Source organism: Centroberyx gerrardi, chromosome 4, assembly GCF_048128805.1.
Source record: "Centroberyx gerrardi isolate f3 chromosome 4, fCenGer3.hap1.cur.20231027, whole genome shotgun sequence".
Classification (NCBI taxonomy): domain Eukaryota; kingdom Metazoa; phylum Chordata; class Actinopteri; order Beryciformes; family Berycidae; genus Centroberyx; species Centroberyx gerrardi.
Window position 1 is genome coordinate 18,791,250 of NC_136000.1, and position 70,245 is coordinate 18,861,494.

Sequence of the window (70,245 nt, forward strand, 5' to 3'; positions counted from 1 at the left end):
GCGCCCAGTGCCGCTGGGCTGCCTGTAACATCTACTCCACACAGAACGCTGTGGCTGCTGCTCTAGCAGAGGGAGGTAAGACCGTCTGCAGCCATGACTCTCTCTTTCTCATGCTCTTTACTGTCCTTCCTTACTTTCTCATTATCCCTTACTCCGTCTCAGGGATCTCGGTGTTTGCATGGAAGGGAGAATCAGAGGACGACTTCTGGTGGTGTATTGACCGCTGTGTCCATCTTGAGGCCTGGCAGCCTAGCATGGTACTGTGACGCGCATCAAACCCATGGCCAGTTATCTGTAAGAGAGGCTGCTTAGTAATGGAGAAATGGCACAATACAATACGATACGATATGATATACTTTGATTCTGATGTTGCCAGTGTTGAACTATTAAACCACCACAGTTAGAGGGGATGTGGTGATGGAAAGTGTAATGTGTTCTTCCCGCTCCTGTCAGATTCTGGATGATGGAGGAGACATGACCCACTGGATCTATAAGAAGTACCCCAGCCTGTTCAAGAAGATTAAAGGCATTGTGGAGGAAAGTGTTACAGGGGTCCATCGGTCAGTTGATCAAGTTGCTTGAACTCTTCCCTACAAGCTCCCAAACTCATCCTCCAGCTCACACGCATTTGTCCACCAAACTGTTTTTCAGGCTGTACCAGCTGTCCAAGGCGGGCCGGCTGTGCGTTCCAGCTATGAACGTCAACGACTCAGTGACCAAGCAGAAGTTTGACAACCTGTACTGCTGCAGGGAGTCCATACTGGATGGGTATGAATCCCTTTGTGAAGGTAAACATGCAGACACGTTGGCACAGTGCAAGGCAGAGCAACGGTTTGACACTGTTGACCATTTCTTCTAGGTTGAAGCGAACCACAGATGTAATGTTTGGTGGAAAACAGGTGGTGGTGTGTGGCTACGGCGAGGTCAGTAAATGATTAATGATGCCATTGTTAGGAGGAAAATATTTGTCTTCGCTTTATTGACAAAGTATGATCAAATCCAAACTTTATTGATTTTTTATATTGCTCTTTGTATGAAATTCTACCTCTCACGTCACTTCTGTTTGTAGGTCGGCAAGGGTTGCTGTGCCGCCCTAAAAGCATTGGGATCAATAGTATACATCACAGAAGTGGATCCCATTTGTGCTCTTCAGGCCTGGTATGAATGCTTTTTGGGGTTTTTATCGGCAAAGATGTCAAATGTGTTTCCTCCTCATATAACAACATGTAACAAAACATCGTGAAACATTACAATATTCAATTTTCTGACAAACTACGTATCTGATTTCTCTCCCCAGCATGGATGGCTTCAGACTGGTTAAACTGAGTGAAGTTGTCAGGCAGGTAGACGTGGTCATCACCTGCACAGGTAACATTTTGGACAATGCTATCCTGTAAAATGTAATACCAGCTCCTAGTGAGAATACTTAGGCAGAAGTTTCCTTTAGCTTTTAAGTAATTTTAACACAAAAATACACAATATACACAAAATATATCATTGGATTTACTTTTCTGTCAATGGACTCAGTGTTCTCAAAGCTGTACATCCTGCAGGCTCCAAAAGTTTAACAGTCAGTGGCTCCATGGTCTTTCTGGGGGAGATTGTCTTACCTTAATTGTTTCTCTGCAGGCAATAAACACGTGGTGGGGAGGGAATACCTGGACAGGATGAAGAATGGCTGCATTGTCTGCAACATGGGACACTCCAACACTGAGATAGATGTGGTATGAACACGGTGTGTGTGTGTTTGTGTATGTGTGTTTGTGTGGGTGTCATGTAAGTGTATATACGCGTATGCTTGTGTGTGTAAAGTGTAGACTCTTGTTCCTCAGGCGGGTCTGCAGAGTGCGGAGCTGAGCTGGGAGCGTGTGCGGCCTCAGGTGGACCATGTTATCTGGCCTGATGGCAAGAGAATAGTCCTGCTGGCTGAGGTGACGATAATATTATTATTATACACTAAAAGTAAGGGATAATGGACAGCAAATTAAGCCACAAGAGGTGCTTCACGTCCTGAAGGGCCTTATTTTGCTCCCTGTACATTATCCAACTTACTATACAGCTATTTACAAATTTTAATTAATTCTGCTAGCACACCAATCAGAATTGAGTATTCAACAAAGCCGTGTAATAAACGATATCGGTGTTGCCCATTCCAGTCCCCAAGTGCTACAAGTTTTTGTTCCAGCTCTACTCTCGCATTCACAATTAAGGGCTTAATGCTGATTGGCTGAGCAGTAGAATCAGATCTACCTGAACAGAGCTAGCATGAAACTGTGTTCCCCTTAACTGGATCAGGTGTGCAAGAGTAAAGATGGAACAAAAACTTGCAAGACAAGAAGGGACTTAAGGACTGGGTCAGCAAACACTGAACTGTATTATACTGTAGGAGGACATGTCACACTTTCCAGATACCTGCACACTTTCAGACATCTTTAGTTATTTCGGACGTGTAGCTGCTAATACATTATGAGAGAATGAAGCAGCGCGTTTCTTTTTAAGAGTTCGTGTGTCTTTCCTCTCAGGGTCGTCTGCTGAATCTGAGCTGCTCCACAGTGCCCACGTTTGTCCTCTCCATCACCGCCACAACCCAGGTATGAAACGACATCCGGCAGGGTGAGCTTCAATCACATTGAATATTCATTCAGCACTTCAGTCTAGCATGACTGAGAGCATCAATCATTTACACTTTTTCAAGGATTTATATATTATAGAGGAACTTTTAATAGGCCTATCACTCATGATGCTGCAAGAAGAGCCATAAGAAGGCTGGTGGCATCTGCCCTTAGTTGTGACTTCTACTGTTGTCTATCAGGCGCTGGCTCTGATCGAGCTGTTCAACTCCCCAGAGGGACGCTACAAACAGGACGTCTACCTGCTGCCAAAGAAGATGGGTAAGCACTCAGCTTATTGTCTGTTCTTTTACCTTGTCCACATGATTTATAAAAAACAAATTCAGGGACGAAAAACACTGTATATTCATATTTTCAGATGAATATGTGGCCAGTCTTCACCTGCCAACATTTGACGCTCACCTCACAGAGCTGACTGATGATCAGGCCAAGTACCTGGGCCTCAACAAGTTTGGGCCCTTCAAACCCAACTACTACAGGTGAACACAAGTACACTTTTACTCATACACACACACACACACACACACACACACACACACACACACACACATACACACACACACATGTTGTCTTGTATCTAACAGCAAGCATGTTCAAACAGGTATTAATCCCTGGGCCTAAAGGACACGGACAGATCCTCTTCAGACTTGATGTGTGCTGGATCTCTGCTGGGCCTCAGCCACTGTCCCGTAGAGAAGAGCAGTGGCGCCCTCTAGAGCCTGAAGCTGTTGGAGACTGAGTACTGTGGAGTGACTGTGGATGAAGTCTTTGCTTTTCAATCTTTTATCTTTTGTTCACTGATTTTCTCTCTCTCTGTCTGTGCTGTTGCATCTGTTTTGTCAGTTACACTGTAATTTCCTGGTTATGATTTTACACAGTAGCAGAGTCCTGTAACTGCAGAGAAGCCCTGATTATGTAATTAGGCACATGCATATTTTTATCCAGACTGCTTTCAGCTGTATCTATTATTAGATATCTCAATCATATTAAGACATTTCACTGTGATTACTGAATATCTGTGGAGGATCAAATGAGTCAAAATTAAAATGTAATAACTAACTGCTAAATGTGTTATTATGTAGGCTACTGTTCTGCTTGGAATGATAATGTGCAATAAAATGTAAAATGAAACAGTAAATAATAAAACATGTAGCAGTTGGGTCAATCTCCGATTGGAGTGGCATTTGGGATGGATAAAAAGAAAAAAACGTATTTCTATTAATCCTGAAGAATGGTGGATGAGAGCAGGTTTTTAAACTGGGCAGCACCCATCACTGATGTTTAGTTGAATTGGACCAACAACACCTCCGGAGGGATCAACAGGATGTTCTGGTGTCCCAGAAAGGGAATCCAGTGGTGAATTTGCTGTAAAAAAAAAAACGACCCCAGTATAGTATAGCTCTAAGATACTACACTTAGTATCTATAGAGCTATACCTCACAACCCTGTACCTACATCAAAACATATACCTAGTTCATAACATTAACCTGTGCTTTCTAAACTCCATATTGGTCTCAACAAAAATAGACTAAAGGGAAAGCTATAACCCTGCTGGTTTGAAACAGGCCGCAGTTCTACATGGGCTGCAGAGGCTCATAAGGGACCTTGAGGTGCAGGTTCATTTTGGTGGGGTGGAGTGGTGGGACAGACATAATGGGACAGACACAATGGGACAGATACAATGGGAGAATGGCCTGATTCCATTTTTATTTTGAGTCCTTGATCCTCCATATAGCCTATGTGAGCATTTATGAATTCAAAGTAATATCAGTAATATTTTAAATAAAAGTAACATCTATTCTCCATTTGTGTGAGAAATTCTTTGAATCTGTTTTGCACACAGATGTAAGTATATGTGTCCAAATTGGAGTTGCTGGCTGGTAACAATGTGATGATTGACAGCACCTATTTTCCCCACTAGGGGGCGTAAGGACATTATTTGTGGTTGCATGATACTTGTTGGGAGAGACTGAATTGCTAATATCTCTGTCTCTTACAATTAAAGACATCAGTACATTCTATCATATTATCAGTATATTCATGATCAGTATATTTCAAATGAATCCCCTTCTCAAATGCACGTGCACACACACACACATTCACACACACACACACACACACACACACACACGCACACACACACACACACAGAGAAGAAGTAAGTTTTTTGCTGAGTGCTGAGATCGGGGCTAAACCCAGGCAGCAGTGGCAGATGGACCGTGTTTGGGTCTCTGTGTCCCGTCCTGCTGTCCTGGAGCTAATCTGCCGGGTGACGAGGTCAACTCACCACGCTCGTTACTTAACTTCTCTCCTGGATGGGAGAGGTGAGCACACAGCTGACACACTTTTTGGAGAATTACAAATGGATTAGTAGGGGGATATGTGATAGTGCAGGTGGTGTGTGTGTGTGTGTGTGTGTGTGTGTGTGTGTGTGTGTGTGTGTGTGATGTATGCTGTACACAAGCATGCATATTCATAATACTATTTCATGAATGACATTCAATTTCAACATATTCTCAGCTTATTAATGGAATATGTATAAAGTGCTTTGTATCGGCTCAAACTGCTCACTTAACCCTCAGAGCCACAGTTGCAAAAAATGCTTTTTTTTTTTTTTAACTGTCCAATAGTAGGCCTACCTAGTACTGACTAAATGTACATAAAAACTACATATCGCAGCTCCCAAGACTCTAAACTGTATCATAGCAAAATTTTGGGTGGGAAAATATTTATACTGTGAGACAGCCAGCATTCAAAGATAAGACAACATGGCTGCTTCCTTCTGAACCCCCTGCTCTCTCCTTTGCACCAACTTTGGTAATTTTAAAAGTAAGTATTTGACCTGCAATATTGTTTCCTCAATTCTTAAGGTGTTAAGTGATAGAAAAATGACATTGCCTTGAAAGAAATCTACAATACACATGATTTAGAGGCATTATTTTTTATGTTGCCAAAAGACAACATTGGGCTGCAATGGTCATCTTTTTTCCATATTATTCACACAAGAGGAATCATGGGTATATTCTGCTTCTCTGTCATTATAAATGTGTTGGGAATATGACCTTTGATAAACAATTAATGGAATTAAAAGAAATCATACATATTTCAATAGGCTACACGCTATGTGGCTGCAGTCAATTTGGTGAATTTGGTGTAATTTCTGAATAAACAGTGTGAATAGTAGAAAAGACAGTCGACCCTTCTACAGCCCAACACTCCTCTCTGTCTCCCTCTGCTCTTCTCCATTAGACCGACAGCATCAGAGTGGGATGCTCACAACTCTCTACAAATCAGGTTATCTGGCTGTCAATTTTCACTCTCACCCACTCTCTTCACTTTCCATCTTCTGCCACATTAATCATAATGACAACACACACCAAAATTATTGTCTTCACGAGGTTGTTGTAGGCTATAGTGTTTGAAAGAAGCTGATGATATGTTTTTGTGTGCTTTTATTTTACTGTGGCAGAATACCACTTCAGATTCATGGCAGAGGGTTTGTTCATCAGACATCATCAAACTTCACAAACTCAGTTGCATGAATATTTATCAAATGATTTTAAATGTGTCATCAAATGGGTGGAAAACAATAAATTGGCATTAAATGTAAATAAAACGAAAAATATGATTATATGTACTACAAGAAAGAGGAAGAAATTGAAGCCATGGTATTTAACATATGGCAGTGTTCAAATTAAAGAGGTTACAGAAGTCAAATTATTGGGAGTTAAAATACAAAACAATCTCTCATGGACGGCTCATATTACAGATCTTTCTAAAAGAGTGATGAAAATGGCAGGAATGGTTGGACGAATTGCAAAGTTTTTATCTAAAGACATTCTAAAGGTAATATCTCATAGTCTAATCTACAGTCACATTAATTATTGCTGTGCAGTGTGGGGCAATGCAGCTCAGAGAGATATGAGGAGACTGCAGATCACACTTAACAAGGCAGCAAGAATGGTCTTAAGGTGTGGGTTTGAAAAAGGAGTGAGTGAACTACATATTACAATGGGATGGCCCACAGTAGTAGAGCATGTGAGACAACATTCTATAGTACTAATTTCAAAAATTCAAAAGTTTAAAAAGCCAGTTAGTATTAAGGACAAACTGCTATTAGTACGTGATAAACATCAAGTTAACATAAGAATAAGAGATAAAAATCATTATGTACTACCAAAAATAAAAACTGAAATGGGAAGATGGACTTTTATTTTCAGAACTGTTAAATTATGGAATTCATTACAATAACTCACTCAAGAACAGTACGGCGGTTGGATTGTTGATTGCAAGATTTCAAGATTTAAATGTAGTTATCATCACACTATTGTATTGCACTGTCAGTAGGTTTGTAGAGTGAACACATGTAGATGAATATGTGTATATATGTAGGTCCATACGGGATAAGTGTCAATGTATGTAGGTTATATGTGTCATGCATGTATGTATATGATATATGTGTGTCAACAATTATGTATTGTATAATATGAATTATTGTATGCTTAAATGTTTTTAATGTGGACTCTTGGAAGATTAGCCAATAGGCTAAAAGAGATCCAAATAAAATCAAAAATCAGACATTTACATTTTACATTTAATTCACCACTCTTTATCTCAGTTCATGTCACCAATCTAATTTTCCTCCTTCCCCTGTCATTCTCTTTTCCAAGAATCTCTTTAAAAGTTAAACATATAGACATATAAGTTCTTCTTTACAGTCCCACAAACAAAGCTGTTATAGTTTTATGATTTGAATTGTTTACAGTTTTCAAATTTGATTTCCATTTCAGTTAAGTTAAAGTGTATTCTGAAAAACTTTGCTGGTTTTTATTTGCATCATAAATATTACATTTTTATTTCAGTCATTTACAGTCATGACTGTATTGAAAAGTTGGTCTGGGCCAGTCATTGCTGAAGGATTCTGTCTTAAATTCACTCACAGTACAGAAATGGTCAAAAGAACAAAGAAATTAAGGTTTATATTTTATTTGTGTTGGAGGCAACACTAACTGTTTCAGTTTCAGCTATTTTCAACAATGTTTTATTGGCTATTTACTGGCTATTTCAGTTTATGAAAATCTTCTCATACCTAGCTTTAGTCTTAAAATTATTTTTAGGTACTGTGCTAATAAACTTCCCAAGAAAATCCAGTCGGTCATAGACGACCATTATCTGTTTTCCTCAATTGTCGCATCCTGTCTGTCTCTGGACACGAAGACCTAAAAATACCCTCTGTCCCTGGATTACTGTAATCCAGAAAAGAGTTAGTGTATCTCTGTGTGTGTGTGTGTCAGTGTGTGTGTGTGTGTGTGTGTGTGTGTGTGTGTGTGTACTAAGGCAGGGCCTGGCTGAAGATGTACAATCTCTCTCCTTATTGAAACCCTTGTGCATTGTGATATTTTGGGACAGACTGGAGGTGGGTCACTAATGCTGTGGGACAGCAACACTAGTATTAGTTTTGCCATTAGTGTGAACAGGCCATTCAGTTTCCAAGTGACTCTTCTTCCTCATCCCTTCTCTGTTTGAAAATACAAATACTTCTATAACCCATTCCTTTACTAAGTCACCTCAAATCTCCTACCCCCCTCCATTCATTTACATTTATTAGCTGATGCTTGTATCCAGAGTGACAATGAATGAGCTGCTGGGGGTTAAGTGTCCTGCTCAAGTACACTTCCACAGGACACATGGCATTGGCACAAACACTGTCTGTGTCTCACCACTGGGTCACCCTGTCACCCTCTCATCACCTCTCACCTGCTCTGTGTGCTGTGGTCTAATCCCGTATGGCATTAAGTGCTCAATGAATTGACATTCAAAATGCAGTTCAATTTATTGTAAAATGTCTTTAATGTAAGTGACACACAATACAGTGACATACAGAGAATTGTGAGACAATAGCAATTAAACATTCAACCGCTCCTCGCTGTTGGCATATAAGAGATTAATGATGAGATCCATTAACTCACACACCCATCCCGTTCTAATCTAATGACGCGCCTTCTTCTATATTACCAGTATCCCATAGTCCGTGAGAGGAGGGGTGGGGTGGAAGGGGGGTTGAAGGAGGGTGGAGGGGGTGGGTGGAGGGGCAGAGCTGGTGATAATCCATTGGTTGCTGATGCATCTGAGAATGACAGATGGCTTGTGTAGCCTATACCCTTTTGGACCTGCGTGCACAGTAAGGCCAGTTTTAGCCACCAGGAAGTACTGTAGTGTATGAGGATTCAGTAAAGGAAGGTCTCTCTCTCTCTCTCTCTCTCTCTCTCTCTCTCTCCCCTCTCTCCCTCTGTGTGTGTGTGCGTGTGTGTGTGTGTCCTTGCCTCCTCCCCGTTAGGGATTCTCCCTAAAGAGCTTTGATGCCTTCCCCGCATCACTACATGGTCTAATCACCCGTACCAGCTGTCAGTGCGTCGGCACACCGCCTCCCTCCCTCCCTTCCCCTCTGCCTCCACTTCCACCACTTAACCCCACATCCTCTCCAGTCGGCCATAATGGACTCTCGCAGCATTCATACTGAAATATGATGAACATTATTAGCATGCAGTGACTGATCTCTCTGATTGTTTCTAGGCTTTCCCACCCCCCTCCCTCCGGCCAAACACACACACATACTTTGTAACTGCTGTGTATGTCATGTACTTAAATGAATGTTACCTAAACCTGATTTAGGGCAATATTTTCAAAAATGGAAAGAAAATGTGTGCCTTCCCCCTATCCTCCCTTCTCCTCCCTCTCTTTCCTCTGCACCTTCCCCCCTCTGCCACCATTCCTCCACTTATTTCGCTCTCATACTTATGCAGCACTACTGCACTGCCGGCGGTGTAACTCTGCACCATCTCACCAGCAGGCCTTTCGTGACTGAGCAGGATCCGGTTGCATCATAAGCTGGGCTAGCTGCTGCTAACACTAAAACCAAGGATTTACAACAGGCCTTCTGCTGCAGCGGGAGCAGCCACCAGCTATTACTGCACACTGGCGGACGGCATTGCCGCCCCACAGCGTGACACTGTTCCTCCTGGATGTCACTCATCGCAGCCTAACTCAGTGAGCCAGCTCAGAGCGGCATCACACTGGCCAAAGCCATCTCGTCCCGGCCCAACACATGAACACAATTGATTTATTGACTGGGGGCAGATTGAATACACTGATAGTGAAGTCAATGCTTAATGGCCCGTGTATGGATTTATGTGTTATCCCCCGGTAGTCCAGTGTCTCCTTTGCCCATACCTTCTGCCTTTGAAGTCTAGCATTACATTCAGGGTTTGATGTCATGATCGGCTAACTGTGGCTAAGATGGTCCAGAGGGACAGAAGACATGCTGCCGCTGAGAGCGCTGTCTGAGGACCTGAAGAGAGAGGAGGGGATGTGAGTAAGAAGAAGAGAGGGAAGGGATGAGGAGGATTTTTTTTATGACCGATCTAAACTGATGTTACCCAACCAGCAGACTTCACCGAGCTTGTGGTTAATTTCTATACAGACTGGGATGTGGCTGTTGCAGGATTTTGGTCACGCGAGAGTCATAAAAACTTTCAAGTTCTTTCTTTTAGAAACGGTAGCTTTCATGGTGTTCTGAGACTGCAAGAACGCATAGGGGGATAGTTAGATTTAACCCCGCTCTGCTCCGCCTGCAGTCACTCACACACCCACATCCACACCCGCACCCCACAGTCCCCCAAACCTGACACCTGTGACCTTTTATCACATGAACTGGTTGATAAAATTAGACTTTGATTGTGCAAACTTCCTGCTTAGCACATGTTTCTAAACTGCATTAGCATCAGTGTCTCTTCCCGAAGTTTCCTGGGACGAGTCTTGTGTTGGCAGAGGGCGGGTAAAAGCTCTCAGTCAGTTGTTGGCAAGTCTAGAACCACCGGATCCATCGAGCCCACCAGTGTGAGTTCTACCATTGCCAAACACTGTGGGAGAGTCGCATGGGTAGCTACCGTCAGAGCTGTCACTTACAGAGCCGAGTCTGGGGCCAAGGTTCAGGTTACATGGGACAGCGTCTCAGAGATAGAGTACATGGCAACCAGGGATATCTGAGAGGGCCGACGCAATCGATCAGATCCATAGTTCATCCTCCCCTCCTCTCTCTCTCTCTCTCTCTCTCTCTCTCTCTCTCACACACACACACACACACATACACAAAAGCAGAGGAGACATAAGAATATTTATGAACCTTGAAATAGCTGACGTCACTGGACTGGCCCTCAGGTTTGGATCCCACTTTAACTTGAAAAACACACAGCCGAGTGTCTGTCTCGTCCTATATTGGCACTACACATGATTGCTCAAACGAACAGAAACAAAGCAAAAATGTGCTAGTGCCAAAATGGGCAAAGAAGATTGGGCCAGGCTGCCAGATTGGATATGTCAGAAACATCAGGTGGGTGTGGGTGGATTTGACTGCTGGCCTGACTGCCAAGGTAAAAACGGTAAAGCAGAATAGGGACAAATAGGGACAAAGTCATAGGCAGCGTGGTTCTTTCTCTACTCTGTTTATGGCCCTATGGTAATTCACTGATAGTGTGCCGTCACAGTGAATTCTACCAGTGCCATACACAGAACAGGAGGAGATATAAGTCCCGATGCATTGCTTTGGCCCGGGTCGGCTCACAGATCATTAACAGTTATATAGATTTGTCTTGTGATCTGGAACACTGTTTCCCATAGGCGATTGTGTGACACCTGACGTCATGTTTACCGTTTCAGCTGCTAAGCTCAGGTTCTACTTTTATGTCTGCCTCTAAAACCTTTGATAACCTCTTTTACGTTTTGTGTTTTGGGTGTCTTCTCTTTTCAGAGTCAGAGGGTCTATACTGATTGTTTTTTAGCAGTCCTGTATGGAGCGGAAGTGACCAGTGTCAGAATCAATGGTCTCTTTCCCTCCTCTCTGTTTATTGTACCACACAGGATGGGGAGTTAATCCAGCCATGCCATCTGCTCCTGGGACAGGCCCGGCACTTTTCTCTCCAATCCACCAAGTTCCTTTCTGCAAGCCCTACCTGCCCCAATGAAAAATCACTACAATACTCCTATAGACACCTATAGGTGTCTATGGTGCTCAGTACTGAGTTTATAGTGACTTTATTGGACTTTATGGCATTTTTTTGGTCTCCTATGGTATCACTGTAATATTCCTATAGGGACTTAAAGTTTTGCTGTGATATTTGTATAGTATCCTTCTGAAAATCACCATAGGATTAGGATTACAATTATTTTTCGTAAGGGTACCATTTGGGGACATTTTTGGTCTCCATGAGAGCCATCCTTGGTGAGAGGAAGGGGTCCACTGCGCAGATTGATTCTGGCTGTGGGGAATGATGCGCTAAGTGATTTTTGAGATGCTCCAAATGGGTCCCAAAGCAGGGCTCATCTTCCCGTTTCCGGGAGAGATCAATAGAGTAAAAAGCTTGAGAGAGAGAGAGAGAGAGAGAGAGAGAGAGAGAGAGAGAGAGAGAGAGAGAGAGAGAGAGAGAGAGAGCATAAACCGAAATCATCTTCTGCCCGAACACTTTTTTTGGCAGAAGAAACTGGGCGTAGTTGCGTGTTTTTTTTATCCACTCCTATCTTGTGTCTTGTCTCAATCTATTGCCTTCAATAGGCTAGTCTGGTGAGTGATAATCGCATTGTCTGTGATGATGATTAGGAGTCCATACATTAATAACTCAGCTTATTTTTGGAGCCATCTGATAGTGGCCACTGCAAGAGGATGATAACTGGATTTAGGCCTTCAATAAAGTCTAGTCTATAGGCTACCATGAGCTCTAATCAGGGTGCAGTGGAGGGTAAACCCACCTAAACCAAGTTAAATCACCTTCTGTTTGATGAATAAAGTCCCTAAATCTGTACGATATGAAATTCACAGGGTGTAGGCTATGTTCTTTTAAAGAAAGCAAATGCATTAATTTATTCTTTTCTGAGAGTGTTACTTGTTTTTGTAGTTGTTTTCCGTATGATGACCATCAGCTTTTCTTAATTTACCGCTACTGATTATTATACAATAGTTTGTAAATATAATGCTATAGCCTACCTGCTATGTTCTCTTTTTGGGAACGAAAGGCACGCATTTACTATCCGAAGCAAAATTACTAAACATAGCCTCACACACTGTATACAGCCTAGTTAGCCGACCTTTACACGCCTAGAGTTAATAATGTGGAGGCCTACGGATTTATTATTATTATTATTTTATTTTATTTTATTTTTTTACCGTTTATTGAGCCCACTCTTACCTTCATTAGATGATCCTATCCTCACTCCACACAACAACACTTAAGTTAAAAATAAGAAAAACTTTTTCGATGAGCCAGGCCTCCAATAGCATCCAGTATCTTCACAAACTGTCCTTGAATCGTGTCGAGAATGGATAATGAAAAAGTAGAAGTGTCGGTCACTCGGACACTCAGCTGGATGAACTGGTGCTGCTTGTTCTTCCGAGTGGAGCGCTGTCTTTGGCAGGACCACAGTCTCAGTTTACCTCTCCATATCTCCATCTCTCCGTCCCTCTCAGCCCTCCGTCTGTTTGGGCTGTATGGCCGGGGATTTTCCAGTGGACAGGTAATTAGTTGGTAAGCATCTTAACCCACTGGCAGTATAGTAATCCACGCCGCCCTCCTCCCTCTCCTTCTGCCGCCTGTATGTAGGCCTATCTCTGCCTCTTTTTTACGCGCAGGACGCGCACTGCAGTGCTGATGTTGTGGGACACTTGAGCGATTTGCCTGACTGAGAAAATGGATGGAGTAATGATACAAGGCTGCCCGACAATCAGCTACTTCTCACTTTGTTCACGACTAGTGACCATCTGTAGCCAGTCATGTAGGCTAGATAAAAAGGAGGGTAATAAAGGAGGGTTTTTCTTAGAACTTACATCAGTTTGATAAGACTTACAAAAATGTATAGCCAAGTGTAAATTTCACATCATAAAGATTTCGGTCAGCCTAAGAGGTGGGTTAACTCTGACTATATAATCTATGTCACATCCACAATCATTTACCCTAGCCCACGTATTTTAAACCACACTTTACATTTTGCATGCGTAAAACTTGGTGCTTGCCATTAGACAGCTCGCCTACCTGCATCCATCGGGTGTGGCATCATGTCCCGACTGCTGCAGGCCTTGTCCCCAACCTGAAGGTCCACTCTCTGGTGTCTGGGACAAAGTTCCTCCGAACTGAGGCCTCTACTCCTCCTCATTATATAGGGGATCCCAGGCAGGCCTCTTCATTTACCTGCTGTCGGTGATTATTAGACAGATTGCAGGTGGAAAAAGAGGCATCATCTTTTCAGCTGATGTGACTCCGTCAGAGTGGGATAGGATAGGTTTGAATTACGTCTCTTTCAAACCGGCTAAAGTTGACACTGAAATCCATCCATGCGCCCATTGTGCTCTCCATACATTATGAAGGAGGCGCAGCCGGCGAGCAGCGTGTCACCTCCCTCTGCCCAGCAGCGTGGCTGTCGTTACTCTAAAATAACGCAGCTAAAGGCCTTTGACTCATTTACTGGTCACAAAATTAAGATTATTAGGCCACTCCTACACTATTGGCGACTGCACCCTCCTGGAGTTAGGCTCGTTACTCAAAAAGTAACGTGTAGCTCAGTCCTCATAACTCATTTCAGAAGTAACATTACCTTGCTCACAACTCGTTACGCTCCTCGTTACATTACTTTCACTTTATACCCCTAAATCGACGGTTCTGCCCTCTCTTACCGTAGAAAATCAGGATAGTCCAAAGCAGTGAATATCCTCCTACTTCTACCCACATAGAGTTGTCTTAACTTTTCTGCCATTTCTCAGCTAGCTCAGTGTGACAGGACGACTATACAAATTATGATGAAAAACGACCTAATAATCACCATAGTTTTGGATAATTCATCTTCAGTCTCATACAGGGGCTGATTATAAAAGTGACATGTTTTTTTATTGGCAATTGTAATATTAGGCTATTACTGAAATTGAAATAGCAATTCATTACACGAGGCCTACTAAGCTGTGTGAAAAGTAATCCCCATACCGTCGTAACGCGTTACTGAGCATCGCTTTACCCTCCGACAGCCTGTCCGACACAGCAGCCAAATTAAACCGAAGCTGAAACTCGAAACCCGGATAGCCTGTGCTCAGAAAGACAACAGAGGGATACTTATGAATATTTAATATGATCATTATAGGTCTGTGTCTGTTAAGGAGCGTTTTAATGTTCCTGCATCATCTCAACATGCAGGAGGGCAAAAGAGCCACCTGACCCGGGCTGCTGAGGAAGGGACAGGGTGGGCACTGATGTCCATTACTCTTCAGGCTTTTTATCTCATTGTTTTATTTTATTAGTATAGGGTTAGGGTCAATACTACAGGTCAGTTAGCCTACAAATGGTCAAAGTTTAGACTATAGCCTACTGCTCCAGATGAATAAAGGCAACGAAAAATAAGAATTTTCCAACAATTTTATACTAAAATAAGAATAGTTTTTTTAATGGGGACATTTTCCCCGAATTTGGGTAGCTAATTGAATGGATGAATGGAACCAAATAAATGTTAGGCCTGTATCCTTTAGGACACTTTAAGGCTGGTCAGTAATGTGGGGAATAGGACACAAGCGCGCGCGCACACAAAATGCTTTGCCAGTAATTAACCCTTAATTACCAAACCCCGAACCATAAAATAACCCTTTTCTCAGTGTGCATAGCTTGGTCCTCTGCTTTCCTGCTCCTGCTGCACGAACAAGGAAAACTATAAAGGCAGCGTTACTTTGAACTGGCCATGTGAGAAATTAATAATTAATTGATTTAATCTTTTATCCCTGGTAATGTCTCAGTAAGAAAACAAAATGCTACCTCAAGTAACAGTGTGGCAAGTCCTTTCAGAATTTTTGAAGTTAGCCAGTGCAGCTAATGTTTTCTATGCTAAATATAAACTAGACTCTATTTTACCCATGCACCTTTTAAAGGCTGACATGAATTTATTCTAAGTAGCATTAAACTGATGTAACTTTGGATTTAAAAAAAAAGAAAAAAGCATAAATGTATGTTTTTTGTGAAAATATAATTGATTTTTGTTTAAATTGGTGGATGTCTGCCTTATGAAGTTCACTGGAGGTCATGGTTCACTCACCTTTACCACTATATCAGATAGATAGATAGATAGATAGATGGATAGATAGATAGGACTGCCATCTAGTGGACAGAGGAGAGACAGATGTATGGTATGTGCTGTTTGGATTCAGATTCTCCCATAATGTCACATCATTTCCATGAGGAAATCTATGCTTCTGGCAGTGATTAGGTACACACAGACATTAACAGACACAGATTTTATATATTTTTTTTGTTTATTTCTTTCTTCAAGTTACAAGGGAAGCACATTTATTCATTTTTTGCTTTTAAAAAATGGGGATATCTTGACTTGTATCCTGGACATAAGGGTTAAAAGACAACATAAACTTAAAAAAAAAAAACATTCAAACAAATTGTAGTAAATTATAGGCATCAAATATATGTGTCTCGTTAATAAAATAAAAATATAATACACTGATGAATCAAGATGATGACAGCCAACAAGGCTGGACAGTGGTTGTTCTGTTTCTTGCAAATGACAAAACCCCAAAACAAAACGTCATGTTGTCCTTAGAACTACACTGATATTTATTTGGTTACCAAGGCTAATTACAGCCATTTCAGCTAGGCAATTTAACTTTGAATACATATCTAACGTCATATCAACCAAATATGACATGCTATTTTCGCCATGTCAATTTTCAAATGAAGGTAAACACCCTCTCGCAAGACTTAAGTAACATCAGTTTGGAAATTTTCATGAAAGAGATCCTGATATCATCTTTTATTAATAAAAAAATAATAAAGGGATTGAATCAATTTTGATTAAGCTCTATTTTTCTGCAAACAAGAAGAAATAGCCTCATTTGATGGCGATAAGAGTAAGGTAGGACTATAATTGTTCCTTACAGAAATAACACATAATACAAACTGATCTGCAATGGGACGGGCGCACGTTACAAACATGTAACAGGCTCCAAGCCGACACTATGACAGGTCAGTGCAGCATCAGGAAATTTAACAGTAAATTGTCACTGCTCTGGTAATGGCTGCTCTTTTCCAAACCCCCACTGTAACTGTTTCAAGGTAAAACAGTTCATGTACAGGTCGAGATACTGAAGAGATCTCTGTGTTTTTAAACTGTTCCCTGTGAAACGATTCACTCCTGTGCCACTGACAACACCGCGCCCAAATTATCTTGAGTTTGAACAAATCTGAGCTGCCGTCTTTAGGGTCTGACCTACTGAGGAACACTGTTCATTGGTCTACTCACTTAACCTGGGTGTAAACTCCAAGATGTCCCAAAGCACAATCTTAACCCTAAATCCAGTCTGTGGGAGTTTTCATTTGTTTTTGAGACCTTAAATTATACTTATGCAGATCCAGTAGAACTTGGTCCTACCATTTTGGCAGCCACAGGCCATCAACAGCGTGAAAAAAAAGAAATGTTCTTATTAAAACAGTAACAAAGAATCGCTATGATGTTGAGTGGCTGAAACCAAGAGCACTTTTTGTATGACAACAAATATTTGTCGAAAGCAGTCAAGAGGCGGGCGCTCAGAGTCGAGGAGCTCGCCTGCACGCTGATGATAAAGATGGACACATTTGCATAAGAAAGAGCAGGGGTGCGACGTGTCTTTGGAGGATTTGATTCAACAAAGTAAAGAGCCATCCCACAGACAAAGATGTAGAACTCTCCTCATCTTTACAGGACAATTCGTTTTTAAACTAGCGTGTTATATAAGTATTAAACCATACATTATGATAGGATTCACCACCCGCAAAAAACTAACTATCCCTACGCAAGTCAAACACCTATTATAGTTTAACACAAGCAATAGGCAAAGTTAAGAAGTTCAACAATTCAACAAGGACCTGGATTATTGCCCCCCCGCCGCCCTCCAACGCCCCCCGCCCTCTTATGCCCCGCCCACCTCCCAGCTAGCCCCGCCCATCACCCTCCTACGTCCCGCCCGCCGCCCTCCTACGCCCCGCCCACCACAAACACCAAACCCCGCCCATCGCAGCCCAGCCTGGGCTCCCAGCGGCCCCTGCACATAGGCTTCCTCCCCGTTTCTACAGCGTTAGCTCCACAAAGCCCTACACAACTTCACTTCTGTGTCATGCCACAATATATAAAGATACTCAGAGAATGACAAATACTTTCCTAAAACGGAGAGGAGGAGGAGGAGAGGGAGGAAATGGGTGCTGAGGAGGAGATGGATCGCTTTTGTGAGCCTCCTCTTCTGACATCTGCTGGGCATCAGGGGTCAGTACAACACGGGTGTCAATAGGCCACGACTCTCCCCTGTATTGCGCGCGCGCGCGCACACACACACACACACACACACACACACACACACACCTAGAAACACACAAGTTCAAACACAGACACACATGCCGTGGCATTATGTGGTGTGATTCGTCATGGTTGATGCGCTGGTTCATCTCCAAGGGGTGAAAGTGTTTCCGTAGCGGTTTTTAACTGAGGTGTGGCGGGTCAGCAGGTTTGCATACTGGCCCTCGGGCCTCACAGAGGGCAGTCCTGTCACACAGGTCATCTGCAGCCATACCAGTCTATACATGATATATAGATGACTGCGCTGTGGCCTGGGGGTCCTCGGAAGTGATGATTGTAACGGCAAACTTCCCAAGCCTTCACAAGGAAAAGGCGACAGCGTCAAAAATGAAAGCTGAGAATTAGAAATGGAAATCCACACTCTTTTGAAGTTGCGACCACCCAGAAATGGTGGATTGTCATCCTGCAAGCGTGCCTGAGGAAGCAATCAAACACTGAATACAGACCAAAAAAACAGATAAACATGTTACAATAGACGAGGTGGTGAGGTGTGGCTGTGGGACTAACTGGGGTATTGAGTGTAAACAGTCTGGCTCTGTCTCGATGCGGTAACAACAGTCTGCCCAGCCTTTTCTCCATGGGACACCTCCTGCCCCGTCTCAGTCTGGACCGGCTGGGTTGTAAAGGTCAAGCAGAGGGAAAGCCCTGGCAGAAGATCATGGAAATGAATGATGCACTCCTTTCTGATCTCGGCAGGCTCTCGGGAAGAGGGGGGGGGGGGGGGGGGTCAGGTCAAGTAATAATCAATTCCTAAATAAGAGTAATATTCTGCAGTATCACACCGCAGATCCTTGTGTAGCAATAAAAATCCTCGTGTTGTAAAAAAAGTGTCTTGTTTAAATATGAATATAGTACTGAGTTTCTGCTCTTTAGGAAATGCCGCAGTCTGTTGTGGGGTGGAGGGGACAGGAGCTGCCCTTCACTACAACTCCATGTCCTGAGCCTCGTCCTCCGAAAAGTCTGACATGGAGCTCTCAGAGGAGGAGTCGCCCGCTCCATCCTCCTGTTCCTTTAGAGCCTCCTCTGTGGCGTACTTCTGGATGTACTCTGTGGCGGAGAGAGAGGGAGGGAGAAAAGACGGACGATTTAGTCAAAGTGACCTCCACAGCAACAGCAACATGGCTTCACAACTCCACCGCTTTCCAACATCAAGAGACAAATTCAGGTCAGATCATTTTTAGCTTAATTAGCTAGCTGCTTGCAAAACCACAAATGCACTGAACTTGTTTTATATTCATACAATACAGAAACATTAGGAAAACCAGGGCTACTCTACATTAAACATATAAATGCTTTTTTTCCTGTCTTGTTCTTCCATTTGCCAATCAGCTTGTCAGGGTAAGAAACAGGAATGGCACCTTTGATCTTGTGTTTGTAGTCCTCCGGCCGATGCAGGTACATGGCAGCCGCATCTCCGTTCAGAGGGTCGATGGGATTGGGGTACGCCAGCAGCTGGGGGAGGAACGACTCGAAGATGTTGGTGAGGTCTGGTGGGGGTGGAGAGAGAAACTTAGTTAGTACAGTGAGTAAGCTAGCTCATCATATGAAACATCACTTGTTATTCATTATTCCACAGTCTCGTTGTACCATGTGCAGTACAACATCAACCACTAGAGGTCTCTCTTGTAATTTTATGGTTGTAATTTCTGTTCAGGTGTAAAGACCTTAGCACTTAAAAGTGGGACTTAAGAAAGAGCAGTAGCAGCTAGATTGGTCTCAAACAGAAGACAATTTCAAATAAGCGCTAGAAAGTGTGTCACATTTCAGAAACTAAATGCTGGTCTCCAATCACTGTATCACTGTATCAAACAAACAACTGCCAGTGATCATTTGTTTTTAAAAAGAGCAAATATTGAAAATATATCCCAGAAACAAATGGGTGTCTATCCACAGCCAGCAGTCTATCTGGTGCCAGTAGACGAGAGAACCATGCTGCTTATGCACATTTGACAGACAAGCTAGCATCATGACACCAAGAAATTTTGACATTAAATTAACGCTGACATCTGATAAACTATGTAGAATAAAACTTAGGAGACATAGACCACGTATTTATTTTGGTACAGATCTAAACTATAATGGTAGCCAGGTTGTCTGTAGACACTCAGACTATTAATGGAAGCAAACTTCAATGACAGAATCAAAAGGATCACACCATGAGATGTCCTTATCTAGCCTATAACCTCGATACAGGTAGGCCTTGAATATCATGGACACAAATTACCAGATTTTTTCAGATTTTGGTTAAAAGCCACTACCTTTGATGTATCTCTGGGCAGCTTGTGATTAAAAGAATGTTTTCCAAGGCATGCTCAAAGTCTTTGGGACATTCTGAAGATCTTAGGACCATTTTGGGCTATTTTTGTGTGTCTAAAAATGCCATCAACTGCAGCTGAGGATGCCCTCTCTGGTCTATCAGCCTCAAACAACTTCAGACACAAGTACAAGATTTTTCCAGGGATGAGCAATAATGAAACGTACACGTTCAAACTCACTATGTTCAATATCAGAACTGGCGAGCCTTCTGTAAAAGCCTAAACTTCTAATATCCACAATGCGGTTTCCAAACCAGCCACAATATACCAGGTCACTGAAATCTGACCTTGCCATGTTTTTCCACAAAATCTGAATTAGATCTAAAATGCCTGAAATGTCACAAAGCTCACATCACCGATGTGTGGTAACATACCTTAACAGACAGTACTTATAACTTACATCCACTCAGCAAGGCTGTTAGTCATAAGAGCTAAAGATTATTATCTGTATGACTGAAGCACTCGTCACACTGGTGTCACACCACCCCCACCATATGCAGATACTTATCAGGGTGTTTTCACCTACAGTCGTCTTAAAAACAAACCAAGCTGTGAAAGGAAGACGAAGAGTAAACACACTTAGTTATCTAGGAATTCTCATCTCATCTGTCTTTCAAGCACTTTCTCTGGCTTTCTTCAGCTTTGATGCAATTTCACACCACTCTTCATTCACACCAATATCTTTCTTTAAAACACAGATCCTTTAAAATGTATAACACATAAAACAAACTGGCAATTTCAAACAAGTCTATCAGGTACACCACATGCATTTTATGCCATGATATCATGGTGAGATAACTGCCAATATGTCTGGCAGCTTGCACGTTCATTTCATCAAAGATCAACTGTCCATAGCAAACCCTAGTAGGAATGGCAGCACTAGGTGCTCAGAATGCAAAAATAAAAAGAGCCAACATCCAGACTCAAATGCAAACCAAACTCCTGGAAGTTTTGGTTTGTTTCAGAAAAGTTTTAAGTTCATTTGGAATATTCGCATGGGTCCAAAAATGTCAAGTAATCTCTTAGTTCACTTGAACAACTGAAACAGACAAAGTGAGAAAAATCCCCTCCAGCTGAGTGCGGGCGCTACATTCTGTTAAGTGACCTTACAGCCTCTGGGCTTCTTATGTATCAGTGCTCAGGGCACGACCTCGATACCCGTGGCAGTTATCACTAAAGTGTAAGAGGATTAGACCTAGACGCTCTCCCTGAAGGTGCACTGTAGAGGTATGTGCTACAGTACTCGCTTTGTGTTTTTTCATTACTGTCAGTCAGTTCAAGTGACCGGTGAAAGTATGAAAGGCCATGAGTGAGTGCTGTAGCCGTTACTTACCGTAGAGTGCTGTCCACGTCTGGTTGATGACATCTAAACACACAGTTCCTGACCTGAGAAAAGACAAAACACTGTTATGGCAGGGTGAGGACCTGGTTTGTCGTTTGTCGAGGCAGAGGAGGGAACAAAGCTTTGGTTGAAGTGAGGAAGGAAAAACACTGGCTTTTCCTTCATAACATGAATCATTTCCTAACGCCAAACAGACGGCGATGCGCTTCAGGCAACACCATTTGCAATTATGAAAATGTTTGTATGCAGCCCTCAGGTTGTTGAGGGCTGCATACAGCTGAATGTGCTCTTAGTCAACTTGCCTGGTTAAATAATAAAGAAAGTTCATTATTCATGCAAACATGGCTGATAACCAAAATAGGCCTACTTACGCTTCATCAATGTTGGGATGAAATATTTTATTCATGAATCCTGTAAAAAAAAAGAAGCAGATTTTAATAACTACAGTATCTGCTGTTCAATAATCAGGTTTGGTGGGGGGGAGATATAAGTAATAATAATGGTGGACAAAGAGAATTTCAAGGCTTCATGTTTCATTAATTATGCAGATACAACACAGCACTCCAACAAATATTTCATACCTATTGATGGTGATTTGAAGGGGTATTTATCTGGTAGGTCGACTCGAACCTTCCACACACCTCCCTCATAAGGCGCTGAAAGAAAAACCTTGGATCAAGATCCTTTCCAAAAAACAAAACAAAAGAACACTCCCAAACTAAAATAGCACCAAACAAACCAACATTACCCAGGATGGTAGACTGAATGTTTCTTCAACTATTTTAAGACACAAAGAACACTGGTGCCAAATTTGGGGAAATCAATGTGAAAATGAATAAACTTCATGAGGCTCTTACTTCCAGGTGGTCCGTGGAACTTGACAACAAACTCATTGAGTCCACTAAGGATGGTGACCTCATGCTTGCTCTCGATGCTGACCTCTGGTCAAGGAAAAGGCACAGCCAAAAACAAGCCGTGATACGAGTGGCAGAGAGTTAAATTAACAACAAACACATTATTTTCAACAAACAGAAGAACAAATCAAAAATAGACTGGGATCCAAAAAATGGACTGCAATGTCCAAATCTTAAGTTAGCCAAACTCTCCATCTCTCTCTCTGAACCTGAGCAGAGGTCGATCATGGGATCAATAACATGAGCCATGGCAGTGAGATCAATAATGCAGTGACCACCAGCAGACAAGCTCTGCCAACAGACAACAGCTCAACTTACCACCAGCCAACTTCACATCAACTTCAGATATAAAATTATATAAGATAAGATAAGACTGATAGCTAACAATCAAAGACACAACTTTTCCCATTTCAGAGGATATTAATGGCCTATACTCCCACTGTACTTTTCAGTTTGAGAAAAAAATCAATCTTCCTACTCAGGGCAGATAACATCATGAAAGTGCTTTGTGTGATGAGTTAATAACAAATGTATCACGACTCCCAATAAACACACTCAAAAACGAAAGCTACGGGCTCTATCACCTTTAACATACATTTGTCACGAGTTATGCCACTAGTTGCTGTACAACAAACATAATGAGGCTCAGTGTATTCAGCAAAAGCGAACTGGCTTCACAAAGCTGGAGGTTGAAGTCAGATGCAAGAGACTGAACTTTCCTCTGTCTTGCAGTGAACACGCAGCTTGATGAGGTGGAAGGTGGCTCATGTGGGGAGGATGTGTCAAAATCACAGAGTGTGGTGACAGCAAGAGACACAAGACTGTGTTGAGTGTCTGACAACAACACAGAGAGTCCAGCTTACGCATCAATGACTGTGCAATTCTTACACAATGACAGAGGAGGGGGTAAGGCTTAGGGGTAGGAAAAAAAAAAACACAAAACCACACAAGCAACTGTTACTCTCCGTTTCATCACCCTGTCATACATCTCTCTGTCATCTCTCTTCCAGTAAACTAACCAAGGTGACATAAGGATGTCAATTTAGCCAAACTGCAAGAACACAAAAAATTGAGCTAAATAACATAACTATTAGCAGGCAAAATAACTGTAGACATCTACTGGATAAGAAGTGAGCTTAAAAAGCTTACAGTCACTGAATAGAAAAAAGGTTTGCAAACCACTGACCAAGAAGAGAGGGCAGCTCTAAATGTGATCTACAGCAATGGGCCCTATAAATAAAACCTGTTATAGACGTAGAGTTACACAGTGAAAATGTGCATCTCTCTCATGCCTTTCCCCAAGGGTTACCAAAAGCCCGATGGCACACACTCACTCAGAGTAATGTAACCACACAAAGGAAAACATTTATTTTGTTAAAACCTCACATGGCACTGCAATTTCTCAACATTACAGTTTAGATTAAGCTGTGCTTTGCCAGGACAAATTTGCAGGTTCATTTTTTACCTACTCGCCTACCTTACATCACATTGCCAAGACACTGAGCTCAGTGACTAACTGTACCATCTGTGCAAGTAAAATTCCACTTTTTAAGTGTCAGAAAATTTGAAATCTCCTGGCCTAGACCATAAGGCTACACTTTTTGTCTAGCCCCATGTGCAGGTGTTGGGCATACATTAATCTGTGTGTGTGTGTGTGTGTGTGTGTGTGTGTGTGTGTGTGTGTGTGTGTGTGTGTTTGGTAGAGACAGAAAGAGAATCTGTTCCCAGAAATCTCAGCTGTGGCAGCAGGCCAGACAGCCTCAGTTGCCTGTGGAGTATTGGAGCTTCTCTTCTGCTCCTACAGTCACCTACAAGGCCCCAGTCTCTCATGCTGCGCTCTTTGACAGTGGTTCAAATCTAGCCTTTTTGATTTAAAGCCATAGTCCGCTACTGTACTATGGCACCCGCTGTTTAAACACAGTTGCTGCACTGCTGGCTTTGTTAATGCTTTGATGCACTGGATTAAAGGCATTTTTTATTTTCAAACTGATTGAGCTTTGGATACAGCGAGTTTAAATTTGAGTTTTATGTGATCTGAGTCTGGTTTGCAACGAAGTAAAGCAATAATTTGAGCTGTGAGGTGTTATTTAAGTAAACACACTAAGTATAAGACAAACTCTCCAAGAATCTTTGAGACTTTACTAATTAAGTCTGGATTTGGCTTTAAACTAAACTGCATATTAGTCTGCCTTTTGTTCACTATTATCACTTGAAATGAGAGAGATAGAAAAATATACTAAGCCTTAGTATTTACCTGAATCATTTTGGGAAATTTGGCAACGTGTAAAACTTGCTCAAAATGCGTCTCTCACACACTAGAAAAGCACTCAGATAAACAGACACAATCTATAAGTCATGTATAACTATATACTATCTCTTGTATTACACCACTCTTGGGAAGATAAAGACTCTAGCTGTGTTGAGGTGAATACGCAACACGGACACCCACACTTTATAAGGCTTCAGTATATAACCCTAATGGGCCTGGGACTGCCTGGATGTCCCCAACCCCCATCCGCTGCATGTGCATCGTACAGCACGTTTGTTGCTCCTCGATCAGCTGTCTCTTAAGTCCCGCCCTCTACCATTTTCCGGATGGTAACAGGCTGACCAATCAGAGAGCAAGCTCTAGCTGCAGGACAAAAACAAAACAATTCAGCTCACGCTGTCAGAACCTTTCATGCAAACTTCAGCAGATAAAAATATTTTGCAGTAACATGGAAGCATAACATTTGAAGACTACTTATTATAAGTCGAGTACACCGGTAAATTGTATCAAGAATTCAAACATAACATCACGTAACGTTACCATTCAAATACAGTAACGTTAGATAAAGGATTGGAAAAGCAAAATGTAATTTTCATTCGTTTTTTCTTCTCACAATTGTTAAACTCGAATAATATTAGCTAACGTTACATCTTTTTTTTATAACTATACCTTGTGGAATAACACAATAACTGACAGTTTATTTTTTCCATCTTCAATTTGCAAGCTATTTTGTAATTTTCCAACGACTCAAAAGACGATAAACAGGTCAAAGCTTAGCATATCTGTTCTCTAATTAACGTACCTATCGACTTTGCACTTCATTTGACAAAGAGTGTCTCTAAAACCATCTAAGACTTTATTCTCTACTCTTGATAGTACATAGACCTTATTTACTCAGGTGGAAATGGTGTCTCAGAATCAATACCATTTTTGGTAAAACCTCACCTTTCCAAACCAACGTTATCAAAATAAACAAGACACTAGCTAATCCTTTGCATTGTGTGTAACGTTACAACACCGGATAACATACGTTAGGTAACGAGCTAACTTAACGTTAGCTGGCTAACGCTAACAATGTTTGAAGCCAACAGAGTTAATAGCCAATGTTATATTGCGACAGATTCCGTAATTATCAACTGATGCGAGCAAGTGTCTGTTTGCTATTGTACTAGCTAGCTAACGCTGGTTAGCAGGCTAGTAATAGAGTTCGCCAAAATAAATGGGTAGCTAGCTAGCCAACCAGCTAAATAGTTAGCTAGCTAACGTAAGTCAACCGCAGAATCTATACAGACGGTGCTAGTGCCCATCATCATCACCATCAAAATGTTTTCACACTTTTGACAAAATCTATCAGTCTCACACAGCTAGCAACCGATATAATGTACATCCAGTGTACTGTAGTTAACAATAACAAACGTTGTAATCAACATCAGCGAGATGACAGTAGTTATAAAACGAGGAGAAAACAAGACGGTCGTCTCATTAAAGCTGTGTTGTTTATGTTCTGAAAAGGATACAGTTTCACCACGTCGGTATCCATTCGCCTCTTGCCCGGACTTGGAGACGACATTTTTGTATTCCTTTCAGAAGTGATCTAAAAATGCTGTGGTGATCACCTTAACCTTTCAGCTTGAAAATACGACCCTCTTGTAAGATATCAGTAGCCTTTCCAGTTTGTCCATAAACAAAATCTTAGCTGTAACATCACCACTCTTTCTCTGCCTGCCCCTGTCTCTCTGGTGTCCTGTCCTGAAGAGCCTCTCTTTCTGCCAGTGACATCAACCTCCAGCGACGAGAGTACTGAGAGGAGGGGCTGAGGTATAGAAGTACACTTGGATAAATAAATACACCAGATTGACTGTTTATGAAAACCAATGCTGCATTGTTTCTGCTGAGCACGAATCCGACGCTTACACAGATAATTCAAATGTAGCATTTTTCATTTCGTGAGGTTGTTAGGAGTGACTAGTGAAATTCTAGAACGTGTGTGTTACATCTAGAACGTTTATATCTATGCTTAATTCATCTTATGAAAGGTAAAAGCAAGTGTATAGGCCAAAGTTGTGGTCCTTTACAGCCGAATACGAGTAATTGCTGTAAGAGACAAATGGAATAATCAATAGACATTATGTTTAGCCTATATAGTTCACATACATTTCAACCTAAAGTTGATGTGAGACCTACAATAACAGACCTATTAAGCTTCCAGATAGTGGTGTTGTGGTGACAACCAATTATATAGGCTAATAAAGTGCAGTAGTTCCCATGTAAATGTATTATGTATATGTTCTTTATATGTTCTATGTATGTATACTGTATGTATACATTCAAGTACAAGTCAGAGTTAGCAGCATGGTGTCCATAGCTATACTGGACTCCTGCGCTACAGATTTAATTATCCACAGTTGCTTCATATCACCATGCTGCTAACTGGTTTGTAATTGAATGTATAGGTGTTGATCATATTGTTTGTAGTGTATTGTAACATGGTATGTTCTGCACTGTCCTTTAGTGCGTTAGTTGTGTGAGCATGTGATGTAATGTGAGCTGTGTAACTGCAACACTTACACCAAGGAAATCTCTGGTAGTTTTATTGTGTTGGCAGATAAAGTGTCTTCAGATTCTGATTCTATCGAGGCCCCCATCAAAATGAGGAATAGTTTAATTTCAATATAATTTTACATCTACGAGCACTGTCGTTGGGCTGACCTGGACACTCTTGGAGGCAGTATAGCAGAAGGGAAGATCAGCTGAACTGAATCCTAGACAACACCTCCCACATCTTCTATGGTGAGCTGATACAGCACCTTCAGCCTCTGCCTCATCACCCCGAGGTGCAACATAGAGTGTTTTACAGTAGGCGCTCTTTTGTGCCAACAGCTGTCAGACTGTAGGCTACAAAACTTCCTGCCCAAACAGCCCCACCCTCAGCCCACTAGCAGGGTGCTGGAACAACTGTTCACATTCCTGCACTCCAAACTAATCTATACGACATTTGCTTGCACTGTTTCTGATTTGTACGTGCCTGTACATTCTCTGCATATGAATCACTACATAACTCTGGACACTTTTCTGTACATATGCAACTCCATCTTTAAATATGTTCTGATTATGTAATGATATATTTCAAATTTCCTGGTATATTCTCATATTGTACATGTTTTTCATTCATTTTTTCCTCAATAACTTCTAATTCTACTACTGCAGCTATTTTGCACACTCTCTTAATGCTGTAATCCATACATTTTCATACACTCATTCATACATTTCTACATAACATGTTGAAATTGTCACTTGTGTATGCTTATACAACCCTCTTTAGATATATTCTTATTTATAATCTATTTTTCTTTGCTGTATCCTATTACTATCTGCTGCTGCAATGTCTCAATTTCCCCAAGTGGATCATTCAAATTTCTATTTGGGGATCCTCAACATAAAAGCTGTTTGGGAGCCTCTGCTATAGTGTATCTACGTGCAGATATGTGGAGCAGGCCTGTTGCTCAGCAGTAGAGCAGAGGCTTTTAAACTTTATCTGCAAACTCTCATTTTCATTTTATGAGGTTTATTGGCCTAATCAAAGAAAACTTTCCCTGTTTCTAGCTTAATATGATTCAATATGGCAGTACTTTGTTAAACATATTACATGGCAGACTTGGACAGGCTTTGGCAACATAATATAGTGAATATCTTTAAATATTAATTCTTTCAGAATCATTTGGGGATTTATTTTAATCTTTCTCTGCATGAGCCGTTTTTTGGTGCCACCCCAGTCTTTGAAAAGCATGAGTATAGTGTATCTGCCTATCAGGATAATCACTTCAGAACTCATTTGGATGAGAAGGTGTCCTCCATAAGGCTATCAGCACATCACTGGATTGAACCAAACCTTGACAACTCATCATCCTGTTTAATCTCATTAACACAGTCGCAGCCCATTGTTCAGCAATTTATTCTTAGCCTCTGTCTTCAGTCTCCTCATTGCCATCAATCTATTGTGAAATTATTTGGACAGGCACATTATTTTACATTTGCAGACCAACTGCAGTTGTGCTTCTGTCTTCGTCTACAGCTATATGAAGGCAAGACAGGGAAAATAATCAGTTCAGACAAACCAGTGGGTCATATACGTATTTTACATACATGGAAACATAAGTAGAAACAGACAGACATACAGATGCACGTTCTCTCTCCGTCTCTTTCTCAACCATATAATTGTACAGTTGATAGCTAACAATCATGTCCCCACCGTCACCCTCTCAGTATAGGCCTCTCCACTGCATATGTTATCTATTGCAGCCACCTGGTAAAGTTGCAAGGCTGATGAAACGTAGCATGAGAGCGAAAGAACAGGACAGACCCTCTAAAAGACCAACGACCTCAAGCTGACTGACTGCTGCAGTGAAGGAGTGAGGTTAATCCAATCAACTCAGTTATTATCTGCCGTGTGTTTGCTCCTCCATGACAGTCAGTGAGATAACTATTAACTAAAACACAGAAAATACCCTTATTTTTGCACGGCCTATATGCACAAAAGCCAAGACAGCTTTTCAAATGATTGATCTGTTTGCTCTGTTACATTCAGCCTATCCAAATGAACTTCAAATCCAGATTACCTCATGTCAGTAAGGCAGCCCCCCACAGATCTGGGGTAAAGGTTGACTCTTGGTACTGTTGATCGAAAGGATTCATTCTAACAACGTGTTTTTGCCAAGCATGTAAACAGTTATCATTCAGCCAGGTTTTATTGATTATCTGTATTTATTTTGCAAGCAATGCTGTTATAAAAGCAGGTTTATCTTTCTTTTGGCAAGTTATAAGTAAATACACCAACCATACATTTTGAAACACATTTTGGTGCACACCTGTCATCAGTGGGAAATAATAATAATAATAATGTTTAGCAGCAAAATAAAGGCATTTAAAATGTTCATGTAACAACAGATTAACACTGCCAGACAGCTGTGATGACTTTATATTCACTTTAGGATGGGTTCAAGGAAGGTTCAAGATTTTGGGAAGTCTTTTTCAGTGATCACTAACCAAGCCTTCTCTTAGGACATTTACAAACTTTCCAAGTTGAGAAATTGGTATTGCCGAGAGATGTTTTTTAATTCATCACCTTGCTAACAACCTAACAGAAGCCTGGTGCCAGCGTTTCAGGCACACAATGAAAACAGCTTTGAATGTCCTGAGGGGTCGTGATAAGTGGTGATTAGGTTAGGTTTCTAAGAATTGTGAACCTTTAACGGAGTATGGGTTTGCACAAGGAGAGGTCAACGGGGGTGTGTGTGTGTGTGTGTGTGTGTGTGTGTGTGTGTGTGTGTGTGTGTGTTAGTGTATCCTTGACACCTTTTAAATCCTTGACTAAAGTAGTTTGATCTCCTCTAATCATCAACCGTTTTGCGGCAGTAAGCCATACTTTTTCATGCTTAATAGCAGCCAAGAGAAAAAATCTTGGCAAAATATGTTTTTGGCTTTCATACACTTGGAGAAGATGATGCTACACCAGGCTAGAGCAACATTGCAGTTGCTGTTGATGTAATTTTGAAGTTTGACCAACTGTCTCAAAACATTTAACTCATAAGGAACATTGAACTTTTCATGTGTTGCTATATCACGGTAATGAGGTAGATTCAAAGAAATAAAATTCGATCTTTTAGGCCTATTGCAGCATTTTACAACTATAAACAACTGCGTGTGACTCTTGAATGCGACGTCAACTAACAAGCCTGCTCTGATTGGCCGAAACAGCCCAGCTGGCTGTGACGCGTCAGATAGCAGCAGGTGTGGACGCTGGTTTTTATTTTGGTCTGACTGCTGGACGCTGCGGTCTCATGCCACGACATTTGATTCAGTTGAAGTGGGCTCTACTTCAAGTCTGAGCTTGAATTCGCTGTTTTGTTCCGTATCAAAATGTCGTCCGCCGAACATGGTGGAAATTGCGGCTACAATCAGCTGAATAAGTTCGAGAAACTGTCGTGGAGGCCCTCCGTCCGCGACTCAGGTTTGTAAACAAAACCAACTGCTGTGCAAGTGCAAGCAGCATAGCAGCGTAGCAGCATAGCAAGCTGTGGCTAAAGGTTAAACCTGTAGCTCACCACTCAGTCAGCAGTTGATTTTAGTCTGTATAGCGGGCCCCTAACAATGATATGTTTGGCGAAGCTTTTGCTCTGACAATTAGCGGTACTAGCTTTCCAGCAGTACCGCTACAGCACAGGCCGAAGCTACCTAGCTTGTAATTGCTACGGAAGCCAATAGAGATGTCTCACTCCCGATAATTCTGCCATGCAAAAAGCATTGTCGCCACTTACTAGCTAATTCAGCAGTCTAAATAAAATATGAAACTAAACTGCTAATGCACTGCTCTTGTGAAGCTCCCTGGGACCGTGTATCGTGTTGTGTCTCATCATGAGTGAACAGCCAGCAGCTAACTACTGTCTCATTTTGTCTCATGTTTGTCTCTGTCTGTCTCTTCGCCTGTGATGCGGTGACTTGACTGACTGACTGACTGACTGACTAACAGGCTCCAAGAAGAGAGTCCGGTGGCTTCAGGCTCGGCGCATCTTCTCCCCCTCCTGCCCCAACCTGCGGATCCCCAACCGGTTTCTGAGAGAAGGTGGGTGGCTCTCACAGGCCGATGCTGCAACGACATGAACCCCTCATCCCACTAAACTGAATCTTAGTGCTTTTCCTCCCTCCTCACTGTTTCCGCAGTTCTAAATTAAGTTCAAAGGACTTGCCAAATCCTTAACTGAAGGTTTGGCACATTTTGTCACTTCCCATTACATTTCATGTTGTTCTATTCTTACTACTTTTTTTGACCACGATTCACAGACATTTCTTCTCTTCTCCAACTTTCTTCATCAACTTGCTAAACTTATATTTCCCAACTCTTGCACTTTTTTGAGGGAGTGGCCTGACCTTCCATTTTTTGAAAGTGTTTAAAATTACACAATATCTGTTGTATCTTTTGTCATCCTGTGAATGTCTTGGATTTTCCTCCAGCTTTCTCTGTACACTAAAGAGGCTTTCTCTCTTTCTGTGTATTGGAGGTTGTTTATCATCAGTGTTGTTGTCTGCAGCAGCTTCGTTTTCAGTCTCGCATCTGTAGTTTTAGGTAGGCCTTGTGATGATATTCGATTATTGTCAGTAGCGTTTCCAACATTTTCCCTGTGTCTATTAGGATTTACACTATTGTTAAACCAATAAAGTGTTTTCAAGGTGAGTAGTTCACTTGTCGATCACAAACATCCACATCCAGTGTAAGTGATCAGTGAGTTATGTTGCAGTCATTGGCTGCAATACATGAAGATACAGTTCTCAATAAGGGTTATTGATTTTTTTTTTAAGTGTAAAAAATCACTTGTCCTTACCAAGAACTGTTTCTTATTCTAAGAACTTATCTTTAAGCTTGCAACACATGAATACACAGTTAAAAGTCATGTTTTGTAGATCTTATCTTAATACAGTTTGTTTTACATTTGAAAAGCTCATTTTGGCTCAGTGCCATCATGTCCGTGGTGGTTGTACTTTTGGACATATTTGGTGCAGTCACATGTTGGATTTAGTCAAATTGTTTTGACTGTTCTTGGAAGAACAGAGGTTTTGGAATTTGAACAGCAAGCTTTCTGCTCAACCTCGCTATAGAAGGGTGAATTTTCATTTCAAGAAGTAGCTCTCTCCCTTTGGCACATCCTTCACAAATCTACCAGGAGACGAGCTTCAGATAAACTGCTTTCATTGAGAATTTAGAGGAGGGAAATCCTGCTGCAATAAAATATATCATATAACTGAGATTAATGGGTTTTCAAGGTTATGCAAAGGAGTCGTAAAACTAGCTGAGTTCTCATATCTGTTCCACACAGAATATACAGAATAGGTCAAAATACAAACTGATTCTATAGGCGTAAAAAATAGCTTACATTTATTGCAGGCATCATCATTCACATCTTGTTGTATAATAGTTATGCTGGAAGTTGCCTTCTGGTTATAAAGGGAATCTGAACTGAAAAATCCTCTCTGTGTCTAACGTCCTGTTCCCCTCCCCAGGACACTGTGCCCCCCCCGCCCGGAGCGGACACCGCTGTGTAGCAGACAGTGCCAACCTGTACGTGTTTGGAGGCTACAACCCAGACTTCGACGAGGCAGGCGGCTCGGAGAACGAAGACTACCCGCTGTTCAGGGAACTCTGGCGGTTCCACTTTGCGACGGCCACCTGGCAGCAGGTCCGCACAGAGGGATACATGCCCACCGAGCTGGCCTCCATGTCAGGTAAGAGACGATGCATCACCCTGCTCTTTATTTTAGCGGAGTTTCACCCACTGCCTGTGCCAAAGTGTAGATTCATGCATCATAATAACTGGAGCATTGCGTTAGTTCAGGCAGAACACTGAAGTCGTGCATGCTATCAGCTGATCGGCTATCAGCTGTCTAATCCAAACAGCACACCAACTGATCATTATCAGATGACTCTCATCACCAATCACATTCAAACAAGTCAATGAGGCGGTCTTTATAATCTGACAGCTCACACTGCTGATCATTCATGCCACTGCTGTCGATGCAAAACTCCCTCCACCACCCCAACCTCCTCCTGCTGTTATCTGTACACAGGATGCTTGTGCAAGCTATCTCCGAATTTTATAGAATATTTTGTAATCAACAAATTGTCATATGAATGAACATTAATTAAAACAATTCAAATAGACAAAAATATTGACATGCTGTATGTACACACAGTGACAACTGACACTGCTGTCTCTGTTCAGGCCAGTTCAGCATTCAACATTTTTAAGCCTGACAAAAACACTCATACTAAGTGCAACTGTATCCAACACTTTGTTGCTCAAATCTAACTTTAATCAAAGCATTATGTGATCAACAAATGGTCTCTCTTTGCTGCTTTTAAGATCTCCTTTACCTTATGGATATTACAGACTCTCTGTGACGAGTGTGATACCTTCATACAGGCAGGGAAAACATGACACATTCATCATGGCTGTCAGTAATGAATCCATGAAGCGATGTAAATCCACTCAGAGAGTGATAGTGTTGAGCAGTAACAGATACAATGAGTGGGTGGTACCTGTGAAAGGTGTGTGTGTGGTTGTGCTGTGAGGAAGTCGGAGGGGGTTGTTAGTCAAGTCTTTTATTTCATGAGAATTAAACATTTCCAGTTGCTCTTTGTGGGAATTTTAGAGTGTGTAGATGACTTTTCAGATGTATCACATCCATAACAAGAGGATGTCACATCCATAATGCCAGTTTTTCCGCAATAATTTGTTAATGAAGGTGCTAGTGTTTTCAAAACTGTTGTTTTTATATTCAAGCAAGCCTCCTTCATGTTGTAAATATCAATCTTTCTGCTTTGGACTTGAGAATTCGCAGAATTTGCAAATAGAGTGTACTTTCCCAAAAAAGCCATGTCCATTTCGCATTACATCCATAACGAAGATAATTTGCCATGTCTCTGCAACATGTAAATATAGTTCAGAATTTCAAGGTAATGTCTGCACTATCCCTGAGAGGCTCAATGAAAACACGTAAATTGTTTCATTTATCTTCAAATAGTACATTCTCTGATACATTTTGTTTGTCAATTCATGTCCAAATGTCACATCCATAACGCTGGAATTGCCCATTAACTCCATTTACGCTAGCACAGTAATACAGCAAAGGCACAAAAGGTCTGTAAAACTCAAGCTTATAAAAATGTGTTTTCATCAGCAGCTTAAAACTGTGCACAGACCTGCACAGTTTACAAGTCCTACGTGTTCAGAAACACTGATGCAGAGTCTGTGGTCCTAACAGCAGAAGCCTGACCAACCATCATTGGACTTGAATCTTGAATATTTTGTAGCAGTAAGTGAGGCTTTGCTTGCAGAAGGCCAAAGCGCACTTTACAGGCCACCACAATAATTAGATAATATATGTTCAAGGCTGACAGTTGGCTGCAGTGTGAGGTAGTCTTCTTCTGTTGAGCTTTCTTGGAGGAAGTCAGTCAGTCAGTCAGGCAGTTGTTGAGCTCTGGGCAGCCGCACAGTCATCACATTTCTTAGGAGCTGCAGAGAAAGAAAACTGGCGCAGACTAGTGCAGATTTAAATGGTCCAGTATGTAGATGAGGCCAGTCTTGTTAAGAGAACTAAGCAAGATGTTAAAAGGTCTAGGCGTAGTACAGTTTCACTGTGTTGATTTCTCTGTCTCTCAGCTGTTCTACACGGCAACAACCTGCTTGTGTTCGGTGGCACTGGGATCCCATTTGGTGAAAACAATGGAAATGACGTCCATGTTTGCAACGTCCAGTACAAACGATGGAACCTGCTGAACTGCAGAGGGAAGAAACCCAACAGAATCTACGGGCAGGTGAAGAGTGTTTGCCTCTTTACAGTTGGTTGGAAACAAAGCTGAAGTCTTAAAATGTTGCTCCATCTCACTCTGCCTTTGCCACCTTGTATTCATCTCTCTCTTACTGACTCTCTTGCTGTATATCCCCCCCCCACACACACACACACACACACATCTCCACCTTCTCCACCTCTAGGCCATGGTCATTATAAATGGCTACCTCTATGTCTTTGGAGGGACAACAGGTTACCTTTACAGCACAGACCTGCACAGGCTGGACCTGACCACCAGGGAGTGGACCCACCTCAAGCCCAGCAACGCACCCACAGATCTACCTGAGGAGAGGTCAGTCAGCACACATAATTGGATAATAATTGGAGTATTTGTGGCCCTTTTAACCTTTATTTTACCAGGTAATTCTCAATGAGGTCAGGAATCTAATTTCCAAGAGAGACCTGGTCAAGAAAGCAGCACAAAAACACTGTAAATGCATAGTATAAATAATCAAAAGTGCAAATGCATCAAAATGTTACAAGGTTCATAAATAAACAGAACAAAGACAGTTTCCAATAGAGTCCTTCATAAGAATTTTAAATTCTCCCATAGAAAATGAATCAATTTAGTTTGAATTTTAATGGTATTGCATTAATCCACAGGTACAGACACGAGCTAGCTCATGACGGACAGAGAATATACATCCTGGGAGGTGGGACGTCCTGGACATCATATCCCCTAGACAAGGTACGGGACAGCAGGGCTTTCTACAGATCATCCAGATGATATTAGGTGGAAAAATGTTTTGGACATTCATTTTATTTGTCTCCATCAGATTCACGCATACAACCTGGAGACAAATTACTGGGAGGAAATAGTCACCAAACCTCATGAAAAAATAGGTTTGTGACCCAAGTTGTGCTTAATTTTCATTATTGTCAAATTCTGTGGCAGGTGAACAGTTGGCTAAGGATTTGAAAACCTTCGCACTGAAACTGCTCTGTATCATCTTTTATTATCTCTGACAGGATATCCTGCTGCGCGGCGCTGTCACAGCTGTGTGCAGGTCAAAGACGGTAAGACACATGTTCCCTGTGCACAGTCTGGACGAGCCTGTGAAACGCTCGGCTGAGTTTCTCCATGTCTCTCTCTGTTCCCTCACCCAGAGGTGTTTATATGTGGGGGTTACAACGGAGAGCTGATCCTGTCTGACCTGTGGAAGATCAGCCTGCAGAGCTTCCAGTGGACCAAGCTGCCTGCTGTCATGCCAGAACCGGCCTACTTTCACTGTGCTGCAGTCACTCCGGTTAGTACAGGCGGCTTTCTGTTTTGCATCAAGTCACATCAAGCACACCTTTACAAGGCATGGCTGTATTCTGTGGAGTCGAGATAAAGCCACATAGAATTGCAAAGAAAAGAAAAGGAGCAATGCCAAAAAAATTTGTTGCCAAGAAAAACAAATGTGAAAGGGCCCAAAGTGATAAATTACTTGCAGACACCAAAGTAATTGTTTCAGCTATATTTGTTTTGTTTACAATACTTCACTTCCATTTTCCATTTACAATACTTTGGTTTCGTTTACAAATTGTTTTTTTGTTCACGATACTTCCATTTTGTTTGCAATTCTATGTGGTTTTATCTTGACTCGATAGTAGGGATGCACCGATCCGACTTTTTCAGTCCAGATACCGATACCGATAACTGGGCTTTGGGTATCGGCCGATACCGAGTACCGATCCCATACCAGTGTTTAATTAATAAACTGTAGGCTATGCCTCACTGTGTGGAAGAGACTGGGATCATTCTTGACTTTAACATTGCTTTCCTAACTTTGTAAAACAAAATGTAACAAATAAATACATAGATATAAATGTACTGAATTGTTATTTATTATTAAAATAATAAATAATCGTGCTCCAGCAACTTGGTAAAACATCTTCAAAATTAACAGGAATTACAATTCAAGTGTAAACCTTTTAAATGCAGCAACAAATTGGTCAGGAATTAAAATTCCAGTATAAAACAATACAACTGCATCAAATGAGAACAAAATGTAAACATTAAATCACAATTAAGTCACAAACTAGTGCAAACAAACTTGATAAATTAAATCACAATTCACACAAGTAGTATAAACAAGTAACTTGGTAAAAACAAAACATTCAAAATATGCAGAATAAGCCTAAATTACTGAAATAACTCTGGCTTAACTGGTAATCTTGCTTTATGAAACAGCCCTCAGAAAAAAAATCAAGGTATGTTAGTCTGACTATGTGTCGGCCGAATGGAGCAGCAGTACCTGACGAACACGGAAAACACTTTAAATCGTGTTGTGGCAGGAACAACGTTGACCTACAGCCGAGTCCCCGTAAACTTTGGATTTATGAATGGAGTCTGGCTGGACGCGCCGATTGTATAATTGGTGGAAAACTACTTTACCTCGCAGGTTAAATGGCAGCCTGCTCGGCCGCGCGGTGACCCGGGAGAGTTTAAACATATAACCGAGACAAAGTATTCATGCAGGTGTGTTTTTAACTACCGAGCATCAGCACCGACCCCCGGTCAGCTCACCCCGACCCCCGGTCAGCTCACCCCGAACCTGGCTCTGTTATGAGGGTTGGGCGCCAGGTTAGCTTGTTAGCCTGGATGCTAGCTGCGGGAGGCTCGCGCCCCAAGAGCGAGAATTCAGTGCGGGAGACGCTGCGCGCGGCAGGCGGGATCCTCCGGAGCTGCTGGACCGGAGGAGCCACCGGACGGACCGAAGGCAAATGGCCGGGTCTACCGGCGCGCTGCTGACGCATGACGTAGTATGCGCACGTAGACATAAACATAGAATTGAATTGAATAGATCGGCCCCATTGTCACCGATACCCGATCCAGCTATTTGAGTCAGTATCGGACCGATATCCGATATCAGTATCGGATCGGTGCATCCCTACTCCATAGTATTCTATCCACTGTGTTTTATTTCTCTTTAATTTTTTTTTATTGATAAGATTAAGATAAGATAAGATGCACTATATTGATCCCCCAGGGGAAATTCGGGTGTCACAGCAGCGATGTACAATACAGTAGCAGAACAAAGTACAGGGAAGGTAATAAAAATAAGAATAGTGCAGAAAGGATATAGACAATATACATAAACAATATAAATGTAAAACTATTAAAAAGTGTCTCAATGTCCAAAGTGTCTGAGTGGTGTTATCCAGTGTAGTAAATTTGAGTCCAGGGATTGTGATTGAGAAGTAGACACCAAGTTTTATTCCCTACCACTGTCTCTGTCCCTCAGGCCGGCTGTATGTACGTCCACGGTGGCGTCGTCAACATGTCGGAGAACCGGAGGACCGGCTCCCTGTACAAGGTGTGGCTGGTGGTTCCCAGCCTGCTGGAACTGACCTGGGAGAAGCTGCTGAAGGCTTTCCCTCGCCTGGCCCAGCTCTCCACTCTTCAGCTGCTCAGCCTGGGCCTCACACACACACTAATTCAGCGCCTCAAATAGAAGCTGCATAGAGGCAGAGGAAAAGGGCATCCGATGGAGCAGCAACCACTGATGAGTTGACAATAACGTGCAAAAGGACAAAGAAAGTCTGAGAATAGACTGAAGAAACGTTTTAATGTGGAGCGATGCCGGATCTTTCTGAAAAACCAAAAACTTCTAATGCCTTTTTAATTTTAAGTCTTACGTAAATGTGCGCGCTTTTATTTCTAATGCCAAGTGCAATGTTTTGAGCTTGTCAGTGTGTGCGTGTGCGCAGGCATGGAAGACGGCGCATGTCAGGTTTGAGTCTGAACCCATCCCATCAGGAGCCGTGCCTCAGTGCGGACACCAGAATCACAAAAATGCTGATTTCCATTTTTTTTCTTTTCATTTATTTCAGATTTCTTATGCCTTGCTCTTGTCATTTTGAAATCTCTGTACACCATTCCACCATTTTTTCCTCCTTTTCCAGTTGCCACCATGTTTTACTGTCACAGAAACTTGGAGGACATGAAAGGGAATAGCTGAATGTTCCTTTTTCAAAGCTGAAATTTCTTGAAAGGCGAAACGAATGTCGCTTCTGGTACTGTAATTTTTTTAGCTCTCGTTCAGAGGCAGGGATATACTCGTTTTTGCTTAAGTGACAATGCAAGATAGACTCGTACCATCTATGACACATGTACAGTCAGCTGCTGCTATGCCCACTGTGACAATACAAACACAAAAATTGTGTTTCGTAAACTTAAGTAGTTTTAAAACGGGAGAAATTGGTGACAAATTCGTTCCCATTTTTACTTTGAACCTATTCTAGTAGAACCCCGTCCCCTTGTAAATATTTTATTGATTTTACAGTGGCATTTAATTTTTACCACTCAGTCTTAGACTATTCCTCTGTTGTATGCTTAGGGCGGATGCACACTTAAATTTCTTCAACCAGTTAAGCAGTTGGATATCAGCCGAATTCTCTGGAAAGGGGCTTACTGCTGAGGAAGCATGGATACGCAATCTTGTATCACTTATACCTCTAAAACTGTAATTGAGTCAATTATTTAAGGCATCATGTTTAAGGCTCAAGGGCTTTCTGAGTGTATACTGATTAAAAATTCAGCTTCAAAAAATCTTTTGCATGCCCCCTCTTGATGGTCACAATCGGCCTCAGGACCAGATGAAACGGCAAACACGTGATCCTCTCCAAACCTTGAGCCCGCTGTGACATTTCATCACTGTGAATTTTCTAGTGCCTCTTCTATTTTTTTCTCCCTGTTTTCTCATTGTCTTATTGAAACATGGAGCTTATTGAACTCTTGAGAGAAAGGTATGAAATTGTGATTCCAGTCATTTCTTCATCTAGTGCCTTCTGCATCTCCCAAATGTCACAGAAATTGTTTTTATATTTCCGTAATCCAGTCTTTTAAAATTTTAATTTGTTCAGTACTGTGCGAACTGTCTACATGTAGCCTTTTTTCATGTGATACACCTGGTCCTCCTGAGCCTTTTTTTATTGGCAAATCCATAAATAATTTTTATTTGATATGGGATACTGCTTACAGCTAATGATTTGTCATCACCTTTAACCCACAGAGACCTTTTTTTTTTTTTACTTATTTATTTTAACCACTTTGCTGCTTTTACATTGTATTACAAAACCTTTAATTGTAGCCTAACTTGTAGCTGACTATATTTTTTCTTTTCTGCCCAGTTTCATTATCATTTCTATTCCTAGATACTTGACACTCAAACTCCACTTTAACCTTTATTTTATACTGTTCTATAGGTTATGTTGCTTTTTTTTATTGTGGATCTGTTTAATTTTTTTCTTTAGTACTTTGAAAAATGAAAATGAGTTGATGGGGCCTTCTTCATATTTTAAGCTAAGTAACAAGGTATGTCATACATACTCAGGATATTGAATACTGTGACCAGACTCAGTCAATAGAGCTCCAAAAACATTCACACACCATCCAAATGTCAGCTATTACTCAGGCTTAGTCACTATTGTGAATCCAGATTTTGGTACGCCTAGGTGTTTTTAATTAAAATAAATCTTTCAATTTTTTTTATTCCTTTGGGCTACAAATCCATTACAGTGGTGATGCTGCCAGTTGGTTGTATTGAGTCACACACGTTCACCAGAAAATGTTCTCTACCTAGTATTTATTTTGACTTTTTATTGATTTATTTTGTCCATCTCCATCTTGGCTTTGAATAATGACTGTCTCAGCCACATTTTATCTCAAATGTTCAAGTTCAGAGTAATTGTATTAGTAAAATATTCAGGAAAAATCATGTGGCAACTTCACTTAACACATTATTGTACTTACCTGTTTAGTTAGATTCATATTGGTAGATTATCTTGTGCCCACAATGCCTGTTTTCACATCCCAAACACCGGTTACATTTTCTGAGTTTGGAAAGTTATGGCCTTATTTATTTTTCATTTTTGAAGCGACAGTAGGCGTCACTATCTGCTCTGATTTCTGGTAAATGTACGGCCTTGCTTATGAGACAGAAACGTTTATATTTGCATCATGTCTTTGATGTTAATGGAAGTTATACGATCTCTTGCATGTCAATATGGTCTGCATGTCACTTTACACAGAGTGTAGGGAGAGAAGTGAATGTCTCCTCAAAGGCAGTTATGACTGTAATGTAAATTATGTTTTGTAATTCCAATCTGTACAATCAATAAAAACACTGGCAGCAGGTTTTTCAAAATGTTGTATTGACAGATATTGTTATTGCACTTGCCAAGCACAGCCAGCCATGCTAACGTTTCATGTGCAGGGTGCTACTCATCTGTTTTTGCTTCAAAATAATGTCACTTATTTCATCAAGTCAGTACCCTTTTTGATAGCATAGTTACATGATAGTACTGTCAAATCTTCACATTAAAAAGTATATAAAACCTATTGAATGAACAAAATACCCTTAATGGAGACACCCTGGGTCATAGTCATTAGGTCATATTATCCGTTAGCATTGTAAAAAATAATCCAATCAAATAGTTAGGTATTCTAGCATACATACATACATTTTACAGTAGCAAGAGTAACAAATACATCTGTGCAATCAGAAAACATACAGTACCTACCTGAGATATTAAAAGGTTCAATGTCATGGTTGTGTATATAATTCAGTTAGCACAAGAAAGCAAATGCTGTTAACAAGAAGTCCATCTGAGGATTCCCATGACCTCAAAAAACAAAACAAAACATATCAACAGAGAGCAGTACAGAATTTGCACATCCAAAGTCTTCATGACTTTAAAAGAAAACAGTGCATCTTGGGCTAAAAAGTCACGGTCCCACAATCAGCAGCCCGCTGGAGACGGAGCGAAGAAGTACAGAGCCAGCAGGATCAGGTAGACGATCACTAGAGCCGTACCTGAGAGAAACAAGACCGCACCAGTCTTAACAGTAAAATAAACTTCAACATAGGATCGATTTGAGTTTGATACGGATGGAGTTCGCTCTTTAATTTTCTCACAGCTTTTTTTCACAAGGGGGCAGCACAACATGAGATCACGTGTGAGTTAGTTTCTGGAAGATTCAACTCACATGATTTGAAGAAGAATTCCATAATTATTACTTACATCGTTGTCTTTGCACATGGTGAATGTACACGCAATAAGCATTGATTCTCTGTCTATCTTACCACCTCATCTGTTGCCGGCTGCTGACAACCAGGGCAAAGTCTTGGTACATGTAAATGCACACGGCAATAAAGTTTATTCTCATCCAGTAAAGGTCTTAATGGACCAGCCACTTCTTATATTACACTGTATCAAAACTTACCCTGAAAATAGTCAGACTTGCCATCCATGAAGATGTAGTTGACGAGAATCACGCTGAAGATACTGGCCCATAGGTGCAAGTCACTGAATAAGAGCACAAAGCCCACATCCTGCACAAAGCAGGAATAGTTATTTGATTTCAGGAAAATATAAACAGCAACCAGCAGGTATTTTTGTCAACATATCAATGATCAAATAGAGGAGGAGGGTTTCTTACATAGAAAGCGTTAAATAAGACAAGTACAGGAATCTGTAGCATGCAAACCTGCACAGCAATACAGCTTCCCACCTCCAGGCTGGAAAATGAAAGAAGATCATTTAGATACAGAAACTATTTTCATACAGTGTCAGTCTCTAACCAGGCTTGACCTACCTAAGACTGATGTTGTTCTGGAGGGCAAACTGGATCCCATTAACAATCTCTGGGATCTCGGGGACCATGGCGATAACTGTTACCCCTATGAAATACTGGAGACAGAAAGAGAAATGTTAAGTGGACCACCGGCGGGCGCGGGGAAATTATGAATGTGTCTGAATGTGATGAAACGCTTGTCCTGACCTGAGAGATACTGGGCTGGCTCAGTATGGGCTGGATGTGTTCGGTGGCGAGGTCGGCACAGGCGGACATGAGCACAGTGGCCATGATGAGGATGACCAGAGACCTCCAGCGTGACCAGTGGACCACTGCGCCCTGATGACCCGTCACTGGAGAGACACACAGAAGTAACACTTGGTGCTGCTGTGGAGTCCTTAGGTTTAGGGTTAGGTGTTCATTGGGAACAGGAATCAAATCTATAGAAAACTGAGAGACTAGCTCTAAGATTGGAAGTCGACTTTGCTGGAGTCCCAAGTCAGTCTCAAGTCTTGAGGCATAAGTCTCAAATCAAGTCCAAAGTCTCAATGTAGAACCGATGTAGACCAAGTCAAGTCAGAACAAATCAAGAGTCCAGTATCAATTTAATATCTTAAAGAAAACTAAATATCTAGGACTTTTCAATGCAATGTGGTTTTAATAGGATAAAAACTTGGTAAGAGCATCATGAGTTTGATTTCTATAATCAGTTTCAACTTCAATAAATTAAATCATTCCATACAAATTCAGAAACAGAATTTAAATTCAGTCATCTGGAACAAATCTCATCACACTCAATCTAAGTAATTTACACAAACACAAGATCGTTTGTCAAGACTTAAGAAACCTTTTCAAGTCATCAAAGTACAAGTCAAAGTCAAGTGCCAAGTATTCTCTTCATGCATCAAGTCAAGTCTCCGCCTCTGCTCCAGTGAGAAAAACTAAACTCTTGAGCTGTATGCAGAATGTCTAAAGCTCTAAATCCAGCAAGGAGGGAAGAGACTAAAAGCTTGAAGATTATAAAATGTGTTTTGACCATAATATCTTCATCAGGGCAAGAGAGACAACCACAAAGACGTGATGGTGTGATATGTCAGCAAGAGAAGATCATAATCTGACAGTAAGGTGAGCACCATTTTGTAGAAGCTATTGAGAGAGAGAGAGAGAGAGAGAGAGATAGAGAGGTAGACTCGTACCCTGTCCCTCTCCAACTTGGATGTCGTAAATGTGGGAGTGTGTCTTCAGTGTGAATATCAGGCCGATGATATAGGCGACAGGCAGGAGGACAGACACTGTGTACACTAGCGGTCTAAAGGTGAAAACACAGACGATTAGTGAGAGGGGAGAAAAACACAAGCAGGTATATTAGCTGGCTGTATTATGTTAGAAACTTCATTCCTTTACATCATACAACTTTCAGAAAATAAATGAATCACTTACTGAACATGGCTGTGGAACAATGTACTGTTATTCTGTTGAAAAAACAAAACAAAACAGAATAGCATATATATTACATTATAGACAACATGGTATACATATTATACATACATTGTGTTTATATGTGTGTATAATGTGCATGTAAGGAAATGCCTTATTTCAAAAGTGTGTGAGCTGCTCCTGGGTGGGGACACTGACCAGATCGTAGTGGCAGTGGTGGCAGACAAACGGCCCGCTGCTGTTGCTGGTGCCGTTTGCTCCGGTGGAGTTGGTGCAGGCATCACACACCAGGCTGCCATAGGCCTTGGAGAACAGCGTGGGGGCAAACACACCTGCCATTGACAGTCGGGGAATAATTTGGTTGAAAACACTTGGGTAACGCTTTACACTGCAGCTCACGTTTTGTGTTATTAGAGAACACTACAAAGGCCGATGGATTTTGAGGGTGTACGAGAAGGCCAACAAGCTGTAAATTGACAGGGGTAAATAGAATCATAAAGACAATTTCCTTGGGTGATTTTGAAAATATTCCAACACTGATATGTACAGAACAGGGACATTTTGAATGCTGAGATATTCCAATTCTAAAATAAAACACAGCAGTCGATTGACGTTGGCTTGGCCTTTCTGGTTTAATAGACAGATATACAGAACCCAACAAAACAAAGCAATTTTCTGGTCAGATTGTCAAATTTGATCAAAAATAAACCATTGCTATTGGAGAAAAAATCACTTACTTTCCCTCTTTTAAAAAGGTTCTGTATAACAACTCAGGATTTACCATATGTTGCATTTAGTTACTGTTGCCACCCTTTTCTGTCACTTGACACACTTAAAGCTCGGGGGAAAACATATTGGCTTGCAGGTACTTGCCTCCTACGGAGATGAAGAGCAAAGCGGAGCTCACTCCTGTAGAGCGGCTGTTGAACCTTTGCTCACTGTGTCTCAGCCCTCCGATGATCATGCAGATCCCCTGAGAGAGACAAAAGGAGCATCCTTACTTATACATGTTGCATAAGTGTTGTATGTATTTGTACACAGTTTTTGTCATCATGTGGCATTCTGCTCACCGATTGACTGACCTCCTGATTGATTGTTCAGGTTGAACTGATACTGTGTTATGTGGAAGGGTACTGACTTGCAAAATGAAAAGTTTGTATTTCCACAAATTTAATGTGGGCAAATCTAATCTTTTTTTTTTCCAAGTCAGGAACTTGTTTTTATGATTAACCCAATATGCAGGATGACTCACAGGGATGAAGAGGATGCATCCAAGCAGCGTGCCGGTCAGCGCCGCCTTAACGATCTCCTGCAGACAGGGGTTGGCTGCCTGGTGGCCCCTGAGCAGGGCTGTGATGTAGAAGGTCAACTCTGTGATGGAGCCGAAGGTGGCATTCACCACCGCACCCACAGCAAAGTTACTCTGGGCTGAGATACTGCAGACAGTGGGGGCAACAGAGGTGATAATCTGTAAGTGTGTGTGTGTGTGTGTGTGTGTGTGTGTGTATCAAGGCCAAAATGACCAAAATGATCAGGTCAGGAGCATTTTTTAAAGACATTACTCTTTCACTGTAAACTACAGCAGAAAGTGACATGAAAGGTAGGAATGCCATGATAGGGCAACAAATAGAAATTTTTTTCTTATATTTCCCCTAAATTCACCTTTATATTTCACAACTGTTCTGGACTTTTTCAAGGTAAGAAAAAACAATATATCTGTATCCTTGATTAATGTCTTATGCATATTCTTGATGCATTTGAGGCAGCAAACAAAGAATATGTGCATGACATTCAGTTAGGATACAGATACCTAACCTTTAAAAAGCACCTTTAGGGGAAATAAAGGTAATCAGTAAGCACATTTAGGGGAACTTTAGGGGACACTGAGTTCAGCTACAATTTTTACACTTGAATAAGTTCCCTCAATCTTCCCTTAAACCAGAGGCACATAAAATCTAAATCTATTCAATTAAATTTAATTTGCTCATTGTTTGTTTCAATGATGGTTCCTGTTCGCTATAGAAACTAGCTATGTAGTTGAACACAATGCTTTTTATTGCCATTTTACAACTACTCTTGCACTCCGACTCGTCCCTATTCTTGTGCCCCATCTCGTATGATGCGTCCCATCCCCAAAACACTGGAGCAGTCTTGGGTGACTCTGGTGGATTTGCACTCAACAGTCAATCAACAGTTTTGTGTGTTTTTAGAATAATGAGAAAGAGCGCTCACCTGGCAATGCCCATACCAATGTAATAGGACAAAGGAATGATGGAACCGACTGCTATGGCGAACTTGACATCAGAGCTGGCGTACTGGTTTCCTTTGTCGATGTACCCAATCACTATGGCAACTATTACTAGAGGGAGGAGGTCTGAGATGGGAGTCGAAGATGATAACGGGTCTTTATGTGACACACACACACACACACACATTGAATTCCTGTCCATCTTACGGTAAAGGATACTGACAGCGAACACATTGATCCCATCGACTGTATACTTGTAGTAGTACCAGTTTGTAGCGTGGTAACAGCACAGAAGCGCTCTTGTCTCACCACCGTGATGCTAAGGGAAAAATAGAAATCAGATATAAAGTAAGTGAATATACCTTAACAGAGCAGAGAGTTAGAATCAAACCAACGTCGGCAGGTCTCATGTTTCTCCAGGTTTATGTAGTTTGACTGATCAGTGCTACACCTCTGTCTCTCACCTTCCTCCATGAGAAGGAGGAGACGGAGACATCCTCGGGGGCGAGGAGCAGGATGGTGCCCAGGGTCCGTGCGTTCATCTTGGCCACAGGGATGGTGAAGACCAGGATCCAGGAGAGGAAGCAGGCGAGGGAGTGGACCACGGCCAGAGGGGGATATCCCAGCAGCAGCCACACATAGGTGGTGACACGATGCTACACAACAAGCAGGAAAATACTTAAGAAATTATTTCCATGTAGTATAAATCAACTTTGGAAGGTCATAAAAAACATTCAACAAAAAGCATTCTTTACCTAATTTGAATCTACTATTGACCACATTCTATTATTTCATTTCAAACAAAAATATTCTCATTCATAACATTTTATTGCAGAAAGTGACAACTGGTCAAAACAAAAATACACAATAATGCAAACTAAACAAGTTTATACCCACAAATAAATCATAAAAATAACAATGTCTTCGCTTAAGAAGAGTTCAACAATCAATATTTGGTGGAGCAACCCCGATTCTTTATCACAGCTTTGGTGCGTCTGGGCATGCTCAATCAATAACTAATCGATAGCTCATTAAGCTGAATCAGGTGTGCTGGTGCTGGTGGAATTTAACAAACACATGGGACGGCTGGATGCCTCGAAGTGAGGTTTGGGAGCCACAGTCTGCCATACAAAAATACAGATATTCAAAAAATATGGGGTGGTCTTAATTTTTCCCAGAGCTGTATATAGAGCGGCTCAGCTATTCTCTATATTTCTATATATCATAAGTGCTGTCTTGGCATGGTCTTGGTGACACTTACCCAGTACGGCGTGCGTGGAGAAACATCTGGCATCTCCGGTAGCGGCACCTCTGTGGGCGAAGGCAGCAGAATCGGAGAGGCATCTTCCACACTGTCTATGGTGCAGTCACAGTTGGGGAATCTCTCACAGCACCTCCTCACCGTGTTTCCTATCTGGAGAAACAAACACAAGCAAACAAGGGGCATTAAGTAACCTATTAGTTTTACTGAACTCTATCAGTCACCAAGGAATTGGAGCAACATCGACAAATCTCTGGCACAGCTTGTGACAGCCTGTGATCTACACAAACAGAAATTTACACAACAGAAACATCTAGTAAACAGGTGATATATCACAATGCAAAATACTATAATACTGCCATGGCATTTGCTTTTTTGGTTTGAGCACAAGATATCCATCCTATCGTTGAGCAGTTGAAAATGCGAGCCGTTGGGATGACAGGGGGCTTTTTGTTACAAAACCGAGCCAGAAAGTTTTGAAAGCCAGAAATCTCAGCACCTGGTGAAGTTATCGCTGAGTCACTTAAACACAACAACATACGGCCTCGCCTGCCCTATCACGGACCACCATGTCATCTACGAATGCATTCTACATGGAAATTTTATGGATAGTAGCCAATAGTGTGAATAGGGGAAACCACTAAAAGCAATCTTACAGGTTCTAAAAAGAAAGCGGCTGACTTGGATAACTTGAGATTTCATTGAGCTGAAGAATTTGGATGGAAATTTGTTCAAATCTGTTCAAAACATCAATTGCACCTTCGATAATGTTTTACAGTAACCAGCTGCATGCTGGGGGGAGATTCTGTGTCAGACTTGTGGTGTTCAGACAAAGCGAGACTTCTGCTTTCATAGCCACAAGACGCTGAGAGACTATGAGGAAATCGGAGCAGTTACTGTGCATCCACCTAGTTTCAGTTAGCAGAAATAGGAAAAGAGACAAGGGGAAGAATGGCGCAAACATTAACTGAACCCAGATCCAAACAGTACCGTACCTCCTGGATCGACGTGCCGAAAGGCCACAGAAAGTACCATGACAACTGGCAGCAGAGTTTACCTGAAGAGAGAGAGAGAGGGAGGAGAAGAAGGATGAGGGCAATACTTGATAGAGATTTAATAGTTCATCGTGTTAATTGTAATCCAACACTGTGATGACTGACGAAGCCAGAAGCTGTCATACCATACGGTGCCCCAATCACAGTGATGAACATCAGTATGCTGACCAGGAGATACACCAGAGAGACCCACCAGCCGAAGAGAAACACATACGCTATATTTCCACATGTGATGAGACGGCCTGACGCCAGGAAGACAAGCGAGAGACACGATTAGTGATGGAGCATATGGGAGTATTCAAAGATCCCATAAAGTTATCTTCAACTCTACGTCACTTTACACAAACCTCACACGCTACACAAACACACTGACCCACACCTGGACCTGTGTGTGGTTTAATGACGTTCAGTTCAGAGTAGAGCTCCTTCACAACGTCTGACCGGACTTCAAACGGACGCTCCGTCACATGGCTCTTCCATTTTCTGAAACCAAACTGACACACACACACACACACACACACAAGAATTGAAACAACCGAGGGACTGAACTGTAGTGTCAGCTTTTCTGTCTTTTATATAATTCAAACCACTCTTCGTCTGAGGTGGGAAACCCTCTCCTTCAAATTCCTACCCTGTAGTTGTTGACTAGTTTGTTGGCTTCCACTTCGTTCTCCGCTCTGATGGTGGTCTTGCTGATTTCCTCCCAACTTTCCTCACAGGCATGATGGCTTTGACCTAAAATCGAAAGGGAACGATCAGAAAAGATGCCAATATCCTGCAAGGAATCTAAAAGGGAATGAGGCCCTGTACTCACATGGGTGTGTTGATGTGCATTTAGCTGTGCATAGTACAGGGAGTAAAGAGTGGTGTGGTGAAGGAGTGCGGGTGTCTGCTGAATTCGGCTGTTGTTGTTGTTGTTGTTGTTGACCTCCATACAGTCGGTCACAGATCAGAGCTGCCGGCGGATCCTGCTGCCATGGAGGATCTGTAGTGGCAGTACAGCAAACAAGAAAAAAAATATAAAAAGATTTATTCCATGGTCACAAACTGAGAGTAACTAGCAGAAATGTGGCTTGGCATGTTGCAGACTCTTGAGTTATTACAGACACTACAATCCACACAGTTCTTAAAATGAAAAGTACCAGGAGGGCATTGTGTAGTAACTATTGTGTAGTACTGAAAATGTGGGTTCTGTGGTTACTCTAGCACAGCTTAATGATGAATTTTATGATAGTGCATGCTTGTGAGTCATATTTTGGTATAGCAGTCAATCAATGTACAAGAATGTTTGTGTGTTATCAACAAACGAATGATGCATCAAAATCATTTAGTGGCAAAACACGTGATTTTTTTTTAGGGAGTTGCTCAATGAAATAGTGTATTGTTTCTCTTTAAGATGAATTGTCACTGGGGCAGTTGAGCATTCATTCATTCTTCCATGTTTTATTTTCAGCCACACGCCATTCTACACACAGTTCATTACATTTCTAGAAAACAAGACATCCAGTAAATACAAAAACCTCCAGTTTTCACATGGTTATATCATGCATCAAACACGTCTTTGTCTTGAGGAGAAGAACAAAGCAGGAGCTGTGACTGATCCATGCATCAACCTGTGTTGTTGGTCACATGTTCGGCAGTGCTTTGCTTACTGTGCTGGCTAGAATCTGAGTCGCTGTCTCTAATTACTGATTACCGCCAAAAACAGGAAGACAAAAGCTGGATTTGTTCATCAGATAAACCAGAGGCATGACTGCAATTTAGTAAAGGGTAGGACACCCTAGATCATTCCTTCCTAGGGAATGTCTCTGAATGAAACACGTCCATGTGTGACAGAAAATACCACTAGCATCGTAAGACAAGCAAGCACAAACTAACTTCCCTTTTCAAATAATTCGACCTATACACACCTTAAATAGAGGTCTGTTTTGTTTCCTCTTTCTGCCTTTCTATTTGCAAATGTGCACAAATATAAAAGATACCACTGGATGTTAGTAATTGTGCACAGATAGAAATTGTGGCAGCATTAGCTTAATTCACTAATCATAACTTTGTTTTGTCTTGTAATAGAGGAAAGACTAAATCTAGAGCCGTCCATCAGCACAGAGGAAGACCTATAAACAGACTGTCTAGTGTGAAGTGTGGATACAGTGTCAGGAGCGATATACGCATATATAATATTGGGTTGAGTATTGGATCTAATAATGGGCAAAGCTTACTGCAAAAACTAAAGATTCCTTATGGAGCTGATACACAGCACAAACTCTTACAACAGCACAGGAAAAAAGGTCAAATACTATAGGTTATTTTAATTTCTCACTTTCCTCACTTTTAATTTCTAACTTTCTCACACTCACCAAGGAAACTGTGCAGTTACTGGTTTCCCCAGTAGGCAAGAGTATGGAACATATCTCTTATCCTCTTTTGTATGTTTATTACTATGAATACATTTTTAGTAGGAATGTCCCTTAACAGAAAAGTTGTGAATGTGCACATCTCTCTCTCTCTCTCTCTCTCTCTCTCTCTCTCTCTCTCTCAGTTCATGCAATGGGTAATGGTGCTTTACTGTCATGAAATTGATGGCATGAAAGTACTTACGGTCAAAGCAAAGTCAACGAGTACAAATTAAATTACAGGAACCAAACTTGACCACATGACAGTAACAACGAAGAGTAAATATACAATATATACGAACCTAACCCTACCCCTCAAATTAATAAATCAATGACAATCAATTATCAATCAACTAATTTATCTAAATACAGAAATTCTGAATTCTCAAATGGTGTTGGTCATGCATTTTTTTAAAATTACATTGTCATTGTTGCTCCTGTCTGACATGACATGCTGTCTGTCTGTCTCACACACACACTCACAACTCTCTTAATCTCACTCTGTCACATACACACACACACACACACACACACACACGCACCATAGAGGACCATGTCGTAATCAATACGACGTGACTGTTTGACATGTAACGGGTTAACTCTGTTGACAACAGTAAATTGAGCAAGTTGTTACATGCTGCTTGTTCTCGAGTAACAGCCTAGTCGTTACAGAATACCGCACGCTGCAAGATGGAGTATTTATTTATAGCGCTGAAACAACATGGTCGGCTCGTGACATAAAAAAAAGTTCCGTCTTTTTAGCACGACATGTCGGCTTCTCCTCACCTTGAGTGTCGGCAGCCGGCCTTCTCCTCCGGCTGGTCGTGTCTGTGTTGTCGGCGGCGGACAGAGACATCTCTCCCTCTCTCTCTCTCATTTAGGAGCAGGCGCTTCTGCTTCTCCTCTGCTGCGAAGCGACCGCACTGATTCACAGATTACACCGCTTGGAATTGTGGGAAGCGTAGGCCAATTTCTTGCTTTCTGCTGCTGATTCCGATTAGACTAAAAAAGTCGATTTCCTGAGAAAATGCGCAGGCTAGCTCTGTTGTTCCCAAAGTGAAGTCCCAGCAAAACTGAGGTATGGTAATAAGATGCAGCACTTTACGAAACAGTTACAAAGTGCTTCGCAGTCAAGAGAGATAAAGGACTGACAAAGGGCAGATCAATACAGAAAGATCAATGAGGTAAAACAGCAATAAATTAGAAGAAAAATGTAATTAGGTAAGGTAAAACAAATGGAATAAATAAATGGGGATGAAAAGGGATGAAAATGACAAAAAATCTAACTAAAAGGTTATAAAAAAAAAAAGCCTTATAAGTTTTAAGAAATGATTTAAAAGATGACTGACTGCCTGAATGAGCTCCATAGCCTAGGCGTCTAATAGCCCATTGGCTGTTTTAATCAGGGGTTTAAAGTGGCCCTATTACAGGAATTCACATTTTCCTCTATTTCTATCATCATAGATGTTTAATGAAGACATTGAAATTTGCTATTGTTGTTGTTAACTCAACTCAACTCAACTCAACTTTATTTATATAGCACCTTTCATACAAACATGCAGCCCAAAGTGCTTCACATAGCAAAATTACAACAATAAAACAATAAAATGTAAAATAATAATAATAATAATAATAAATCAATAAATAAGAGTCAATAAAATAAAATAAAAATACAATAAAATAAGGCTAAGGCTATAACATTACTCCAAATTAAAAGCCAGATTAAAAAGATAGGTCTTTAATTTCCTTTTAAAAATACAGAGAGAGCTTGCCATTCTAATATCCAGAGGCAGTGAGTTCCACCGTTTAGGGGCATAAAAACAGAAGGCACTCTCACCGGTACTTTTATGGGACACATAAGGAACATTTAAAAGAAAAGTGGTGGAGGACCTTAGTGATCTGGCTGGAACATAAAATGAAACAACATCTCTAATGTAAGGAGGAGCAAGGTCATTTAAAGCTTTATAAACAAGTAAAAGAACTTTAAAATCAATTCTAAAAGATACAGGTAGCCAGTGCAGTGTCTTAAGCAGTGGGGTAATGTGATCCATTTTCTTTGTTTTGGTTAAGACCCTGGCCGCAGCATTCTGAACCAGCTGTAGTTTTCTTATATACTTTTTAGGTAATCCAGTAAAAAGGGAATTACAATAGTCTAAACGGCTAGTGATAAAAGTGTGAGTGAGTATTTCAGCATCTTTCTGAGTTAAAAACGGTCTGACTTTGGCAATATTCCTAAGATGAAAAAAGGATGTTTTAATGACCTTGTTAAAATGAGAATTAAAATTTAAATCAGAGTCTAAAATCACTCCCATGTTTGTGATGTTAGTTTTAATCTGTTTGCTAAGACATGCTGTTATTGCTGTTATTGACATCCTTTTTTACATGCAGTTCAGACTAACTCCAGTCAGCACATCACAACTGGACTGGTCTTGATTGGCAGCCCACTAAACAACTAGCCTACTAAAATCCTTCCTGTCTGGCCAGATTGCAGCATTTGAACTGGAAATCCTTCACTCTGCAGGTTTACCTCATGTGAATTAGAGCAGTGATTCTCAACCTTTTTCATACCAAGGACCCCTAATTTAGTCCACATTAGGGCCACGGACACACCATTTGATGAGATTTTTTCTCTCTGACCCAAATCTGAGAATATTTCTATTGTTAGATATGATTTTGTCCTGAATTCCAAGACTGTATTGTAGGTAGAGATAACAGTGAAACTATGACCAAAACAGTCATTCTTCTACATTCTCTAATTGTGTTAACTTCTTGTAAATTAAATAATGGTGAAGTTTAACAATTCATCAGTTTGCTGGGGACCCCCTGGAACCCCCTCAAGGACCCCTGGTGGTCCCCGAACCCCACATTGAGAACCATTGAATTAGAGGTGACAGCACTGTGACTGTTTTGCCTGTGAGGACTTAGTCTTCAAATTCATTCAATAAATACCCTTTTACCTAAACTGCATTTATTTGCAAAACATCATGGAGAATGTTATTCTCATCCTGAGCCACTGTATATTTGAAAACAAAATAGTGAAAACTGATTAATATGAGACCTTTGTTAACTCCCCACCTGTATGGACAGGTATGTAATTCAGTATAAAGTCATTTCTACCAACAAAAATGTTCTCATGGTGTTTTCCCAAGGATGAAATTGTATAAAATGAAGGGTTCCTGGTAGAATGCGGATCTGTTTGGAGGTGCTTGACATGAAAACGTTTGGGAACCCCTCACAGCATGTGTTGGTCTCACAGTGGATTTAAACCTGTTGTGTAGGAAACTGCAGCCTAGCTTGTGTTAAAGTGAAGCTAGTATGAGTGAACACATTCTAAAACAGCAGCAAGTGCAAAGCAGAGATGCAGTTTGTTGGGTGTATGGCATCGAGTTTGGGTTGAAGTGCATTTTGGTATATAATGGCTAAACTGATGCAGATGCTTGGGGAAAGGTCAATATGTCTGCTGCCTTCTTGCTTGTCTGCAGGCCTTCTAAGTGTCACCTTAACCTTTGACTGTTTAGTTATAGGTGCAAAACAAAGTACAAACTAAATCATATCAGAGAAGTCCTGTACATTGTGCCCTCCCAAAATAAACATTTGGTGACAAATAAGGCTTAAGGTCACAAAGGCCTTTGTAAAGGTTTTTGTGACCCAAATGTTGGATTTGTCAATAAACATCTTCATGTCAAACCACCACCCACCCCCAGTGAGCTGATCTATCTGATAGGACAAGTCATTCTCATCCCCTTGTCCCACCCATAAAACTGATCTTGATATAAGATGCCAAAAGGCTTATCAAATCGTCCAACTGAATAATGTATAAAACATCACAGAATACACCCCCGAAGGTTTTGAGTGGCTATTGGAATGATAGACAGGTGTGATTGGAAGAGGTACTTCACCTCGGAGGTGGGGTTTTCAAAAGATCAAGTCTAACCACATATAAAAGTGGCAACACACACCAGTGGTATCCTTGTGGATTGCCCCGGTCAGATTGCTGTGAAGCCATGGCAAAACACTGGAGTGCCACCTGTTTTATGGCACTAGCACTGCTAGGGTGCTTGGCTGGGACCTTGGTTGAAGCTCAGAAGTGGCAGAAGCCCGCGCAGCCGCCTGGTAAGGATCCTCAGGATCCTCAGTTTCCTAAGGTGCCAAACGTTTCTCCACCACGGCCTCCTCCTATCTGTGAGGTAGCAGCGAGCCAGAGGATCAACTGTGGAGCGCCTGATATCTCTGCTGCCGACTGCGAGGCCATAAGCTGCTGCTGCGATGGCCGGCAGTGCTACTATGGAAAGGCAGGTGAGCGTTTGACGAGGCTACTGTTGCTCTTTAAAGAGAAAATTAACCGGAGATATACTGTCAAGTCAAACTTTATTTATATAGCACATTTCATGCACAAGCAGTTAATTGTACACAGAAACGAAATGAAAGACAATAGTAATAAGTAAAATAGCAATAAAAAACACAACTCAGGGGCGCCACGGTGGCTCACATTTGCTGCATGTCCTGCCTTCTCTCTCTCCCATGCCTTCCTGTCTCTCTCTCACTAACTCTGTCAAATAAAGCATAAAAATGCCAAAAATAAATCTTATAAAAAAAAAAAAAAACAGAACTCAAGATGAATAACAAAAAAGAATAATAGAGCAATAAAATATGAAGTATGAATAAAAGCAATGATAACATAAGATTGTAACAATAATACAAGAGTGCAATATACAGGCTCTAATCAAAGGCTCCCTACTTTTAAAAGAAGATAACTTGTGGCACACCTTAGATCAGCAGCTTGTTCCAACAGCTGGGATCTCTGGTTGTTTTTTATTGATTGAGTAAACAGGATATTTTGATCAGTATTAGAAGACACAAATCCTTTACTTGAGTAAAAGCAGAATTACCTTGATAGGATAAGACTCCGGTACAAGACACTTCCCTCTGCCCTCTGTTTATTATTTTACTTCAGTATTAAAGTATTTGCCATGATTTTCTTTTTCAAGTAAAAGTACATGTTAAGTTAGGAAGTGTTTTATCTTTGAATTATTAATCTTTAAAGTTGTCAGTTGTCCACTTATGCCACTGTAATTTCATCCTTTAAAAGAAGGCTGGCTTGAAGTAAAAAAAAAAATCCTTTGGATGGATCACAAGACTTTAAACAAGATTTTTTTCTTCAAAGCAAACTTACTGCATGTGTTAGATAAGATATGTGAGTTATGTTATTTACAGATACCTCAAAACTACTTAGGTACAGTACTACCTAGGTAAACTTTCCACTACTTCCCACCCTTAACATGCTCATAGTACTGTAACTGATGAGGCCAAGATGTCACCATCCTTAAGCACAAAAATGTATGAAATCGATTTATTTTGTTTCTTAAACTTTGATAAACTTTTGTTTGATGAAATTCCACTTTGATCATTACAAGTATAGTGTAATTTTTGATCATTGTTTTTTTTTCCTTTGAGAAACAATATTAGCTTTTCAACCTATCAATGCCTGTTTCTTTGCTCCCAGTGACTGTCCAGTGCACCAAGGATGCCCAGTTCATTGTGGTGGTGGCCAGAGACGCCACTCTGCCCAACATTGACCTGGAGACAATCTCACTGCTGGAAAATGGTCAAGGCTGCGCTCCTGTTGACTCTAATTCAGGCTTCGCTATCTACCAGTTCCCCGTTACCGCCTGTGGCTCCGCTGTTCTGGTAAGACCTTGATTTTTCTCTATTTTCAAACAAACAGAAATGACTCTAAAAATGACCCCACTGGCACAATGGCATGTTGCCTTTTGCAGGAAGAACTTGGTTTTATAAACTATGTGAACAGGATGTTCTCCTCATATGAAGTGGCAGTCGGGCACCACGGAGCCATTACCAGGGACAGCTCCTATGAGTAGGTGATCCTTCTTTCAGACTGTTTCAATGTCAAAATAAAGGCCCTGACCAAGGAACCTCATGCCATGCTTCTCTGTTTTCAGATTGAACTTCCAGTGCAGGTACAAAGGCTTCTCTGTGGAATCTGTGGTTGCGGAGGTAATACCTATAGACAATCCTCCCCCTCCAGTTGCTGCTCTGGGACCCATCCAAGTACAGATGAGATTGGCCAATGGGCAATGCCATTCAAAGGGTTGTAATGAAGGTAAGTGCGGGTCAGTCTGGTCGTGCTGCAGTGCTTGCAGGTCATTTCATAATGTTGGCTATAATATGAACTATGAATTTCTCCTGTCACAGTGGATGTGGCCTATAGCTCCTTCTACACGGACGCAGACTATCCCGTGTCCAAGGTGCTGAGGGACCCGGTGTATGTGGAGGTTCAGCTCATGGGCAAAACAGATGCAATGCTCACCCTGACTCTGGGCCGCTGCTGGACAACCATTAACCGCAACCCTCACAGCCTGCCCCAGTGGGACATTCTGGTTGACGGGTAACTAAAATGCCAATTTTCACTGTCCGATGTATTAAAGCATGTTGGGTCTTGGTCAATACTTGCATGTCTGCTCACTGGAAATACTGAATATAATGCAATGAAAACGCTGCATTCCCTATTTATTCTTGCTACTTTCAGTGTCAAGCTGCAAATAGGATTTAAATATTGAAATGGCATATTACAATAAAACAAGTCAACCTTATTACAGTGTGAATAATCTACTTACTATACTTTAAATTACACAGCAACTAATCATGTAAATTAATAAATTAATTAGATAATTAAAAAAATGCAATATTAATAATTTGAAAATTTGCTACATTTTAAGTGAAGTTTAATTATCATATAGCTCTACTGTCAGTCTTTATGAGTTCTATCAGTCATTTGAGAAAATATTTGATAACCAATGAAAAAAATACACATTAAAACACAAATGGGGCTATACTCAGATTTTGGATCGAGGTAATTAGGTAAAATAAAATTGAAAAATTGCAGTTTGTCATTACGTTGGCTTTATGTGCTCTTCATCCAGGTGTCCATACAGGGACGACCGTTACCAGTCCACCTTGCTTTCAGTGGGTCCCTCTTCTGGTCTGGACTTCCCATCCCACTACCAGCGTTTCATTTTCAAGATGTTTACCTTTGTGGACATGGGCCACGTGATCCCCCTGGAGGAGCAGGTAATGAATAGGTGCAGTGGGAACCATTGATGTTAAACTAGTGCCTCTTCACCAACGCTGTCTTCCCTGCGCAGGTGTACATTCACTGCAGCACTGCTGTGTGCACCCCTGCACCGGGACGGGTCTGTGACCGGTCATGCTTCAGAAAAAGTAAGGGGTTCATTTGTAATTTGCAGAATTGCGGGTGATTGTGTACTTCTATCTGACTGTGTTTGCATATCTGTCTACAGAGAGAGAGATTGCTATGGACCAGAAGATGGATGGTCCAAAGACTGTGGTTACCTCCGGACCGCTGAGCATGAGCGCTCAGTAAAGAATCCTGAGTCTGGAGTTCAAGGATTTGACTTAGAACATTTAGTAAAAGATTTGAAACCTCCAACATGGTTCAGTTATTAGTGGTGTGTAATGAAAGTGATATGTATTTGTGATGTCTGTCAAAGGCTGGGAAAGACCCAAAGGTTGGTTTGCAGAGAGAATGAAATGGGTCTCCAAATTATTCTAGTACAATTGGTATCCAAACAAATTGGCTATGATGTGCTGTGAAAGCTTTTTTATGTCTCTGCAGGCTAAATAAAACTGTGAAAGTAGGTTAATAGCTTTACATCTGGGTAAATTTGATGAAATAACTTTTAAAAAAAAGTAAAAATAAGTCTGAGTTCCAAGACAAGAAGTTTTTTGAAAAGGATTAAAAAAGTTACTGAAACCCATGGGAGACAAAATTGATTTTTTTTTTCAAGTGACTGACACAGTAGTAAAGGATGTTGCTATTCATTTTGGGTTACAACTTATGTAGTCTGACCTTCTACCAAACATGGACTGCTGACATTAACACCAAACATTAAAAATCACTCTCCTAAAATAAAAAAGATGTAAATAAAACAATACCTTCGACATTTATGTTTGTCCAAATGTTTACAGTAAATAAGGAATATAAGGTATTCCATTGCACCTACTTGCTTTGACCCTTGGAATTAAGTCTTTAGAAATGTAAAATGTTCTCTGGAAATTCATGTCATCTTACAAAGGTCTACCTACAGTATCTGTCATCAGACACACCAACTCTGGACCAGTCCTATAGCATATCAAACAACTCAACTCAAACATTTTTAAATGGATAATGCTTTTTCTTGTGCAGGGCTGTTAAAGGGGGATATTCTAATTTCTGATTTCATAATTCTAGGATTTTACTCAATATTTTCAGTTTTAAGATATGTATTTGAAAACTTGTGCCATGTGACAAAGACAAAACATGCTGATGCATAATTTCAGACAGCACAAGGCATAATTCTAAGTTCAACTTTAACTCTAATTTAAATGTGTTCAACTTAGTAAAGGGGCACTTCACCAAAAAAAACCCCAAAACAACTGTAAACAATTTGGCACATCTTTCTTTCCGCTGAGTGACGTCATCCGATGGACACCGAAGCCCTGTGGTGAGAAGAACTTTGCTGACATCACGCTTCCAAGTGAAGTTGTTTTCTATTGTAGGGGAGTTAATGGTGTTTATGAATGTTTATATTTATGATGGTGTTTACGGTGTATTTTAATTCCAATCAAAATAAAGTGTGACAAGCATATACCTAATGAACTAAAGACCACTGCAAAATCTTTACAGTGGAATCAAACCAATCACCCAAGGCAAGGACAGAGCCGTATTGAGGTGAATTATGAGTGAAATGCCCCTTTAAGTTTTGGGAAAGAAAGGACCTTCGCTCTGTGGAGAGATAAAGTGTGGAAATCCACATCACTGGTTGACTGGAGTCCTGCCATCTGCAGCATTAGTTTCAAACTGGCCTCTCTGAAGTGACACTAAGGTGAAGAGCAGCCTTAAACAACGAAAAAACACAAAAACTGGCAATTTAATACAAGCTAAAGCTGCTTAAGTTGAGACGATAAAAGATGATTCCACAAAAATACTTTGAGGATTCATTGAGGAGGCAGATGATGGTTCAGGTTATGAACCATCATCATTATCTCAGAGCTCAACTGTAAGGCCATCACACGCATTGCAAATACTTCCAAATACTTCACTGTACTGCTCTCTGGGCGCAGGTACAGGACCCTGAGGTGCAGAAGGGCTCGCTTTGGCAAAAGCCTGATACCCGCAGCCATAGCAGCCCTAAACAGGGTGACTCGCTGAGGGAAATATGAGTCGTTTTTTATGTTGTTTTTGCCCGCCACTATTATGTGCTGCTGTGTTATACTTTACGTATTGTTACTGCCTGGTATTGTTGTGTGATGATGTGTGTAAAGTGTATTGTTGGTTCTCCTTGTGATGTACAGAATTTCCCCCCGGGGACAATAAACTAACTAACTAACTTAACTCTGTAGAACAGTCTGAATATTCACTGATAAATTGAAAAAACATTTAAATGTTGGGATTATAAACTGTCTTAGTCTTACATATATATTTTTGTAAGACCATTTATAGTTAGTGGAACACAAAAATGTACAACATTTTCAGTGTAATTTTTATTTAAACTTGGAATATATTGTCTTATGTTTCAATAAATTCTCATTAATCAGCAAACTCCCAACCATTCTGCAACTTTGGTAAAATAACCAACATTTTGCAACCCTAGTTCTGTGATACGATACAAGAAGTGCATGGCATCTTACACTGAACTAAGGGTAAATTCACGAAAAGGATAAGGCCTTTCTATCAAATGCACTTTTGAGAACTTTGTCAGCTTAAGGATGTAATAACAGATAAACTTTTCAGGATCAAGTACACATGAGGGTTATTCATGAAGTGAACCAAGCCCTTGAAATTCAGAATGTATCCTCTAAAAAAGTACCAGCCATCAGCTTTCCACTACAGAAAATACAGGATCCTTAAGCAATAAACAGTTGGCAAATCTGGTTCAGTATTTACCTTTGGTCGAGGTCGAGGTTTGGTACGTTTCTGGTACAGTGGAGGGGAAATATGCCATTATCAAACATGTTAAATGTCCAAATTCAGCGCCTTTACTCAAAGAGACATGTAACATTTTGATTTTTGGGGGAGTGACATTATAGTAACTAACTTGTAAAAGGTTGATTCTGATGATGGTACAGTCGATACAACTATAGTTTCTCATAAATACATGGCTTAATGAACTTAACAAGAACACTCACTGTAAATAGATAAGGCTATAAACTATAGTCAAAAATAAACTTAATTGCAATCAAATACTGTAAAACCTCTCGTCTTTAGCACCCTGCAAGTACGTCTAATGAGTGATGGAAGATTGTTTTACGTGGAAATGGAAAAACTGTCATGTTTAACACAATATACGGTGTAGAATAAGTTGATATCAAATCCTGTATGGTGACATCTTTTCTCACTGAGCTGTGAACAAAACCACCAGAGGGCGACATGACAGTTCTTTACCCTATTCATGGTTGGATGTTATCAGGAAGTTGCAGAATTATTTTCAGTGGTGTAAGAAAGCAAATTCAAACTGCCAAAGCCCACTTTACCTGGCAAATTAGCCCACAGTCAGCAAGTGGTTTAGCTATTAAATTTGGTTGTACCTTTCAAATCACATCTATGATCAGACTTGACACTGGTGTATTTGTGCATCCTGAATGAGGGCGATGTACTAAACAGGAAGGTTTTTTTAGATAGGTAGAGAATACAAAGTGTTTGAGGCACGATATTTTGCAATCCCCATTAAAGACCTTGGGAAACCACCGGATCGGTCTTGATTTGCTGTCAGTTATAGATCACTGATTGTCTTGCAAGTGAGGCTCAGGTTTACCCACCTGAACAAAAACCATATACCATATTGGTAATGTTACTGGGTAGATTTCCTCTGGCACTAAAGCTAACACGTGACAAATATCCCACCTTGCAGTGGAAAACGGTTTTCTGGCTTCTCATGAAAATGAAACATTAACATTTTATTCAAACAATTTCAGGCACCGGTGATCATTTGGTTTGTTGCCCTTAAGTGTCTGAGATGGAAAGTCTTTGTTAGTTCTTGCTTCACGGGGCCCCGCCACATAATTGTATGATTGTGTGATTAACTGACATTAACGGATCAAAGTAAAGCACAGACCCCCTCACCGAAAAGTGTACACACAACTTTTGCGTCCTCTCTTGTCCCTTTTCTGCTCAGACCGCTGTTGACCGCGTGGTAAAAAAACACAAACAGGCAAACACAATCTGAGCCCCACAAGTCAGAAATGCGCTCTCTCTCCTCCATCAGTCAGACTTGTCCTTCTTCTTCCCTCCTCCTCCTCCTCCTCCTATGGGAACTTTGGAGGCCACTGCAGATCCTACGGCAGTCACTCCTCCAGCTACGGCGCACACTCCTCCTTTGACCAGCCCCACTCCCATCGCGGGCACGGCAGCTACAGACGTGACGGCGGTCTTGGTGAGGTCCAGGCCCTTTCCTCCTATCCAGGTCACGCCGCCCACTGTTGCTCCTACGGCCCCCTTGGTGGCGCTGAACAAGCCCCCTGCCAACCTGCCCAGCATGCCAGGCTGCGTCTGTGGGTGGTCCTTCTGGTTGTCTGTGAAACAAAAGCTACATAAAGTCAGTATATTACTGCTAAAAAAAGCGATAAAAGGACACAAACACTCTCCTGAAACAATCTGAAAGGCCTGAGGAGATGCAAACGTGCTGTGACCTGTGACATAACCTCTGAACATTGTCATTCCACCACAAAAACCAAACTTACCTGTAGCTGGAGGCTCATCTTTGAGGTATGCAGGGATGTCCTCAGCCTGCTCCGTTTGGCTCATCTCTCTGGGGAAATACACAATTAGCAAAAGAGCCACCGACAGATGATAAAATCTACAGATTCAGAACGTGTGTAGGGAACAATAAAAAATAAATTAAACATGGATGCTATTGCCTGAAACGGTCTTCCTGTTGGAGTCCATAAATAAGTTCACTTCTGCTGTCAACCCTACTACAGACACATGCCTATGCTTTAGTTTTTAAATGTGTACTGTCCAGTCTTTTGCTTGTCCTGTGTAAATTATCCAGTGTTTATTCCCGTTTTAGGGTTAGAAAACAATAATGGAAGTGAGTTTTTATCCTCAAAAAGTCACATACTACTGTTTCATCCTATGCTTTTGCTCTACCTGGTTTTTATGAGTTATGAATTAATTTCAAATTAACTCTAACCTAGTTTACAACTACAATACCTGGGATTCCAGCGGCAACAAAGCTGCTGAATATGTTCAATATTATTAACAGGCCTTATTCCACATGGGACAACGTTCAGTATATCTGACAGTTTACAAAGACATCCTAAACATGACTGCCATCCGTTTGGAGTGGGACTGGAACAGGCAGATCTGTGTGTAAAGAAAATAAAGGCTCTACTTTACTTTGGGTGTGCTGATCCTGACAACACAAAACAAGGCAGACCTGTTCACTGCCTCTTGTCAGAGGTGTACAACAGGTAAATCTCCAGATGGGAGTCGATTCACTTTCTAAAACAAGGGAACTGATGTTGGCTCATACAAATGTTAATGCTGAGGTAGTGTAACAGCCCTTTTCTTACAAAAGTAACAATAAAATCCCACCACCTCCATGCAGGTATTCTGTCTTACAAAGATGTTGCCCATCGTTGCACTACACCTCTCAGACAGTTTCCATGTGATCTTAAGAGTATGTATTTTAGAAGTGAGGGTTTTAGTGCATAAAACTTTCTGACAAGTCATGCTGTGTCAAATAAAACCTCCGTGCACCGCTAGAGACTTCACATTTTTGTCTTGGGAAGTGAATCAGGACTTGAGAATCGAGCAAGGATGACTTGGTGTAAGAGAGTATGGCATCCACCTTGTTAAAATAAATAATGAAATCCATCCCCTTGGTAAACTTGTGGAATTCAGACGTGTTAAAACAACTTTATATAACCTCCCTGCTTCATTGGAAACATTTGCTAGCTAGCTGGTTACAACGAATATGGAAACTGCTCTTTCTCACCGTTGTGTGTGTATATGGGATATAAGGGGGAGTTTACAACCTAAGTTAATGTTACTAAAGAAAGTTGGCCAGCGTTGTAGGTTACATAAAATGTTAAATATGCTAGCCCAACACAGGACTGTGTAACCCCCTGTTACAGACGTTACAGGGGTTTAAACCTGACAGACAGATGCTAGCTGTAAACCGCTGCCTAGTGTCAGTTAATTAAACACCAACACCAAACAAAATCGACACGTTTGCTCATTTTAACATCATGTCTGGACAAGGAAATTGGCTGTTGAATCTCAGTGTATTTACGTCTGAAAACTGTTGCCGTGTCACTTTAGAAACCAGAAAATTGACTGTTATGATGATTTAGATTGTAGTTTGACTGTTTTATGTGCTTTTGCGTGCAGTTAACGCCACGTCGTAATCAGTTGGACCTTAAGACATCTGACGACACCACAACCACAGAAATGCGACTGATGACAACAAAAGTTACTCTGAAACGTTTCAGAGGTAAATCGATCGTTATTTATTGATAGTTTCGTCTGTCTGGGTGTCCCAAAACGTTTCGGGTGCTATAGCGCCCTGTGGGGATGAACTTTTCAGCCAATTTGGAAGCTAAACGGCCCCCCCAAAATTTCTCAAAAACTGCAGTAGTTAACGTTAGCACTGCAGGCGTTAAAGCTCTCTAGCAAGCTCATGGCTGACTCTCTTTCCACCCAAAACTTAAATCACCCCTGACAAACACTCATTTGTCACTTACCTTGTTGTTTTGTAACGTTAGCAAACGGACCTAAAGTGGCTAATGTTAAATTACCCACAGGCCTGAAGATGAATGTCCAGTTGTCAGACTGCTGGGCCTACTAGTTTATCTGCTGCTGAAGTTGACTTGTCTGTTTTTAGGAGGAGAACTTCAGTCTCCACCCACATCCCTCAAAAACGGAGCCATATACAACAACAAAGGAGCTGCAGCTGCTGGCTGTGCTTGCAAAAAGAATTGTATTCATAATGTAAATATAAGTTATGATTGTTAAGTTGCTTATGATAGCTATGTTAATTAGGTTATTTTTGTCATTCCTCTGTGTGTGTATGTAGGTGGGCGTGCGTGTGTGTATGTTTGTTGGGGGGAGTATTTTTTGTGGGGGGAAAAGCAGAAGTCCTAATTTATTTAAAATTTTATAGTGATAATTATTTAAGACCAAAAATACCTGAAAAGCATTTCATCACTGACTGTTACTTCAGTGCAGCGTTAGGGAATTTCGCGTTTAGGTGAAAGCAACGCATTAAACATATTTGCTTCATTTGTCATTTTGTGACGTGGTGACTGAGATGCAAACATGAAAAATACTGAGGTGATTTTGGCGGGAGAGGACAGATGTGACTCAAATCAACAATTTTCCACGCACTTAAAGTGGAAGTGACGTCTATCCTCCTCTTGGTTCTGACATCGAAGATCGTCTCTTTTTAAGAAGAGAACTCACTCGACTGTTTACTGTAAACTGTGCCGACCTTCTGGTCTGAAAAAGTGGGCGTTAACCCTCAGACAAGTTCTCCTTTATGCAAAGACTGCATATCTGTTGATGTTGTGACCAGTCATGTACAGACCAGGATCAAAGACTCAGTTTACACCTGGAATAGACAAGCATCCTGGGGATCAGAGTGTAACTGGACAGAGCAGAAACATATTAATGTAGGTTTATATTTACAACAAAGCATAAATGCAATTGGCTCTCCAATCCGCATACAACTACGATAACAACGATGCAAATGTTTGTAAATATTAAGAGGTTAATTGACATGCAGGAGGAGACACATTTTAATGTCAGGTGTAAATGTAATACAGCTGAATTATATCTAGATACAATCTGCATATGAGGCACATGTTAATATCAGGTGTAAAGGGGGGCCAAAGTGGGTTTTTTCCCCCTCAAATAGAATTAATCGAAAAGCACAAATCTAAACTCTGGACGTTAAAAATACTTTGGGCTTTGGTGTAATTTGATCATAATAAAACTTAGATGTTTTAACAGAAGTTATCTGCACCAATTAGCCATATTTTGACATTCACAGCAATTCATTTATTAGTTTCCATCCAAATGTCAAGCAAATTTTAAGTGAAACTTTAAGTGAAATGCACTTGGCAGTATACTAATGCACAACTAATGACCACAACTACAATGTGTGTCTGCATTATAGATGGGTATAAAGCATATTAAAGTATATTGCCCATTCATTTGTGGCGTAGACCTACAGATTTAATAAAAACTGGTCAAATGGCTAAATGCATTTGCATTTTGAAATGTAAGAAAAATGTGAAAAAAAAATCCAAGGTATAAGACTGTGTATATAACAATGGCGGAATTTATTTTTGGCTTGAGCTAACAAACTATGTTCATTATCTAGCATAATAATTTAGCATGACAAGCTACACTGCCCGTCTGATTTGTAATGATTTTTGCCTCTGCTAACATTTTTGTCATCAACCTTGAAGAAGATACTAGGGCTGTTAGCTTCGAATGAGTTATGGGTATTGTAGTGTATCTAATTGTCATAAAAACACCAGGACCTGACAGTGAAAGAGTGTATTTCTCAAAACAGACGTTGAATTCATAATCAATAACAATTAGGCTGCAGGCACACAGTGAAACGTTTCCTACCCAGTAGAAGGCACTATACCCACTTGATAGTTAGTCAATTACCACCAGTAGAATTACATTGAATGATTGGTTAACATGGGGAAACAAACTGAAATATAGTACCACGTGACATTCCAGCTCGGTTCCCGCCGCGGTTCGAGATCTGGTACCCGGAAATAGAGGCGGAGTGGGAGCTCACTGTTTTCACTCCTCTCAGTTTACTTGCAGATAAAGTGCTTGTGTTTCAGGAGAAGCAGACATCTAAACAAGTGAATTTGACGGTCAATTGATTGGAGCGGGTGGATTACAAATTTGTGGATTAGGGTTAAGGTCGTCGCGTTTCCTTTTTGATGTAAAACATCTCGAGCGACCCAGCAAATTTGCTCTCTCTGTCTGCCCTCGTCGTCTAGCTGGTCAGCTTTCAAAAGTTCCGCCCTCTGGAGAGACAGGTAGCTAATGCGCTGCTGGTGATGTAAGTATGATGATGATACATGTTGCCCCCTCTTCGGATGGCATTACTGTTATTACCAGTGGAGGTCTGGAGGATTGCATTGGATTTTCTGCATTTGCCATGTCCATTTCTAACAACCATGCCACTGATTTCCTGCACTGTGCAAACTGCAGCCAAGTCACCCACTTTAAAAAAAAAAAAAAAAAAACGACATTTCCAGGATCCTCAAATTTTTATTTCACTTACAATTTTGTGCCACGTTAGGGCGATAAATATCAGCTGTGAATTTAAGGAATCAGGTGTTTGAGCTCCTCTGGTAATACTGAAGCCGTCTGAAATTGCTCTAAAATTACAGCCTTCCTGAGGCAATTATCACTTTTCTGACGACCTCAGGTCTGCACAACACTGTACTGCAGACTCTGCATAAACCTGACACCGCTCAGCCTGAGGAAGCCTGGCTATTTTCTCCAGTGAGGTACACGAAATAAACGAGGACTCTTGTATCTCATGTATCTCATTCTGTTCAGTATATCTGGACAAATGCACTGCTGCTCACCCACTGCACCTCCTTCTGTAGCTGCAGATGTTCTGTATTTTATACTGCTCCAATGCACATGTACCGAATGTTAAATGTGGTCATATGCATAGTCTACTGTCCATCATATGACTTAACACTATCCTCTTCTTGTTCTTGTATCATTGTGTGTTTCTGTGCACCCAGAAACCTTGTCATATACCATAATGCCTCTATCATCAAGAAAAATGGTTGTAGATTTGTTGAACTTGGTGATAAAAAAGGATTCTCAGCCTAATTATTTGCTTGTGAAGTGACTGAACACTGGTGACAATCAAGACTTTTGGCTATTTTGTGAACTAGTAAACCACCTTGGAGCAACAGTCAGTGGAGCCCTCCTAGGTAATATGCTGCATCAATCATTTCCTTGGGCAGTTGGTTCGTTTTGTAAAGCAGGCTGTTGGTTTTCATGTGTAATATCATTAGATGTCAGCAGATGGCAGTGTAGCCTCACTTGTCAGTGACTCTCCAAGGCCCTGAGACTGGGTGCACAGTTTGTAACCTTGTTCACTGTTGTGGCCGTTGTTGTTTAGTGGTTAATGTTGTTTGAATCATTCAGCAGTTGTGCAACAATGGAAACGTTGTGAGCATCAATAAGTGGCTCATTCTTGTCTCTTTGCAAATCAAAACTTGTTTGCACTCACTTAAATCTGTTTGATGCAATGTCTTTTCAACATGAAGTAACTGCTTTGCTGTCAGACCAGTCAATGTCCTTACTTCTCTTCAAAAGATTGAAGCTGTTTTGTTTTATAAAGGCCTTTTCTGGAATTGGACTATTGTGCCACTTATAGCCAAGACTGAACCTTTAAAGACTTTTTTATTTAATCAGATTGCAGACATGTTTCAGTCTCAGTTGCTCTTGATACAAACCCTGACATGTGACTGTTGAACATGATATTTTACATAGATTTTTAGCTTATGTGTTTTGGATTTGATTTCATTGTTAACACTGGAGCAAAGTGGACCTGTGTTTCCAGTTGCGATGATCTGAAATTGCAACGTTTATTTTCCCTGTCTGCAGATCCTACCCTGCAAGAATCTAGGTGCATGTATCAATAACAATATACCACAAAATCCATAGATTAGAGCTTAAATTAAGGCTGGCACTCCGTCAGAGAAGTAACAGGACAGGAGTCATTAGTTAGCCGTGGCCCCACCAGGCAACACGGCCCTCACCACCCTCCTCCCCCTCTGTTTGAGCAAACAATATACTAACACAAATTAGGACTAGCTGCTTTGTGTCAATTGAGAGTCCAACAAAGATGCTACACAAAGTGATATGTCATTAGTGAACAGGTGGGGAAAGAGAACATAGAGCTGTTGCCTCTCCAAAAGTAATGAAGAGGTCTCCATGGCGACCGGGCTGCCAGTTGCGGTCCTTGCGTCGGGGGGCAGCAGAGATCAAAGACGGCTGTGCTTTCCCTCCAGACTTGAGGGAAGAACAATCCCGGTGTAAGTGGAGGGTTAAACGCTCGGGCTTTAGGGGAAAAGCCCCTCATTAAACCTAACCAAATCTCCTTCAAGGCCATTCAGTGTAAGAACTGACATGTTATTTCTATGACACCAGGTAGATGGTTTTGAACAGTCTGAACTTTCCAAAGCCAGGGAAAAAAGAAAACTAAGCCTGTGATCTCTGATGCTATCCACATGTTCGGGCTGGAGCTGCTCCAGCCAGAATAAATGGGGATCTGAATTGGTGGACTCACAGGATGTAGAACACATTCATTTCATTGTAGTGTAGGGGTAACAGTGCTTGACAAGAAAATATACAAATAGCCTACTAAAAAATCATCAAGTCTCCCTCATAATCTTTTTAGTTTAATTTCTATGTGTGACATCTCAGATCAGGGAGCACAATAAGCTTATCTGGTGTTTCTAGCTATAGGGAACAGTAGTGATTATTCACTAAACTGCACTAAAGTATAGGGAAATATTGTATATTGAAATTAAGTGTCATTATCCCTTTTAAGGCAAAGATTAACTTGTAGTATTTGTAATTTTTTAGAAATATAATGGATATTATAAGCAAACAAAGTGAAAAGCATATGAACCCTTTATGTCCAGCACTGAGAACTCTAAGTGTGGCTAAAATATAATAATTCAATTGTATTTGTATTGCAGTTCATATTTTTATATTTAATAGAAATGGCATCAAATTATCGCTGACCAAGCATGCAAAATTGACCTGTATGTTGCAAACTGGGCTAATTATTTTCTGAATGCCAGTAGCTCACACTAGAGTCCAGACTGTAACTAGTTGAGTTTCATCTCTGTGTGATCATGTGTTAAAAGAACCAATTACAAATCGGAATACAAAAACAATATACTGTAATACTGTAC

At 41.0% G+C, this 70,245-nt stretch overlaps 7 protein-coding genes across 10 annotated transcripts in view; 4 read left to right on the top strand and 3 right to left on the bottom strand.

Annotated features, from left to right (window-relative positions):
- Positions 1-4,429, top strand: part of LOC139925748 (S-adenosylhomocysteine hydrolase-like protein 1) — a 9,567-nt gene extending 5,138 nt beyond the window's left edge. For 2 of the 3 annotated variants that reach the window (XM_071917287.2, XM_071917415.2), the window contains exons 5-17: positions 1-75; positions 163-257; positions 454-560; positions 652-768; positions 860-923; positions 1,070-1,158; positions 1,298-1,368; positions 1,630-1,724; positions 1,833-1,931; positions 2,523-2,591; positions 2,813-2,891; positions 2,989-3,109; positions 3,232-4,429. The exon at positions 1-75 is cut by the window's left edge and continues 28 nt beyond it. In XM_071917287.2, the coding sequence (XP_071773388.1) occupies positions 1-75; positions 163-257; positions 454-560; positions 652-768; positions 860-923; positions 1,070-1,158; positions 1,298-1,368; positions 1,630-1,724; positions 1,833-1,931; positions 2,523-2,591; positions 2,813-2,891; positions 2,989-3,109; positions 3,232-3,238 (1,088 nt within the window). In that variant the 3' untranslated portion in view covers positions 3,239-4,429. Of the gene's footprint in view, positions 76-162; positions 258-453; positions 561-651; positions 769-859; positions 924-1,069; positions 1,159-1,297; positions 1,369-1,629; positions 1,725-1,832; positions 1,932-2,522; positions 2,592-2,812; positions 2,892-2,988; positions 3,114-3,231 lie in introns of those variants that run through there. The other variant, XM_071917344.2, reaches the window with a different exon arrangement.
- A 13,277-nt stretch (positions 4,430-17,706) lies between these two features.
- On the bottom strand, positions 17,707-26,625 carry LOC139926533 (ubiquitin-conjugating enzyme E2 H-like). Its single transcript, XM_071918315.2, has 7 exons — positions 26,402-26,625; positions 22,559-22,635; positions 22,283-22,357; positions 22,073-22,112; positions 21,693-21,745; positions 19,403-19,531; positions 17,707-19,091 (listed from the first exon to the last, which is right to left on the bottom strand). The coding sequence occupies exons 1-7, from the start codon at positions 26,452-26,454 to the stop codon at positions 18,967-18,969; spliced, it is 552 nt and encodes a 183-aa protein (XP_071774416.1). The 5' UTR covers positions 26,455-26,625; the 3' UTR covers positions 17,707-18,966.
- Positions 26,626-30,717: 4,092 nt separating this feature from the next.
- LOC139926163 (kelch domain-containing protein 10-like) lies at positions 30,718-41,404 on the top strand. Its single transcript, XM_071917810.2, has 10 exons — positions 30,718-30,891; positions 31,411-31,503; positions 32,937-33,158; positions 35,096-35,250; positions 35,429-35,577; positions 35,889-35,973; positions 36,062-36,128; positions 36,255-36,302; positions 36,393-36,532; positions 38,516-41,404. Exons 1-10 carry the CDS (start codon positions 30,801-30,803, stop codon positions 38,723-38,725), a joined length of 1,260 nt encoding a protein of 419 aa, XP_071773911.1. The 5' UTR covers positions 30,718-30,800; the 3' UTR covers positions 38,726-41,404.
- A 5-nt stretch (positions 41,405-41,409) lies between these two features.
- On the bottom strand, positions 41,410-52,138 carry LOC139925662 (uncharacterized). The gene is made up of 20 exons (XM_071917168.2): positions 52,030-52,138; positions 49,665-49,835; positions 49,482-49,585; positions 49,230-49,344; positions 48,976-49,092; positions 48,791-48,852; positions 47,796-47,948; positions 46,999-47,190; positions 46,754-46,853; positions 46,519-46,660; positions 45,539-45,722; positions 45,160-45,259; positions 44,485-44,618; positions 44,290-44,321; positions 44,046-44,158; positions 43,057-43,202; positions 42,871-42,965; positions 42,715-42,793; positions 42,499-42,607; positions 41,410-42,088 (listed from the first exon to the last, which is right to left on the bottom strand). The coding sequence occupies exons 1-20, from the start codon at positions 52,118-52,120 to the stop codon at positions 42,015-42,017; spliced, it is 2,313 nt and encodes a 770-aa protein (XP_071773269.2). The 5' UTR covers positions 52,121-52,138; the 3' UTR covers positions 41,410-42,014.
- Positions 52,139-55,247: 3,109 nt separating this feature from the next.
- Positions 55,248-58,645, top strand: LOC139921525 (zona pellucida sperm-binding protein 4-like). The gene is made up of 8 exons (XM_071911828.2): positions 55,248-55,539; positions 56,747-56,931; positions 57,021-57,118; positions 57,204-57,364; positions 57,457-57,649; positions 58,185-58,332; positions 58,407-58,482; positions 58,563-58,645. Exons 1-8 carry the CDS (start codon positions 55,248-55,250, stop codon positions 58,643-58,645), a joined length of 1,236 nt encoding a protein of 411 aa, XP_071767929.2.
- Positions 58,646-61,215: 2,570 nt separating this feature from the next.
- Positions 61,216-65,152, bottom strand: tmem263 (transmembrane protein 263). The gene is made up of 3 exons (XM_071919516.2): positions 65,008-65,152; positions 63,001-63,068; positions 61,216-62,832 (listed from the first exon to the last, which is right to left on the bottom strand). The coding sequence occupies exons 2-3, from the start codon at positions 63,062-63,064 to the stop codon at positions 62,522-62,524; spliced, it is 375 nt and encodes a 124-aa protein (XP_071775617.1). The 5' UTR covers positions 63,065-63,068; positions 65,008-65,152; the 3' UTR covers positions 61,216-62,521.
- Positions 65,153-67,109: 1,957 nt separating this feature from the next.
- The window catches only part of LOC139924579 (NAD-dependent protein deacetylase sirtuin-3), a 9,427-nt gene continuing 6,291 nt past the window's right edge, over positions 67,110-70,245 (top strand). The window contains exon 1 of one of the 2 annotated variants that reach the window (XM_071915690.2): positions 67,110-67,352. The gene's annotated coding sequence lies outside the window, so the exon portion shown is untranslated. The remainder of the gene's footprint in view (positions 67,353-70,245) is intronic. The other variant, XM_071915759.2, reaches the window with a different exon arrangement.

Excerpts from the sequence above, each read along its gene's own strand:
- LOC139921525 (XM_071911828.2), top strand. The coding sequence starts at position 55,248 with ATGGCAAAACACTGGAGTGCCACCTGTTTTATGGCACTAGCACTGCTA. Across the intron at positions 57,119-57,203 it reads ACCAGGGACAGCTCCTATGA|ATTGAACTTCCAGTGCAGGT; the intron begins GTAGGTGATCCT and ends CTCTGTTTTCAG. Across the intron at positions 57,365-57,456 it reads TTCAAAGGGTTGTAATGAAG|TGGATGTGGCCTATAGCTCC; the intron begins GTAAGTGCGGGT and ends CTCCTGTCACAG.
- LOC139926163 (XM_071917810.2), top strand. The coding sequence starts at position 30,801 with ATGTCGTCCGCCGAACATGGTGGAAATTGCGGCTACAATCAGCTGAAT. Across the intron at positions 31,504-32,936 it reads CAACCGGTTTCTGAGAGAAG|GACACTGTGCCCCCCCCGCC; the intron begins GTGGGTGGCTCT and ends TCCCCTCCCCAG. Across the intron at positions 33,159-35,095 it reads CGAGCTGGCCTCCATGTCAG|CTGTTCTACACGGCAACAAC; the intron begins GTAAGAGACGAT and ends TCTGTCTCTCAG.
- LOC139925662 (XM_071917168.2), bottom strand. The coding sequence starts at position 52,120 with ATGAGAGAGAGAGAGGGAGAGATGTCTCTGTCCGCCGCCGACAACACA. Across the intron at positions 49,093-49,229 it reads TAAACCACACACAGGTCCAG|GCCGTCTCATCACATGTGGA; the intron begins GTGTGGGTCAGT and ends TCCTGGCGTCAG. Across the intron at positions 42,794-42,870 it reads CAGAACAACATCAGTCTTAG|CCTGGAGGTGGGAAGCTGTA; the intron begins GTAGGTCAAGCC and ends TTCATTTTCCAG.
- LOC139926533 (XM_071918315.2), bottom strand. The coding sequence starts at position 26,454 with ATGTCGTCTCCAAGTCCGGGCAAGAGGCGAATGGATACCGACGTGGTG. Across the intron at positions 22,358-22,558 it reads GTTCCACGGACCACCTGGAA|CGCCTTATGAGGGAGGTGTG; the intron begins GTAAGAGCCTCA and ends TTTTTCTTTCAG. Across the intron at positions 19,532-21,692 it reads GACGTGGACAGCACTCTACG|ACCTCACCAACATCTTCGAG; the intron begins GTAAGTAACGGC and ends CACCCCCACCAG.
- tmem263 (XM_071919516.2), bottom strand. The coding sequence starts at position 63,064 with ATGAGCCAAACGGAGCAGGCTGAGGACATCCCTGCATACCTCAAAGAT. Across the intron at positions 62,833-63,000 it reads AGATGAGCCTCCAGCTACAG|ACAACCAGAAGGACCACCCA; the intron begins GTAAGTTTGGTT and ends TTTGTTTCACAG.